Source organism: Papilio machaon, chromosome 2, assembly GCF_912999745.1.
Source record: "Papilio machaon chromosome 2, ilPapMach1.1, whole genome shotgun sequence".
Taxonomy (NCBI): Eukaryota; Metazoa; Arthropoda; class Insecta; order Lepidoptera; family Papilionidae; genus Papilio; species Papilio machaon.
Genome location: NC_059987.1, coordinates 4,827,586 through 4,896,491, shown reverse-complemented (window position 1 = coordinate 4,896,491; position 68,906 = coordinate 4,827,586). Strand labels below are relative to the sequence as shown.

General features: G+C 33.8%; 1 protein-coding gene across 3 annotated transcripts; it reads left to right on the top strand.

The window, feature by feature from the left end:
- Window positions 1-9,733: 9,733 nt before the first annotated feature.
- LOC106709095 (band 4.1-like protein 4) lies at window positions 9,734-60,999 on the top strand. Of its 3 annotated transcripts, none has more exons than XM_014500794.2 (21): window positions 9,734-10,047; window positions 24,203-24,317; window positions 30,678-30,782; window positions 32,599-32,720; window positions 38,504-38,601; window positions 50,600-50,720; window positions 51,382-51,469; window positions 51,670-51,822; window positions 52,612-52,766; window positions 54,603-54,700; window positions 54,775-54,853; window positions 54,968-55,168; window positions 56,067-56,225; window positions 56,397-56,472; window positions 56,566-56,651; window positions 56,720-56,902; window positions 57,274-57,414; window positions 57,705-57,941; window positions 58,526-58,577; window positions 59,915-60,141; window positions 60,875-60,999. In XM_014500794.2, the coding sequence occupies exons 2-21, from the start codon at window positions 24,231-24,233 to the stop codon at window positions 60,888-60,890; spliced, it is 2,484 nt and encodes an 827-aa protein (XP_014356280.2). In that variant the 5' UTR covers window positions 9,734-10,047; window positions 24,203-24,230; the 3' UTR covers window positions 60,891-60,999. The 3 variants fall into 3 exon arrangements, with proteins under 3 accessions (XP_014356280.2, XP_014356279.2, XP_014356281.2); XM_014500793.2 differs by having other exon boundaries at window positions 58,526-58,817; XM_014500795.2 differs by lacking the exon at window positions 59,915-60,141.
- Window positions 61,000-68,906: the final 7,907 nt, after the last annotated feature.

The following is a 68,906-nucleotide window of genomic DNA, read 5'->3' as shown; positions in this document are numbered from 1 at the left end:
TTGCGAACGACAATTTAGTACTTGCAACAGTTGCCGCTATCGATGCTATTTTACTGCTACTTATTACCAGTAAAGGCAACGGCAACGGGCAGCACTTTTATAACCATTAATTTCCTCACTCAGAAACGTTAAATGGTCGCTTAAGCAGACCCTGATTGTACATTTTTCTTCCTACCATTCTTTTGTAAAGTTAGGTAACGTTATGGAAGTACATAATACAAATAGGGGTTAACGAAATGAACAATGTTTTTTTTCATTCATGGCATAATGATTTGAATTCGACGCATACAGTGCGGATAAGACTTGTGTATCGTTGATAATATTAATTCTGATTTAATATCAGTGCGTGGCCTACATCGCATAAGGTGTTTGTCAAGTCACAGGCGCGGGGGACAACGTGGGTCGAGTAGCGGAGCGTGCTTCCTGCGACGGCCGACGGCACGCGACGCACGACGGGCAAGGCGCGAGGCAAACCATACGGCGAGCTATGGTATGTAACCAGCAAGTCCCGTATGCCGCCCATTTGTAATTTGCCAAGGAAAATAGTAATGACTCTACAAAAGGTATATTGAACGAATTTATTCACAAAGTGATGTTTCATATTTCGGCAATTTTTAAAGTTGAAATTTCATTGGTAGTTGCACTGTCAGCAGTGTTCGCCAGCCTACAACTCTTTTTTAGTAACACCGAAAATGACATTCAATGAAATATCATCCATACAAAGTGTTAACGTAATCAATACGTCTTTTTGTAATTGATGTCTTTGTGTAATTTTTTCCACATGCAATTTGCCAAGGCTTTGCGATTTGACCGGGCAATTTTTACAAATGGGCGATGTTCACGATTTGTCGGTGACATTTATACCACGCCTGATACAGTGTGTTTCTATTACTTATCGTTTCCTTAATTCGTAGTGACCCACTTAACTATTTGTGTACCTTAATAAATTGCAGTGCGAATTAATAAGATTTGCACGTATTGTAAAGGTATTTATAAATTGTGTTCGACTTGGAGTAGCCACTAATAGATTTAGTATACGCTTGCTATTAGAGCAAGAAATTGAAGCAAAACTAAAGGTGTAGTAGAGCTTCGGTCAGCTGGGTTTTTGATTTTTAAGACTAAGGTTAGGTTATTATATTATACGGTGGTAAACGAGCAAGCCACCAGCTGAATTCGCCGAAATAGCGAAGCTACCGCGGCCCATAGACATCCGCAATTGTCGATCCTGTGCCTACCTTTAAATAGACGGAGGAGGAGACGCACAGAAACAGAATATTTCTTCGTCCTATGCGTCTACTCCTCAGTTATATCCACTTCGCCTTCCCATCCTTTTCTTATAAGATAAGGGCGGGAAGGGAAAGGGAAAGATGTTGTTGCTGGCTTCTACCACTGTTAAAAAACTGTTTCGAAACTTAATGTTTAATAATATTATTTTCCTCATTAAATTTTTTATGGTTCAGGAAAATATCTCTAAAAAGGATTCAGTAAGTAACTTAGTTCGCAATCGTACAGGATAATCAAAATTGTAAGTATTTCTGGTATTTTTCATGAGTATGTTGTAATAAAATTTCTTAAAAATTATTCCAACTTTAACTGCAGCATATTGTCGCAGCACTATGTAATATTTCAAATAAAATTGAATAAACATGAAATAAAACAAGCTGTATATTGTTGTGGTTTCGGAGCACGATTAGGTGTGAACGCATTGTATGTTTTGAAGTCGACAAATGACTGGCAGTACTTATTATAGTTTTAACCACATTTAAGTCATAATGCGTAAAGTAATTTATTGAAATGATTTTGATAATTCTGACGAGCTCTGGGAAGATATTTTCTTGTTTGTAATTCAGCATTGTTTAATTTTTTGGCCGGACAAAGTTCCAGTCGGCTGCGTTAAGCGGAAGCCGTTTCGTCGGTGAATCGGTACGAGAGAATTGAAATAAATTTTATTTTTATTTTACCGTTATTTGTAATATCATATTTTTACGGAAAATAAAATAAAAATATCATTCTATTTATTTAATCTCTATATTGAAGTTCAAGTAGCATCCTTTTTAAGTTATTTTTTAAAGCACTGTCCCAGTGGCCTTTACAGTTTTGGGGAGATAAGGTCTGCTTTTATGTCACGCCGACTTGTTGCTCACGGGCACTTTTTTACGGCCCTTCTTTAGTATGTCGTCAATCTGGTCGATACACCTTCGCCTAAAACGCCCACAACTGACCTTCTCTCTTGTAATTACTTATAAAGTTATCTCGTTTCACTTTTCAAATGTGTTTATTATGTTTATGAATAAATTCTTTCAAAAAACCGTCAATCAAAAGAGAAGACTCTGTGGAATAGAAAATATTCTAGTGAAAAACTATACAAAAGACTTTTAAAAAGCAAATTTGAAACATGAAAAGCTTATATTGATGGAATTTCCATATCTCAATTATTGGTCATACAACGCGGCGTAGAGCTAAGTTGTATTGTATACTCGCGGATTAGATCAGCAGTACAATGGACCGGCAAGTGGAAGTAATTCTAGTGGAAGTAAGTCAAATTTAGTCCTCTTTCCCTTCCCACCCTTTTCTTATAGGTAAGTAAAGGATGGGAAGGGGGGACGCATAGGCGGGGCACATATACTCTTTCCGCTTTTCGCCACCGTCGGTTACTGGTTGGCAAAGCATTTGCAATTGCGGATATCGCTTCCGACGAATTCAGGTGACCGATTGCTCGTTTGCCAAAATAAAATAAATGGTTTGTCGTTAAAATAGAGCTTCTTAGTGCTATACGTTAGTATAATTTCTATATTCTCATCGCGTTCACGATGAAGGTTCTCCCCGCAAGAAATATATATCTTCGGCTAAGCCCTTCTGCGAACTATAATGCACTTCGGCACTGCAGATGCGGAATACTAATGCTTTTACGATAACACAGTAAAAATGTTACACATCGGAATGAATACAGTAACATATTTTATTTATTGAATTCCTACTGCGATACCCAGAGTCTTAAAATGGTTATTTAACCTGTCTCTTAGTGTAGATTACTATGACGAATAAGAGGAGCCTCCTAACAGTTTACCTATTTACCGACCGTATTTATGGCAATTAGTATTAACAATAATTGAATCGGTCATTTCAAAAACCTCATAAGTCACAAAATTATAATTTTTCAGAAATCAATAAAAACTGTTTCATACACAAACAAATGAGTTTTGAAGAGCTTCTTTATGGTTAATTTAGTATTCGAGGGGTAAAAAATTAAAATAGCGTATAATCTTTTCGCTTTATTAATAGAAATAATGAAAAAAACCTGATAAACAGTTCTTGACTTATGTTGTTTTAGCGAGAAATAGGTTTAGTGGTATATAATTTAACCAAAAAAATTGTAGTAATCATATTTTTTATTGCTTGTAATTAAGAATTACACTTAAAAATAATCTTATTAATATTTCACATGTATTAATTTGTCATGTTTTAATATCTTTATGGTACATAGTCATATTCTCCATCATTCTCATCTGGATTATCTTCAACATTTGCAGTTGGCCAGCTAAAAATGTTGTTATAAAATGGCATATGCTCTTCCGGAATGCTATCTTGAACTAGTTTTAAATCGTCTATTTTATTTTTATTGATGGGCACTTTCAAATTATAGGCTTTCGTTGATGGAAGTGAAACAGAAGTTATTTTCTTCAATAATGAGAATGAATGTTCAATCAATCGGTATTATTAAAAGAGGAAGGAATATTTTGACTTAAGTTGTTTTCACCCAGAATACACATCTACCTTTGAAAAACCATTTTCTGTAAAAAAAGCATGTTGGAAAAAATGTTGACTTAAGTGGTTTTTGAAATGACCGATTCAATTAATGAATTGCTCAAAATACAAGATGTGCTGGACTGTTTCTTAGTTTTGCGCACTTGATTACATACAAAGTATTTGTTAAAATGAACTTACACTCGAGAAACATTCTAATATTATTTTGTTAGGTTTTTTTTTACTGGAATATGAATAGTTGTTAATAATAAAAATTATCATGTATCTAACATAGCAAATTTCGGTTTCCGCTGCTCTCCGAGTATGAAAAATATTTTTGTAAAACAATGTTAGATGTTCGCAAAATTTTAATTAATATAAAACAAAAAATTATCCGAAGGTCTTATATAACACAAAGAAAACTCCGCATAATGAAAAATAGCGAACATACAGAGCGTCTGATATTTCCATCTGTGTTTGGTTGCCATTTAATGAGGTTATTGTAGTACTTAAAGCAACATATAACTAACTTTTAGTATGCAAAATTACTAGTAATTAATTATACTTACCTATGTTTTGTTCGGTAATAATCGTTAAAAGGTTTCATTTACATCATTAATTAAGCGGAAATAAAAATTGTATAAAATAAAATTAAAATATAAAAACCACAGATTACTTTCTGATATGTGATAATGACATATAGAAACCACCATTGAAATTGGGGGGGGGGGGCAGTTTCCCCCTCTAGAAAATTGAAAAATGGAAAATGGATATGAAAAATTACTTCGAATAAGAACATATTAATTGTAGCTGCCTTCTCGTCTCCTAGACCTAGCCTAGAAAGTAAAGTCAGTAAAAACAATTTTAAAACTTTCATGACTTTAAAATAAATATGGTTTACAAAAAAAGTCTTGTATGTTTTTTATATTGCTTTGTTATATGATTTCTATTTACTCGTCAATATAAAGTACAATTTACAAATGTAAAGCAGGCTCAGTTTGGAACGATATATTAGTTGCGCTAAGGTGTGCCTCTCGTTCAAGGCTAAACATTGTGATTTGACCTTTTATTTGCCTGCGTCTAACTTGTTACACGCCTTTATTATCCTCAATTGGATTCGTTAAAATCTTTTGATAAACATTTTATCCTTTTACTAAATTTGTTTGGTTGGTGAACCACATCTTTTTACCTCATACCATTATAAGCATTACTGTCGCTAATATTTGTTATTACAGTAGGATATAAAATATTATTTACTGCGAATGGGTCAATGAGTATCCACAATTCAGCAACTTATCTTGAGTAAATTGTAACCCAGCAGTGATATAGGTTTTATATATTTAATACAACGTTATAAAACGTAGATATAAGATGATGTTTAATACAACCACTTGTAAAACTGATAAGTTATCAAGGAAATTGAGTTTAATATTTTAGGAACGTATTGCATTTAAAATAATAGATTAATTTATTTAATGACCTAGAAGTCATTTTGCTTGCTGTATATTTTGTAATATATTTAATGGCTTGCTTTTACTATAAAGCTCTGTTAAAACTTGTACATGTACGAATTATCTTCAGTTAACACCAAACTTAATTATGTAGCGTCGTAATACAAAGAATTGTAACGTTATGATAGTTTGAGAATTAACTGTATTAATGTTTAATATTCATTTATATTCATGTATGCAATTTCTCATCATTTCTTGTACTCTACGTTACTTATTTCGTTATACTAATTAAAACTTTCTTTGTTGACTGTACACGGGAATATTAGAACAAATTTTTTTACATTGCTTCTCGATTTGTATCTGTGTAGAATAACTTCGCAAAAACCATACGGTCGAAGGCTGGATGTCTAAGATTATGAAATTATACTAAGAATATATTAATTATACATAATACATAAATAAATAAGAAACCAAAATGCATTTATTTACTATACTTAAGTTTCTAGATTAAATAGTGCAACACAACAAAAGGTTCTTTTACAATCGGTCACGCAATCTGCGTACATAAACAAATGGTTCTAAATGTTTCCATTGTAGGGCGAAACAGTCATCGCGACGTGTGTGAATGCCGAAGCCGACACTGTTGCGTTTCCTACACGGGTTTTCCATTACCAGGGCCAATTTACCTTTGACTTGCTTATAAAGAGACTTCACGCCCTTCGCTTCTTTACTGCAGGTATACGGCTTCGCTAATGATTCGAACTAAGTGTTCCAATTTCAAATGATTTGATTAGTTTACATTCCATGTAACTGAATCATTTTTTTTCTCGTCGGCTTCGACTTGTCGGTCTATAAAGTTTTCATTATAATTTGGAGCACAAATGACACTTCATTTAACCATGTTAGCACAAATTTAATTTTAAGTGGTTTAAAAATTACTTAATTTTTAAAATTTGATTGTGAACCGTTTGTCCTCTATATGTATCAAAACAAAATGTTAAGTGTACTTTCAATACACACAATCAAGTACATTTTCATTGGTTCCTGAGACCAATATATAGTGATATACAGCATATCTTCATCCCTGTCATCTTTGATAAAACGGAGATAACAATATTTTTAAACGGGGATTTTGGTCTCAGAAACCTACGATTATACTACGAGTATAACTGGCTTTTTTAAAATTAATTAGTTCTAATTAAACCAATTATTTTTTTATCTTACGATCGCATAACTAAACGTAATCATATACGCTTAATTATCATAACAACAATATTAAAGTATTCCGATAAAGATAAGTGTACAAAGCCGGCGGCGCGGCATATACAATGGTGTACGGTTTCAGCCTGGGAACCCACCAGCGGTTTCCACTTGAACGCCACGAAGCGATGCCCGTCGAGTGCCGTAATCATCCCAACACATTCTTGCCCGCATCGAAGCGCCTCGTGGGAATTCACTTTGTGTTAAAATATTAAATACTAGCAGTTGCCCGCCAATTCGTTCGCGTGGCATTAAAAAATGAAACTAATAATAATTATAGGTCATGTCATCAGAATAACGCTAACATTCGAATAAAGCTTCTGGAACGTGTACGACTAAAATCGTTAACGTATGTCACACAATTGTTTGTAGCGGAGCTTAAAAAAAAAGAATTTAAATTAAACAGTTTTTATGCAAACGAATATGAACTGTGCACTGTGTTTACATTTTCGAAGGTTATTGTATTTTTTAAATGAGACGTGAGCTCGCATAATTTTAGCAGAACCATGCACGTTAGCAATTTATATTAGTAGTGTTATCGAAACAGGAATTTCTCGGTGCGCTTTCACTGGCGCGCTTTGATTGTCACACCTCAAGTACGGACGTGGTTTCTGGACCAGAAAGGACTTACATGGTACTAATCTAACCATTGTTCTCGCTTAGTTTCGTAAGCCGATATTACGTAACTTGTTAATAGCTCTGCGTCATGCTTTTAATCTTACGACGCTACCGTGAAGCGTCATAGAAACACATGTTCTTTAAGGATAATGATTTATTAAACGACACAAAATTTACAATATGAAACCACAAAATATTTGTCATACGTATTAGTAATGTCTATGGTTAAACAACGGCGTAACGATCAAATATTAACTGGAGACGATAAAAGTATACGATCTATCTAAAACTCTACAGTTGGTGACTCTCAGAGATAAATTATGTATCTCTTTAGATATAGATTTTAACTGAAAAAAGGATAACAACTGAGACGGACTATCGAATCAAATGCGTAATTACGTAAAAATTTGGTAGTTTTATAGCTGACTAAACTATCTTTGTAACTTATTAACAATGCGATAAGATTACCTCAAGACGCATTTATTCTGCTTAATGTTTTTTTGTCGATGTTCATTAGATACACAAATTGGAAAAACGATTTAGTGTAGTTAAAAACTAATTTGTTAAACATCTTATCTCTAACTAACGCAGTTACAGAAGTACTGTATTAATATGGATAAAGCTATAAATTTCTGTGCTAATAAATCTAAACTATCTCATTAGGATTAATCTGTAGAATAGTTTTGCCTTCTTAACCGTATCAAACAGCAATAGTAGTATCTCTTCGTCCTTAGACTAAAAAGTTTGCTTACTATAAAGTAAACGTAGCAGGTAAAAACTTTTTTGGCAATCTGTCTCAGTCAGAAGGTCGCCTTTGAGCCAGTCAAAATTACTAATTCGCGTTGGCATTTATTGCTATCAAGAATGAGATGGGTTTTGTAACGAAATCGTACTTGACGTTTAAAATATTGCTGAATATTAATTTATCAATCCATAACATCTGTTATGATGATCAAGTATCTCATAGGATATGTAAGAGAGAAATTTTAAATATTATCTTTAAAAATAAATATTGTTATCAATAGATAATTTAGGATCAGCTAAATTATTGTCACTGCGAGGTCATTTAGTTGCTGCACACCACATCGTGACAAGTATTGAAAGTATCGCCGACCGAAGTACAACTTGACATAAATAATTATGTTCCATACAATTATTAGTGCGTTAAATCTTGTTAGATAAATTCTCTATGTTTACTTTTAACACCCAAACGAGAAGTGTAGTATATAATCCTTATGTATATAAAAATAAGAAGTTTGTTAGGAAAATGTATGTTTTCAAATCACCGAATGTCGGATTCTAAATCGTACATCTTACATCTAATCCTTTTCCGCTCTTTGATTGTCGAAAACCTTCGATAATCTTCTTATACGATTTTATATACGGTATTAGGACCAAAGAATTTGTATTTTTCTATTTTACTTTTTTTCCTACGAAAATAGCGATGAGAAAATTTTAAATCTTTACCAGATGTGGCATAAACATTATGTTTATTTTACCAACATCCTTTAATAAATCGAACATATCAATATCTACACACCCATATACATTTAATATTTTCTCCGTCAAAAACATATAACATAATCTGTGATATACCAAATATTAGGCAATTGAAGACTTAGAAACATAAACAAATGAATGATGAAATTCGTTCTCGATAACGTGGTCGGTATCAAAACATTGCTTAAGCATCGGTCGTTTTTCGATCCACATTTGGCACTTTTATATAGGTAAGTATAGTATATACAGTGTGAAAGCAAATATTTTAAGCTACATGAATCAACAATCATAATTTAAAGCAAAATTTTGTCACGTTTCTTGTATCACAATGTTGTGAGTCACCGTCACCGAGCCAACTACGCCCTATCCCTATTCTCGGCGGAATACAAATGTATTAATGACTAATGGGAAGCAATAGTGGCCAAGGATAAAGTTATGGGGATTATAAACAATTCCTTCCGTGGGATATACTAGTATTATGTAATTTTTTTTCTCTAGATGGATACCTATGTAGAGTCATCTTGTAAGTATTAAGTAGGGGAAAATTATAATCAAGAAGCAAGATGAAGTTTTTGATCACGTGAACATTTTAAACGTTAATTCTCTTTGTAGAAACTTAACCTTTTTGCCTGCATCTAGAGAACTTGTGTGTTGTATAAAAATGTTAATTTTCCAAACAAGCATTGTGACTTTGTTTTGTTTATTCTTTGCCCTATTCTTTAGATTTTTAAATAATGAAATATTCTAAAACAAAACGCCACCTATACGCAATTTCATGTATCACAAACATTGTATACTTTTACGAGCTTTAGAATAACTTAAACTTTTTTGAAATTTATAGTATTGACACATAGATGGCATTAAAAATTTCTTCATCAAAATAATAGATGGCGCTAACATAAAATGGCGAACAATCCCGAGCTTTTAACCTTAGGTAAAAAAATGTTTTTTTAATAATATTCTAAGTTTTACCACGTTTTTCCAATTTTGCAGACTTAGGCATAGCAAATTACGAACGGTAAGTTTTCCTCACATTTACTTAGCTAAGTGGTTTGGGTTAGTTTGACCGGCTCTAGAGTATGAAGCGAGCCCTTGGTGCCGGCCGGCAGCGACAGCCGCCGAGCGCGCGCTAAGCTGAGCGGCAGTACAAACTTGTTCGCCGCGCTGACAGGTGCCACGCTGCCCCCACGCAACTTACACACGCTCGCGAACACAATCTTTTGTTTATAACACTTGTTGGTACTCAACGTTCAGTGTTTAGGAAAAATCTTTTAAAAGTTTAACTTAGTTTTTCGTACTTAACATAAAATGTGAACATGTAAAGTGTCGTGAAAGTGTTTGGAGAAAATACCGGCTCCGGTAGTCATGTCCACAAGTACAATTTGAATGCAAAATTTGCCTCAAAGTACGTTACCTTACAATTCCGTGTGGATTTCTGTGGTGTGATAACGAGTTAAGAAGTCTTCGTATTAAGGTGAGTTTGGTACTTTTATATTGAATACTCAGGATATAATTGTTGATTTGATGGTGGGTGATTTAGTAGTTCTTAAAGAGTGAAATGTAAAAGATTATTTGATAAGTGCTGCGTTGAGAGACAGAGCTGTGAGTGCAATAGCAAGACGGTGTGCTGGGAAGCAGCGGGCGACGAGCACGAAGGCACGGAGGCACGGACAACGCGAGGCCGGCAGAGTTGAATGTCCGCTACTGTGACCGTCATCGCCGTTCATCCAATAGCACACAATTACCTTGGCAATAATCTCATTTTGTTCACTTACCTACAATAACGTAGGTATTTAAATAAATTGGTATATCCTGCGCTCGCGCTGTCATTGAAAAGTGAAGAAAATTTGAAGAAATTTAATTTTAACATTTGTCTATTTGCAATTTTAAGTGTCTAGTTAAATCTACAAATATTAAAATTAGAGTTATTGTGCACTGTAATAAGAGGAAGAATTATTATTCACAAACATGAAAGTTACGCATTAATATAGGAAATGGCAATAATGTTATCATGTTAAACGATTTCTTTGACAACAAATAAGTTAACCATATAAATTTCACGAATAATTAATGAAAGTAATGTACGTAATACTTAAATAATTAAATTTGTTAAGGAATATTTTTATGAAATAACTTTGGTTAACTTATTTAAGAAAAGATTTCAACGAGATTTGCGTCAAAACGGTGGCTAAACAACCGCAAGATTCTTTTTAGTTTATTTTTCTCTAATCTTATTTCACGTTTGCACATTAAAATATTATGAGTATTGTAAATTAATATTCGCACAGTTATTTTCGCACTTTTAATCATTATTCAACAGAAAATATTTACCGTCCTAAAATGTACTTTTTATGTAAAACTGCAGAAACATAGCGCAGTTAACTTGTAAGTACGTAGTAACCTGTTCTCTAAATTCTATAAGTAGCAAATCTAGACACGCAAGACGTCTGAACAACTTGTACATAAATAAAACTTTCTAAAACTTTTCAACGACATAATTTCTGCAATTTATTCGCAAAAACATTTAACGCTACATTTTCTAAAGTATCAAAATTAATTTTAAAAACAACTTCGAATTGCAGCATACCTAAAATAAATAATTTTTTAAGTTTTTAGTTAAGGTATCGGAGGAAAAACAATATGGTAAAATATATACATTCGTGTGTTTTATTAGATCAAACTAGTTCTCTATATAATGAATATAATATTAGTCGACTTTTCGGTATGTAGGTAATATTTCTTTATGTGTGGGACGCGGCAGGATATATGTGCTTTGGGTCGAACATGTCTCCAGGGAAACTGCCATCTTTCTTCCATTCGATCTACTTCTGTCAGTGATAACGACGCATGTCCCATTTATTCCTTTTATTTGATAAAGGTGTATGCTATTTTCTTTTCCTAGGTGTGTTATCTCTGGTTGTTCTTTTTTTTCTTTTTGCACACACGTAACTATTTACTTATTTAGAATCGGCCAGCACGAAGTCTCTTTGTAAAAACGATGAAATTTCATTAAATTAAATGATGATAATTAATGATAAAATTCTCTTACTGAGACAGATATTTAATTAATTTCTTAGCTTACGTTAAAATCAATAAATTAATAAATCGGTTAGTGATGGATCAAATCACAATCTTGATTAGAAAGCGAGGATGAGGGAGGTACAGGAGGGTCGAGAGCTCTTGTACTTGAGATTTGTAAATCGCGGTCCACTTTCGGAAAGGACTTATCCTCCTTCAAGTCTACGTTTCTTTTGTCCTCGATCTGAGAAAATATTTAGAGACCCTTATAGCTGTATTCAATAATGTCGAATTGTAAATGTGATTTTGTTAGATAGACGAAAATTTTAAGAAATATAAGCAAAGAAAAGATTTCTCTTATTAGAAAACACTTAATAAAGCGATTCGCAATCTAAGTATAACATTTATTAACAATCTAAATATAACTCGACGCAACTTAACTTGTGTATTTCCTAAATATCGCTTCGCTCCGTATAGCATCTTTTGCATAAATTACTTTAAAGAATGGCTTTTTTTTTCTTAATAATTGACGACCTTAGTATCCGTTTCTCAACAATTTGTGAGAATTCATTTAGTTCAGTTTTTTCCCTCTGTATATTTTATAGTGTATTTATGGACTTATTTTCGTTTCTTGACATTAATTTTCAACAATCGATTACTTTTTCGCCTATTCAGATAGAGTTAATAGAGAATATTCAAAGCGATTATGCGTTATGTTTCACTGCGGACATAAGTTCATCAAAGCACATGAATTTGGCGTGCAAGATTTAGTTAGGCGCAAATATGGAGGAAACGACGAGCCCGCCATTTATGCGGTGTGCTGTATAATGGACATGAATATTCGCGGGCAGGGGGCATGCGAGGAGACGCGAGCGCGGCGATGTCTGATCACAATGGGGCCTTTGTAGCACAATGCCCATTTCCGATTACCAGATTGAATCGTGTCCGTCAAAGCGCTCCCCCGTTTCAATAATCGTCTGCACAGACTAGTACATTTTTGTCGTGACGCTTTTGTCCTCGTGCAGGATTAGTGTAAATATAGCGCTTAAGCTCTGCTCTCAAAATAAATACACACTTTTTAAACATAAACATTTGTCTTTGATATAAAAAATTACAAGGCAACATTTTTGGTAACATCTAACAGTTCAATGAAGAGAGTTTATTTTGAAATTTCGAATCAAGCTACGACGTTTGTTTACATCACAAATTCTTAAAAAAAGGACTACATACTAAATCATTAGATAAAACACTTGACAAATACTCTTGGGGCAAAATAAATTACGTCAATCGTCGCTTTCAAGTCGAAGCTATTTACGAGGTATAATTATTTTCTTGACAAACTGGCACGCAACTGTAAGAGCTCGACTATCGAGAGCCCGTCACGAATAGTTTGCGGTCAGAAAGTTCCAATAGGAATCGAACTAATATCGCCCATTCGCTCTACCCCGCCGCACTCAACTCGAAGCTTCTCAAAGTTTCGTTGTTATTTAATTTAACCTCTCGTTATGCGGGCGGGCGAGGACGTATTGCGTAGTCGAGGCGCCTGTTGTTGCGTTCATTGTTGCGAGAATTTAGACGAATTTGCGACGATCGCATTTCATTAAAAGACGTTTTGAGGGTGGGGGCGTGACGCGCACTTCACAAAGCAAGAGCGAACGTGACGCAAACTTCTGAGTCTGAAGGGTTCTTCGTTAGTTGTTCACTCGCAGGTGGAGTGCGGAGAATATGTTAATCAACATTATTACGATTCTGTTCTTCCGTACAAAGGTGAACGCAATTATACGAATGTGCGTGCGTTCACGTCTAAATACGTCTTTTTCACTTTACCGTATAATTTAAATATAGACGATGTGTGTACATATAATTTTTATTTAAATATGGGACTACATAATATATATTACATTATGTAGTTACACATATCAAACTCAGCTTGATCATTTCAGAAGAGATTAAATTGTTTTCTGTTTATATTTATTATGGCAACTGAGTTCTTATCGAAATAATATAAGTATCTTGGGAAAGTTGGAAGATGTTTATAATAACCAAGATACACGTCTCTATAACAACGTTATCACAATATTATAATTCCATATTGTATAAATGAAAGTAGCAATAAAATAACAAACAAACATCTGAACAATTGGTAACATCAAATTCTAATCAGGCGCCATGATTAGATCAACATAACTATTTGTAATTGTTATTACAGGAATGTGAAACGCAAGCGGCTGAGCTCACCTTATCGATGACAATAAAGGTATACGGTTTACGGCTATGGAATATTCATAACACATACAAAGCTCGAAACTTCGCTTATATTTCGGGATACGTGATTAATATTTTACCTTGAAGCGAGTCCAAAGACCAAATAGACAAATATACAAAAAGATATCGAATACATATGTATGTTTATTTGTATAAGCTCAACCAACGTGACAGTGATAGAAGGTGACGGATAGTGGAGAAATTAAGACTCTTTTTTTTCTTTGTCTGGGATTTATAATTGATTATCTAGGCCAATTACTTATGTCAGTAACAATCCTTAACGTTTATAAACTTCCTAGACTCTTTCAAATAATATAATCAAACCTAATAATAACTTTAAAAAATGAAAGCGTTTAAAACTATCGATCATAGAAGATAAAAATGCGTGGATGATAAAAATAATGTAAGGTATATTCTATAATTATAGGTTTCATACGAGTGTGGCCACTAAAAGCAATAAGTGGGTTTTACTTAAGCGGGGTTAAGGGTGGAGTGGGGCTGATGAGGCCACGACACACAACGCGCTATCTTAATGCTCGTACTGAAAAAATACATTACATATTAAAATTGTTTTTAACAGCGCAGCGACGCTAAAAGTGGATAAGCATGGAATCTTTACGCGATAACTGCTACTTTTTAGCCGACTTCAAAAAGAAGGAGGTTATCAATTCGACTGAATTTTTTTTTTTTTTTTTTTTATGTGTGTTACCGCGAATCTCCGCCCCTGGTGGTCCGATTTTGATAAAAATTATTTTAAACGAAAGGAAGTGCTTGCAGGTGGGTCCCATTTTTTTGTTTTTTTTTTTAAATAACTAGAAGAATAGTAGAATTTGAATATAGCTTCAAAATTTGTTGCGGAAATTAGGGACATTTTTGCTTTCAGCGCTTACGTAGGCTAAACTATAAGACCTACATCAAAATGATGTATGGCGAATTGTAGCTCTTTAAATGTGCTAAATAAAAGTCCGCGATAGCATATATCTATCTTTTATAGTTTTCTCACAATAACCATTTTTTTCTTTACGAAACATTAATTAAATTCATGCCCTATTTCCGACGCTATTATTCAAGTTCAGTATTAACCCTTATGTAAATAAATATGTTCATTATCAAGAGAATTTAATGTAGATTATATTTGCAATTGAAACTATATCATTCTGTCTAATAGTTTAGGAGATATCGTAAGAATAAAATTACGCGGAAACGAAAAATGCTACATCGCGTTACAATGAATAGCACAAATTTGCTTTCTGGGCTTACGTAGGTCAAACTATATGACCTACATTAAAATGATGTATGGAGTAATTATAGATCCTTAAATTTGCTAAATAAAAGTCTCAGGTGGCATATATCTATCATCTATGGATGTCTCACAAAAACCATGTTATTGTGAACAAACTTCGATTAAAATGCACACGAAAAACAGCGTCGTAAACTTACGGCGCTATTATATTATATTCGATATGAATCCTTATCCAAATAAATATGTTTGATGGCTAGAGTATTAAATGCAGATTACATTAGCCTTTAAACTATGTAATTCTGATCAATAGTTTGGAAGATATTAAATGATTAAAAACTACGCGCATTCGAAAAATGCTACTGCGGCGCGCGGCTGGACAAATTTAGAGGCAAGCTACGATGTATTAGTTCGTTAATTTTCAATTTGTATACCGATTTTGATAATTAGTTCATTGTTTAAAGGAATAGTGGTTATCTGCTGCATTGTATATTAGTTTTTGAGTACACACATATTAAATAGGAAAGTCCTTTTCTTTATTTGTCTTATTTCTTTCCTCATGCGTAATAAGGAAATTTGTAATTGAACTTCAAATTCACTAAAAATTGTGAAATAAAACAAAAATTTTAAGAAAAAAAAATAGCCGACTTCAAAAAAAACAATCTCAAACAAAATGCACTCAAAAGTAACATAAAAAAACAATTTCAACAAAATGCATTCAAAAGTACCATATAAAACAATCTCAAACAAAATGCACTCAAAAGTAACATAAAAAAACAATTTCAAACAAAATGCATTCAAAAGTACCATAAAAAAAAAATTCAAACAAAATGCATTCAAAAGTACCATAAAAAACAATCTCAAACAAAATGCACTAAAAAGAAACAAAATAATGACATGAAAACTTCTTTCTTTCTTTCTTCTCTCTTTCAAAAACCCTCTAAACTCTAAAGAAAGTTCTCTTCTTTCTTGTAACATGTCTATATTGTATAATTATTGTTATTTTGGAGTCGGTTTCGGCCTAAGTAGGGACATAAAATGTATAATATTATATTTACTTCGGCCGACACCGACTGCAAAATAACAATAATTATACAATATAGACATGTTACAAGAAAGAAGAGAACTTTCTTTAGAGTTTAGAGGGTTTTTGAAAGAGAGAAGAAAGAAAGAAAGAAGTTTTCATGTCATTATTTTGTTTCTTTTTAGTGCATTTTGTTTGAGATTGTTTTTTATGGTACTTTTGAATGCATTTTGTTTGAATTTTTTTTTTATGGTACTTTTGAATGCATTTTGTTTGAAATTGTTTTTTTATGTTACTTTTGAGTGCATTTTGTTTGAGATTGTTTTATATGGTACTTTTGAATGCATTTTGTTGAAATTGTTTTTAATTAACGCTGTTTAACGTTGCAAAAACTTTAAAAATCATTTCTTTTGGTCTTTTACACGTGAGATAATCACAGACTAAATTTACTTCTTTAAATTGTAAGGGTAGAAAAATACATTGTAAGTTTAAAAACTGAAAGAGAATTTTAGAATCTGGGTTACTTTTTCCGATATAACCAAACTGCTCAGACGTAACTTCCAAAACTAGCTTTAAAAATAAAACTAAACCGTCGAAATGAAACGTCCAACTGTATATTGGTTCAACACATGTCAATTTGAAACATCGTTACTAGAAATCGTGATTGTTGTGTCGGTTAATAACTCATACAATTATTATGAGGGATAAAAAACAATGAGTCTAGTCGATCCCGGGGCTTGAAAAATGTTTAAACTGTGGGCGTCGCCGAAGGTTGAATCTTAAGCTACGCTTCCACTGATCGTGGTCGCCGCGAGCGACCGCCGCCGGCTACCTGCTATAATTTGAGATCCCAGAAATTACTCATAATAAGAAATGTTACCAGTAATTTTATAGGTTAAAAAATGCTTTGAAGCCAGAGCATCGCTATTGCTTAAGATTAATGTTAATTACATAATTATAGTTTGAACACAAGCTATCTTAAAAGAGAAAACAAAAAGAACGCAAAATCTGTTACTATGTCAGAACTATCACAGTATTCACGCCATTGGGAATTTACTGACAATAATGAAACTTCTGGGTAATTATTATTAAACATTAATCTTAACTTAGCTAAAAATTAAGAAAAGTGCGGAACTCTTGACTTTTTAACAATTCAGCGGCACTCCTCAGTTTATTGCACACGTATGTCGCCGACGTTATGCCTTTCGTAAGCAATTGGGCCGCTGTTCCCTGTTCTGGCATCGCGCCAAGTAACCACTTCAGCTTAAGTCGTTTGTTAACTTTATTTAACAGATAAAACGATACTGTGTTCCTAAAGCAAAGTTAAAAAACGGCTTTGAAATAAAACCTACAAACTAAATAACCCGAATTTTTTATTTAATTTGCTGAAGCTCTTTTTAAACTTTTTTAATTAAAAAAATGTTACAAAGATAAGAGAGTGTGAATGGAATTATTAACGAGTTCTCCGCTTTGCCTTTTATAATACTTACAATTTTTTTATGAAATCAGGGCCATGAAAGAGTACTTGATTTCAAAAAATATTCTTTTACATTTTCACCCGATTTCGTAATAAGAACCCCGTAAAAATAGAGACTTCTTGAAACTGACTTAAACAAAAAAAAGTTACCTTCCTATCAGTTACGTCTTCTATGAAATGTTAGTTTTAGTGCGACCAAGCTTACTCAATACCTATCTGTACATACGAAAGGCGACACTACTGCATCTCGCTGTCAAGAAGGTAGGAATTTTTGGCACTATAAACTGACTTGCAATTTCTGATATCCACACGAGACTAGGATGCTATTAGATGAAATAAAAGAAGAAATAATGCAACTTTATGACTTAAAGTATCGTCTGGAATCACGAAAAGTGTCCTGTCTGTATCGCAAACTGCACGCGTCCGTCCGTCGAGATATGGCCTCTGATCAGTCGCCTTCCCAATGTATGACGTCACATAAAAGAATGTATGCAGCTCAGGGCTCTGCGTGCGAGTTATGGCCGCATAAAATTTGAGCTGGGTCATTTGACTTAATAGGAAAACGTATTGACCTGCCATTTCGATTACGTAATTTAAGATCGAACCCCATTTATTACCTCTTTGTGTATGGACAATTATTTATTTCCTGTATCCAAGTACCAAAGTAACTTTAACCTTTTAGCCAAAGAAGCCAACATAGTCTATCAATTCCTGTCATATCCCTCAACATCAATAACTAAACAAGTGTCAAATGTATTGCCAACTTTTTTATTAATCAGAATAGTCCAATAACTACCACAAGTTTGTGTTTTGTAAAGAATCTTATGTTATTCTCCATTTAAAGTATACTTATTTGTAAATGTTATATGCACACACGTAGGTTTTACCGACAATATTTAAGCATTCCGACATTGCCAATCAATCAGACATTTCACCGAACGAAACGTCGCTTCATGCGAAATAGTAAACAGGAGTAAACACATGCAGTTGAATAAATAATATTGATATTTAGTTGGCAGGGTACAAAGGCGTTTAATCGGGCCGTGGATCAGGTGAAATGCGCACGTTCCAGCAGTCAAACGAATAATTTAGCGCATCAGGACTTATACACAAAACGGTCGGCAACGTTTTGCAACTCTGTTTAAATACATCGGTTCCGGTACACATTTGAAAACTAAAACTATTCACCGACCGATGTTAGGCGTCGTGCAGCAAAATGTTTAATATTCAGCAGAGCTATGAGTTTTTGATTTGAAATTAGCTTTCGGAATGCGCATGTAAATTGCCACAGACAAATAGCAACACACAACTCCATGATTCAAAAAATATAAATAAAACACGATGCTTAAATTAGAAATATTTTGCAAATATTAAGCAGCTAGAGAATTAAAAAGACTTTTTCACATTTCATTTGTTTGATATTTACTTTTCCTTATACTAAATGTTTTTTTTTCTTTCTTGAAATTAATAATGTTAATAGCTTTTTAATGTAAATTGAGAATACACATTACCTGTTAATGCCCGGCGGGTGTATTTTACATACAGCATACATAAAATGCATTATTTCCGGATGATGTTGATTTTAATGATAGTAATAAAATTGGTTAATTTATTCATAAATTTACATATAAAAACAAATATTTCATGTATTAATATAACTAGAAATTTAATACCATTGTTACATTTAAAAATTTGCGGTGCCACCGACTCGCCTGGCGAGTTAACTTTTCAAAAATCGTAATGGTATGGTCCGTGTGAATACTTGTTTTCTTTTTACTGTATACCATTGTTTGTATATAAAGAGTTTATTGTTAGAAAAGGGTCTCTAGTAAGTTGAAAGGTTTAGTCGTAATCCTTATTCTTGGCACGGTTTGCCGAACGCAGTACTAAACGCTCCTCCTTTTGGCACGGCCGTTAATGGTCCGGCTTTTTATAGTGTATACCTACTAAGATCATTATTCCGTCGTTTGCTGAGACAGATAATGTTTTCTTGCCATCAAAGGTAAAAGAAGGAATAGTTATACCCGGAAAGGTTATTTAGTTTAAACCTTAAAATTATTTAATTATTTTGTGAATTATCACTTAGTTTATGTTTATAAAGATATTACAAAACCAAATTCAAAATAACTAACTAGACAATCAATTTCTATTTAAGGTATCAGAGTTACAGTATTGTTTTTATTATCAATGTATAACCAACTAGCAATGGCCGGGATTTTGTCGTTTTTTATTCAAAAATCTAGTAATAAATATAGCCTATGTCACCCGGGGATAGTGAAGATTCCCAACAGTTAAAGAATTTGTGAAATCTTTCCAATAGTTCGTTTCTCTTCAATACTTTCGGTGCCTATTCAATGCAAACAAACAAGTAAACAATCAAATCTTTCCTCTTTATAATATTAGTATAGACATATTTACATTTACATATCTATTAAGCCATAAAGATAAAGTATGACAATCGACATAACGACGTAACTTCTTATTAATGTACAACCAAAGCCATAGGAAATTGATACATGGAAGTTTATCAATTAATCAACTGCTAAAGCTGGTCTTCGAGCGAAACATTACCACTTTCCCAGACACAATTATGCAAATATTCGATCGTAGTTCATTGAAGAGCGAACCGTTCAGTAAATTGCACGAACTCTAAGGCTATAAGAAAACGTTTAACATATTAACATACAACCATTGAACTATCATTTGTCCTCTTGGTCGGTGGTTTACTATGAATAAAAGCATGTTTGTGTTCAAAGCGCGAAGGAACATCAGTATGCGCGCTGCGGGCGCGTGACGGCATTCGCGAGCGTCCGCCCCGGCCCGGCGTATACCTCTGTATGAACCTCACACACCACACCTATGAATGATCTTCAAATGTACATGTTTACATGTATATTCTTCACTGTAATTAAGGCAAACAACTAGATTCATTGTGGCACTAATATTATCCAAAGCACATTTAAGATTTTGCTGACCTTAAAAATACTAACTTTATTCCAAGTTGGAATACATCTAAATTATTTTACAGTTACACAATTTTTAATAATTTGCCAATTATCAATTCCGAATTAATAAATGAATTCTGACATTACAATTATCCTTAGTGATTGTGGTAAAGTCCATTCTAAATTGAAATCTCTCTTCTACCTATCTTATGGTTGCTAACATGCTCTAAAAAAAGCATAATAACGTAAAAATCGAAACATGTTTTCACAAATATATGTGATTTCGGTCTAGAAGCAACTCTAGATAAACTCTATTAATATATTTTGTAGAAAGCAGATACATTTTATGCCAGTATCTGTACAAAGGACGAAAAATAATTAATACAAATATCTCAATTTGCTCGATATCAGATATTATTGCACAAAACAAGTAATAAGATATACAAATGCACTTATACCCAGGATAAAGTTGGTATTGTACGTATAAACATCCATAATAAACAGCTACAAAATGCAATTGCATAATATAGCAAAGAATACGTATGTGTGATGATAATATGTAACACTGCGTGGAAGTGGCCGAGCGACGAGCGGACTGTATCGCTGTGGGTGTGGGGACGTAAAACTTTATCCTGGACTATAGTTATGCTAAATTAACACGTTTTGGTGGCTATCAAGTTGATGAAAAATATTGTTATGGTTTGCTTTTACATTTGCTTACCTTTGTTTACTATTTTTACAGGTATGCTGTATACTCATAAATATAGGAACATTTAATATGTATGTTCTGTAGTCTTTTGTTTATGTGATCTTGAAGAGCGAAGTGTCATTAGGGTCATATCCCTCCTCAGAGTGCCAATGGTTCAGTCTTCTGTCGCGTTTTCTTTTTATTAAATAAAATTTGTCATATTTCAAAATAGATCTCCTATATTGTCGTGGTTGGGTTTATTTAGCCGTCGAGCCAATGCTTTCACATCGCATTCGACACGGCTTCGAGAGCGAGTTAAAATCTTGTCTACGCAGTTTACTAGGCTGTCGGCTTGCGAGCTCCTATTCAAACCGTTTTATAATAGTTTACGCTACTCTGAAACACAGTTTTACTCAATGTACAAGTTTTATTTTAAAAGTCTTTAGAAATTCTGCACTATTTCTTCAATTCATATTTTATATTGATAATAATAACTATATAAAATTTAGGATAAATGTAAGTAAATCGGTGCCATTTCTTCTAATAACATTTCTGTAATATCAAGTTCATTACCAATGTAACAGAAGAAAAGGACAGAACTAAGAAGATAATATCCTTTGATATTATTAGGCTTCCAGTTAGCTAACCATAGAGATGTATGTACATACATGTGTTAATATGTGACATCGTGTCGGTATCCTAGGAAACGTCCCCGGTTAACTGGCCAATTAGTGTAATAGGAAAACTTGTTACGTGGTGCTACACTCGAATGCTCACCTAATATACAATCATAGACGAACAGATAACTACAATATAATAGACATATAATCTTGTTTTGAATTATATGACATATATAGACATTTGTATATACACTTTATCTATCCATTGTCGATATTTGTTGTTGTTTTATAGCCGATGTGATGTATAAATTATTGAGACTTTCCGTGGGTTTCTGAGACCACAATGTCCGTTAAGAACATATTGGTATCTCTAGTTGGCCATATATACAGGAATGACGACATGTTTTATATAGAGATTTTGGTCTTAAAAACCCACGGTTTGAAGTGTTAGAACAAACTATGAAAAATTATCTTCACAATCAAAATGTCATTTTGAAACTTCATTATTTAAAAAAAAAAAATAACATACCAACATACAAATTTTAGTTTAATTACTTCCCTGAAAATATTCACAACGTAAAATCTGTGAGGTTATTTTATTACATTTCGTTGTAACGTCCCTATCTCAAACAAGTTTTGAATTTTTGAGTCCATTTTCACCGAAAAAATTTCTTTTCAATAAAAAATAACCGACAGTTTGTGTGCTATTTTTTAATTTTGCAGTAGAAGTCGGGGAACATTTTTTGAACCGGATTGATGCGTTGTTTTCTAAAGGCTTTGTGCTAAACGTCATCGATCATAGTACCGTCTTTGAAATAAGTTTAAAATCATCGGGAAACAAAAGAGTCTTTTCTTTCCGATGTACACAATAAGTGTTGTAATCACATGATATCAAGTAAGTCCGCCATTACTTATAATTGCATAAGAAAAACTTTTTGTTATTCGCATCTTGTATAGGAAGTAGCGACATGAGAACTTGAATTGTCAAACGATATTCTCGTGGGTATGTCGTTGTGAATTGCAGCGAATCTATTGCTCTATGAATATGTGTGAAACAAAAGGCGGGAAAACTGGCGCGTGGCTGGGGGCGCGCGAACGCGATCACGTCGCAGGGTCACGTTGTCAATCGAGATTCTTTTTTTTATTTCCTGCTCAGACAATAGCGAGGAAATGTTTTCCAGTGGGGGCGACGAGGCAAGGGCGCGGGCGCGGGTCGCGGGGTACGGGGGTCAATAGCAACACTAATCTCTGTCGGGATCGTTCGGATTAATGGCTCGTATTGCCCCGTCTTTGTTGTTTGTTTCAAACTTCTCGGTTTGTCTTGCTGTTAAGAGTTCCGTGATGCAGTGTTCGAGGCGCTTTAATGTTGCCTTTTCCTTTCACGGTTTGTTTGCTATGAGTTTACTCGCCCATTCTTTCTATAATCTTAAAATTGTTCGAAAAGTTTAGTAACTTTTGGTATAGTTTCGTATAATGAACACATTCATTTTATTATTAAAATAAAGTGTTTTCTCGTATTACATTTGCAGCAAGTTATATTGTAAATTTACGTGGTATGTTATTTTGAAATATTACGTTCGTAGTCAATTCAGATCTGGTCATTAGGAAGGGTGCAGTTACTAATTAAAATAAAATTGTTAAAACCGGTGCGAGACGGTATTCCCCGGACTAACTTTTAACGAAGGTATATTTGGTTTCGACCGACCCTTTAGTGATTTCTCTATTGAGTCGGACTGCAAATAACTCGGTAATTGCCTTCAAACAACTTCAGGCTTTGTGGATGGAACACCGATGTTACCATGTTTTGAAATACCTGAATAGCGAACGAGTGGCCACAAGAACAACAAATCCGTGGATACACTTCGACATCCTAATACACTGAATTTTGAATTTACTCTGAAAAAACTCTACAAATTATCTTTAAAATCTGTACAATCTTAATGGTTATTATCCAAAATGCGTAAGCTATTCCTCACTTAAGTGAAGCATTGCTATAAATCTTACTAATATTATAAATGTGAATGTTTGGATGGACGGATTTTTGTTTGTTATAAGGTATCTGCAGAATGGCTCTATGGATGTCGATAAAATTTGGCATAGATTTGAACATAGGCTACAAATTAAGTTTTTTTAATTCCTCTCGGATGGAGTGGCGGGTGACATTTCGTATTCCATATGCTATCGTTAACTTTAAATTTATTTAATACTTTCTAATGTTTCAAGATTAATTTTTTAAGTATATGTCCTAGAAAAGAACTAGGGAAGAATAGGGAAGTCAGTCCATGGCTGTCACCAGCGGTATGTTAGAGTGCTCCAGAGTTCTTTTTTTCATAATATTTTTTTTATATTCAGGTGGAGGCGAGCGCTAGGTGTAGGCAGGATGATGGACTGCCTGTGTCCTGCGCCGCGCGCGCTTGCCTGCCGCGTTGTTTTATTGGACGAAAGGGATCTGCTGCACGAGATGCAGGTAATTATTATTACTCACCCCAAGTCATAACCACATAGTAATCCCAATAAAGATCCTTTATAACCTTAATATCTGTATATGTATATTCTTTACTTTTTATTTATTCTATATTTTATTTATTCTTTTTATTTATTAAATATTCATTTTCCAAATAGAACGTCAACAAATAGTTTGTTTTTTGTTTTGAAATTGATTCCAAACTACCTTTGGGCTTTAGTTGCGGCTTTTGACATATTCTTTTCATATATCTGCCTAAAATTGGTCAGATTACTTCAAAGCTCCTCAGCGTGTGTCCCCGCGGACTTCAGAGGGCTTTTTTTCAATTTCATCGCGAACACAGCTGGAGATTTTTTATGTTTCTATTCCGTTACCTTTGAGTCACCGACATATTTGTTACACCTTCGAAGATTTGACAATAAGTCGAAGAGAAATATTTTGATATACAATATACTTTATACAGACAATTATTGTTAACAATAGAGAAATTATAAACGATTGAGAGCAAAATACGTTTTCTTATTTATTTTGAAGCAAGCATTTGGAAAGGTATTATTTGAGAGTACAACCGGGAGGTCGGGGAAGGTCTTTTATATGCGGCACCGGGGTCCGAGGCGCGGGCGATGAATTCACTGAATCGTACGTCGACTCTATGAATATTAAATTCTATCGGGCGGGTATTGTCGCGCGGTGAATGTGAGAGCGGCTCGCGGCTCGGGCTGCGGCGGCGACGCACGTGTTACCTGGATAATTATATCGTCATTTCCATTGTGTACAACGTCATTGTACGAATATAACGTATGTTATTTATGAATATTTATGATTATTGAACGAATACTTAGATTTATTAATTACTGTTGACTGATGTTACTAAATCTCATTAGTAGATACAGGTATGAAATGTAATGTTGTATCTTTGGGCAATAGATCATACTCTGCGTTAAACTATGAAGTGAAAAAAACAAAAACATTTCGCCAAACCCAAGTAAAAGTGTGAAAGTTTGCAAAGGTTATAACTAAATAATTTATGAGGTCACTATGCTAACACACCGCCTCCGATGCTTCGAAAAACACTATCTCAGCATTATCTTGAAAACTCTGTAGAACACGAGATCATATAATTTTGTCGGCCAACGGGGCCGACACTTATCCGGACACAGTCGCTATAACTCCGCGACATAACCGTAAACAACGGTCCAATTGTTATAGATATTCTTTTCCCCGGACTGAAATCCTTCGCGTAATTTGTTCGTCAAACAAATTCCAAATATATATATATTGGACTAGAATCGCCAATTCGGGCAAAGTGGAAGCGACGAGAGTTCGACTTTTCCACCTAAACTGTATGGTTATTTTAGATAAATCGTCGCCCTTCCCAGAGTTTTCCTATCTACAAAGGGCCATTTGTCTCAAACGGATCCAGTCAAACTTTCCTCTTTTCTCATAACGGACAAATTGGATTGTGCACTAAGAATTTATTGCTCAAACTATTTACATATTCACTTAAAGGATTGATTTAAAATTGTTTTCTTTTTTTATTTAGTTAACAAAGCCAACGTAGTATATCTTGCGACTTTCACATATCAGCAAAGGCGTTATAAAAAAGTTTTATTCTTTAACATTTATTAAGTTCCAAATAAATTGAAGAATCATTAAAGTAACCATTTAGTATTATGCAAAATGTTACCTATGGTAGTGCTTGCATGTGCTCCGACCTATACAAATAACAAACACAGATTCCCATGTACTCGGGATGATGTACTCGGGATCAAAAGTCGTAAACAAATATTTTTATTTTCATATAAAATGTAATGGATGATATTTGTATCCGAATCTGTGTCAACGAGATTATTTTCGTAATAAAAAAGCCGTTTTAACAGTACCCTTCGTATAATACTCGTGTGCGTATTGATGTGGAAAAAATAAGATAGAAGCGCCAGGTAGAAATTCATAATCTCATTTAATACTCCTCAGAGTTGGCTTTGTCTTTATTTATTCAATAAATAAAATAGGTTTTAGAAAATAAAAAAATGTGATTTTGTTTTGTAGAGATTTTTGTAGCTAATTTCAAACAAAAAAAAATAGCATAAGATGTTTTTTGCAAAAAAAAAAACAAAATTATTAATTTAAAACTGTAACACAATAGGTACAAATCAAAACATTCCTTTTTACACAGACGGAATGAGAATAGGTAGTTCATTCTATGTAGTCTCGTGCGTCTCGACTAGTTGAACGAGTGTCGAAGAAATTGTCCTGTAATTTAGGAAACGTAGTGTGGAGAACGAGAAGGAGGTCGGGTACTCGGGAGTGGTGCGGGCAAATTGAGGCGACGGCATTTCACGTCTCAGCGGACAAATGCACTTCGCGCCCCGCACTGCTTTATCAGTCTCGTCCGTATTATTGCCGGGTTGTTTTTTTTATTGCTACACTGTAGTTATACTAACTTAGCTTGACTTTCTATTTGTTCATTATAGCAAATTATTCTATTGATATTCTTTTTCTAAGATACAATGACTAGTTTTCATTATGACTTTCGATTCATTTTCCCGGAAAGGTATAAAATTTAATAGAAATAGAAATTAATAAAGAATAGAAAGCGGACCTGTAGTGTAGTGTAGTGTGGCGTGGTCTTAATGACTTATGTATTAACGCACTACACAAATTAGTGAGAAGGATCGCTAATACGTCATCAACTTAATGTATAAATAGTCGTTGTCGAACTTTTCGTACGTCTGTGATTTTTGGCTGCCACGGGATATGTCTTAAGTTGCTAGCTTAGTAGCTATAACTACGCATGTATACCTAGGCGGCTGGTAGTAAGTGTCGCGATGGCAAATTGAGCCGACGGCATTTCACGTCTCAGTGCACAAATACACTTCGCACCACCCGCCTCTATCGGTGTCGCCTTTATTGTCTGCCAGCTGAGTCTTCACTTCTTTATCAAACAACTATAAAATGTTCTCGCCTTCTTTGTCCCGAGCAATAGATATTTAAGTTCTTGAATTCAAAAGTATAAAACATATAGTATTTTCTTATTCGGGGTCGATAAGTGGTCACTAACGGAGACTCTACGTATAGATTTCTCGTATTAAATCTACACTGAGAGGACCACTTAAAGACACTGATTGCGGTTGTTAGTTACTTAGTGTGTGTTACTAAGTGCTTTACGCGAAATTTAATTAAAATAGTAAAATGCTATTGCCAATTATTGTTTCTGATCACCCTAGTCTTAGATAATAAGAAATATTAAAATTTATTATCAAATACCCCAGTAGGTATTTTACACCTTTTTTATTTAACTTTAAATTGTACATATTATTTAAAAAAATCATTGCATGTAAAAATACTTGTGTACCTAATACTTATAGTCGTGTAAAACAATACTTGAATACTTACACATATGTATGCAAGCGACAGTTTCAACAATGGAGTTCAGTTGCAAAAGCGCTTGTTAGTGGTTACGCGAGCAGCGGTAGCCGCCTCAAAGATCAGTGTTAAAATAATGAGCGGGTATAGCTCTGTAAAATTATTTAACTATAACTAAGCTAGCTTAGGTCGCAAACAAAATAGCACCCTGTGTTATTCGATGATAGAACACCTTTATGTTGGTCAAAAATGTTTGAAATCAACACATTTGTTATAACTTTTTCAGATAAAAACTTAACAGTGAATTCTTGCTCTTCTTAATTATATATGTTCATAATTATATATATTCATAATAAATAGTTTATCATTCAAAAACGCATCATTTAAAGAAAAACACAACTTCGTTTGTTTTCGTTCGTTATTTGAAATCTTATTCACTAACAAGATACAATGTTAACGGAAATTATTAACATCATTGTAAATGAAAGTTTAATTGAAAATCAATTATGCACAAAGTTCTTGAAGACGATTTCTCGAAAGTTTCCCTCCAATAATAGCTCTAATTAGTTTTTTCCAGTCTTGAGGGCTCTACCTGATAGCACATTCTTTGAAAGTGGACTAAGTACGCATGACTTTGAAGGGAAGTCTAATAAATACCGATCTTTCTTCACATCCATATTGGTTCCAACAACCTGTATACGTCAGTGTTAATTGCTTCTATCGCCAGTATTTACAAGCGGAAACATTCTCAATGGAATAATTAATGAACGTTAGCGGAAAAAGGAAACAGAACCGTATATGATTTATCACAATTCTAAGAAGTGAAAGAAATATTAATCGAAATATCGACAACAATGTTGTAGTAATTTTAGCAAGAATTGAATGTCACATACAATCGTTCTGGATGAAATTGTTTTCGAACAAATTGGACCGCTTGTGCTGTTTGATCGAGGTAATGTTTTGAGTTGTCAATTTACTTTCAATTTTAGTCCATTTTACACGTCATTATTATTTTTAGTTTTCCAACATTGAATCAGATAATTAAATGATTATTTTTCTTTGGAAGATGTCTTTGCCTCTAGGTAATTTAAAAAGAAATTGCAATTATGGTTTATTTGAAAAAATTATAGTTGACGTACGATCACTGCACTTGGATAAAAATTCTGGCTGTCAGATTAGAAGATTGCTGGCCATTTACCGAGCTGAAAGTAATTTGCTGAGAACAGACGAGGCTCCGTTATTAAATCATTTATTATTCAGATCAACGAACTGTTTCGTCTGTTTTTATCCATAAAGGTAATACGTATGTGGATATTGTTGTAGGGCAACATATTACGTTCCAGTCGAGAAAACTTTGTGTTTATAATCCGATTAAATTAAATGAGTTGTCTACTATTTCGTATATAATCGGTTTTGAGGGTTTTATTCTACGTTGAATTGACTTTTAGAAAATAAATGCTATTCGTATATATAAGTTCAATAAGGTTCCTCTCTAGCTATGATTCATATATTATTAACACATAATTAATAACTTGAGTTGAACTATTCGTGCAACTAATTTTCAGTAGCAAAATAACTACACTTACAATTTAAATAATTTCTTCGTGTTTATGTTTTATTGGCATTCTTGGTGTAATTTACATAAATTTAGTGATTATTCACAGGCTTTAGGAATCAATCAAAGTGAAGAGGCATGTAAATGCGTTCGTGATGTGCGTGATAGCTCCCACCAGACCTCCTATAATTATGATGCCAATGCCATATCACCAACTACTGGTGTTACCACCCTACCATCGCGTGCGAATAGGCTTAATTGACGAAAGTCAGGCATCGAGAAATTTTAATTTGTACCATACCCGTTTCAGTATCGTGGGAATATGGAGCGGTCGCGATTTTTTACGCTTTCGGTTGCTTTTTTTACAATGTCTGTGGAACATCATTTTTTTAATACATTGATTTAATTTTTCATACTCACGATGCATTTTGTTTCATACTAGACTAATATGAGCACGAGTTTTTCGTCAGTATAAAATTAATAATCTAGATAAGTTATAACAATTAGAAAAATTACTTAACTATACATACGTAGGTTATATACCATGTGACATATGTATATACACCTATATTTTTATCCTCATTTAGTGACTATAATATATATACATAACATAGGTATCTAACAAGTAAAAATTAAATTATAAAATGTTACGTAATCAAACATTTTACTAAGCCAAGTACATAAATTGAATTTCATCATAAAATTATGCCCCTAAGCATGAATTAAGGCAAAAGAAATTGTATAACTAACGGTTGATTAAGTTGACTCACACAGGGAATTTCACGAAGCCGGAGGCGAAGGCATTTCAGTTCACCAAATTATACCTCAGCATTCATCCCGAACATTTGAGATGAGAGCTTTTATTAACAGCTACTTTATTGCCTTAAGTACAACGAAGTATATTTGAGAAGCATTTTCCAGTAGAGTATTTAAAAGAAATTGTATAAGTACTTATAATTTAAAGGAATAAGCTGTTATATTGAAATATTCTTTCAAACATTATGAGCAACCAATTTGTTAACATCTTGTTTATTATTTTTGAAGAAAATAGGATAGTAATGTTTAAACAAAGTGTATCGGCAGTGGAATTGTATAATAAGATTGTCTTTGAACTCATGAATCAAATGATATAACTCAATTCTTTTATTTTTTTCGTCTTATAAATTCGGAGACATATCAACATATCACTCTTGTTACCTAAAAACGATAAAGATGGGAGCGATATGAGATGTTTCGATTTCATTTCCCGAAACCAATAAGGAAAATCTCACGTCATCTATTCCAAATATCATTTGCATATAACACACAAATAGGAAGTAAATTTAAATAATATATTTTTTTATATATAAAAATATATATTTTAACAACATATCATGTTTGTATATGATTTAAATATGTGTATTTATGTATAAAATGATGTTTATGAAGATATTTGTTCGCAGGACAACAGCACCGGCCAAGCGCTCCTCGACGTGGTGTTTAGGCATTTAGATCTTTTAGAAACAGCTTATTTCGGTTTACGCTATGTTGATCAAGATAACCAAACGGTAAGAACTTCTTTTGCTTATATGTATCACTTTCGCATCTGGTAACCTTTTCGTAGAATAACACAGAAAAAGAATTTCTAAAGTCAAACAGATAAGGTTGTCAGGAAACGAATCTAAAAGCCTGAAATATTAGGTCCTTACATATGAAATTGGCGTTTTTCGTACTGGCCACTTTAATCACGAATTTCTCCTCTTTGGTAAGGAATTCCAAATTCAAATTTGTACAGCTATAGACTCATGTATTTGTGGTTCGATGACCGTCATTCATTTGTTTTTTTTTCTTCTGTTTTTTTCTGTTTGCGTCACTCATTTTACAAAATGGAAAACTTAAAATATCGCATTATTTACGAGTACGAGTTCCGCCGTGGCACTAGTGCTGCGGAAACGACTCGAAGGGTGAATGATGTGTATGGCGGTCGTGTAGCAAAAGAAAACACAGTTCGTTTTTGGTTCCAACGTTTTCGTTCTGGTAATTTCGATCTGCAGAACAAGCCCCGTGGACGGCCTGAGACTCAAGTTGATAATGAAGAGTTGAAGGCTATTGTGGAAGCGGATCCATCGCAAACCACGTCCGAGTTAGCTGCAGGCTGCGATGTTAGTGATAAAACTGTTTTAATTCACTTGAAGCAAATTGGGAAGATTAAAAAGCTTGAAAGGTGGGTACCTAACGAATTGGCTGAAGCAAACCGGCAAACGCGCGTCGACTGTTGCGTTACATTACTAAACCGGCACAATAATGAAGGTATTTTAAACCGAATCATTACCTGTGATGAAAAATGGGTTCTTTACGATAATCGGAAGCGCTCAGCGCAATGGTTGGATCCTGGCCAGTCAGCCAAATCCTGCCCCAAGCGAAAATTAACCCCAAAAAAGTTACTTGTAAGCGTTTGGTGGACTAGTGCCGGTATTGTTCATTACAGTTTTCTCAAATCTGGCCAGACTATTACGGCTGATGTCTATTGTCAGCAATTGCAAACCATGATGGAAAAGCTAGCGGCTAAACAACCTAGGCTGGTCAATCGCTCCACGCCACTGCTGCTTCACGACAACGCTAGACCACACACTGCGCAACAGACGGCTACTAAATTAGAAGAGCTTCAATTGGAAAGTCTAAGACATCCTCCGTACTCCACGGACCTTGCTCCAACAGATTACCAGTTTTTTCGAAATTTGGATAACTTCTTGCAAGGGAAAAAATTCAACTCCGATGGGGCAGTCCAAATCGCCTTCAAAGATTTTATTGATTCCCGTCCGACTGGTTTTTTTAGTAAAGGGATCAATGAACTACCTATGAGATGGCAAAAGTGCATAGAAAATAATGGTTCATACTTTGATTAATTAAATATATTATATTAAAAAATATTCGACTTTTTGTTCCTCCCATACAAAACGCCAATTTCATATGTAAGGACCTAATATATAGCAGCATATTTAAATACATGTGTGGTAAATTTGTATTTGCTAACGAATTTGCTGACGACACATTGGCTTTTCTTTCAAATTGCCGTTGCCCACGACTTCTTCCACGTGGAATTAAAAAATAATCTAGTATTATATGGTATATACCATATGTCATCGAGGTACAGTGTAGCCAACAGTTCCCAACACTAAAATAATTTTTCAAATCGGTCAGTAGTTTCTGAGCCTATTCGGTGCAAAACAAACCATCAACCAATCAAATCTTTCCTCTTTATAATATTAGGTATAGATAATTATATGAAATATTATGTTTCAATTATAACGAACAAAATAGAGTATCTAAGAAACAGCTTATGTAATAAAAACAAAATACATAATAAAAAATGAACTTGTTCAGCACTGGTTGGACGCGGGCCGGAAGCTCCGACGCCAGCTCCGTGGCTCGGATTCGCACACCTTCTACTTCGGAGTCAAATTCTACGCAGCCGACCCTTGCAAGTTATTAGAAGAAATCACTAGGTAATACCTTCTTTGTCTTATTGACTTATTAAATATTATGATAAAAATATTATAACATAAGCAACTCTTAAGTAAGTCTTAAATTAAGACGAACTTGTATCGAAAATGTTATTGTTGTTTTTAATGTTAATTCTATATCATCTCGATATTCATCGTTAGGAAACATGAAATGAAATGTTAGATGAACGATTATTTAAACACTTAGAAAATGAAGAGGTGAAAATGCCCACTCCAAACGGAGTAACTTTCGGCACTCCAATTTAATTTGGGTTGCAATTTATATTTAAGTATAATAATTATGTAATAACACGAAGTTCGAATTCGTAAGGTATTGAATTCGGGTAGATTGTTAGAACGAAATTATTAACTTTCAACATAAAATGGATTTACGGAAATCCTGTTGATGCTGCCAATTTCGTGAGTATCAAAGGAAAGAATAAAAATAAATAACCTAACACTTATTTTGTATTTGGTACATACAATCTTTGCTGAAAATGTTCGATATGTTTTAGAATTGATAACATGCGTTTGAAATTAATTGCTTTACATTTAAAAGCAGTAGAAATGTTTATTTAAGCGGTCCTGATCAAAGCAGAACGATAAAACGGTAGCATCGCTAAGCTTGTGTTGATACTATAAGTGGATACCGCCTCGATATCTATTCATCCTGTTCGTAATTCGTCCTCAATTTGGAAAAAGCAGAAATATTTCTACGTTATTTAAACAGTTTATTTGTGATTAGTTTCGTAAACAATTATTTTACACGAAGTAGAGTTTACTGTAAAGTTTTAGGTGGTCAGAAATGCATATGGAATAATGGTCAATTTGTACTAATTAACATCTTCGTATATTTTTTTAAGAAATTAATTTTACTAGCAATGCATACATATATTTTTGTTTATATTCTTCATTTTTTAAGGAGATATCAAAATATTTTGACAAACAGCATTAATATCTATTCCATACTATTTAATTTCTTTTTATTCTATAGTGTTTGACAGATTAAGTACATAGTACCTATTTCTTGGTCGGATTACCCTGAGCAATCATAGATAATTTGAAAACAAATAACTACTAAATAAATAACTATGAGATGTTATTTAACTGCGTGTAGTCTCATCTCTCCACGAACGATTCCTTTGCTAACGTGGTCATACTATTGGAAAATTAATTATTCAGTTGGCTATGTAAACTTTCGATCTTTCGATCTTTATAGTAGCGTCCTTTAGACTAAAAAAAATATCGAACCAAATTTTAGAGGTATAGTTGATAGAAATTCGTAACACAACAAACCTTTCTACAGTACTCTTGATTTAAAATGTTTTTTTGTGTTTTCGCAATACTGTGCTCAAAGTAACATATTGTAAAATGGTCATGTTTTATGTAGATTACAGTCGGAGGGAAGAAATTAAATTTACATGAACATTAATCCCTGCAGAGCGTTATATTGGAGGCCTGTTCACTTATTACGGCTCTAATGGCCACTTTGGATTTAACGTCATTCCCTAACTACCAGACATTGTGCTCGTAGAATATAATTATTTATGATTACAGTATTAAATCTGGTTCTTAGCGAGGAGGAACTATATTAAGTTAGGAATTAAGATTATATTAATGACTTAAATTTTCTGTATTATTTATGTACAAATTAACTTTGATTAACTTATCAAAGATTAAAAGTTTATCTTTTACTGCCACTCGCAATTAATGCTTTAAATGAAAAATTGCGTTCTAAGTATTTTTCTAGTGTATTATTTCTGTAATGTGATTTTTAATGTGCCGCATAATTTCATAATATCTACCTTACAGCACATTAATATCAAGCTTTGAGGGATAGGACACGACAATAAAACACATCTGTTCCCTCCATATGCCACACTTACTCGTATATTGAAAGCTGTGTCAGCATAGCATTTTGTAATCTCTATACGTATATCTTAACTATACTTATAATCTTATTTTGATTGAATAATCTTTAAATATTTGATTAAAAATTAATTACTAACTTGATACATCATTACTTGTAACTTTTTTTTTAAAGTTTCATCATTCTTTGTAAAATTATTAAGGTCACAGAAAGGTGTTTGTAACGTTTGTTCATCGTGATAAGAGTCCCGTTTCCTACAAACTTCATATTAGTTAGATCCACGAAAGCTTAAAGTTATGTTACATAAGTTTTTAAATACCACTATACAATTAAGTTTGTTTGAACGTTTACAAAATACTTAGTCTCCGTACGTCTTAAATGTTCCTAGCCCCTTTGAGAGGTAAGTCTTTACTAGAGCTTCTTAACCTAAGTTACACAATTCCGTTCGCTGTCACAAAGGATTCCTATCTATTGTCGGCACGAAGCCAATTTTTGAGTAACGGATCCCTATTAAACTTATTACCTCTCCAAAATACCTACAAAATTCAATCTACGCGGTAATATGACTTTGAATATATTTTTCTTTCATCTAGATATATTCGTGGGTTGTTCGTTTTATATTAATGAAAAAATAATATGCGTATAAGTATTCAAATTTATATTAGGTTGAGAATAAGCGGTAACTGTGAAGATACTATCGATTTATATGTCATCCAGATGTATATGTTAAACAGCCCCGTGAATGTTTTAGGGTAACCCAAACTCTCACAGTAATTTAGATAAAAACGAATAGCAATATTTACGTTACAAGTCTTCAGGTTAAATTCTTTCCATAAGCCTTTACGGTGCGACTTCTTTCAAGCAACAACGACTTCTTTTAAGTAAGTTTGTGTATTTTGAATACCTTAAGTAATCAAATGCGAACAGCTAACTTTGTCTTTGTTCCTTTGACTGTGGAGACTTGTGCTTAAGCAGTCCGAGGAAATTAAATTCTGGCGGGAATTGTGTAGACGGCTTAGACGGCGGGCTTGAGATTCTCAGCGCGACGCGTAGCTCTCTAAATGGATGTCCTTAGTACGCCAATTGTCGTCTGATGCTCGTAGGAACGCTTTGAGTTGTGATTTGAAACGTGTGTACTAAACTAAACTAACTTTGTGTGTGAATTGAAAGCTAATTTGGACGATACATTTTTAAACTTATTTACAAGCCGTCTGGAGATTAATTTACTTTCGGAAGCTTACAAGAAAAAAATCTGAAACATTAGAAGCAGCTATCTAAATAAATAAAGCAAAATTGTAATAAATATTATATTGAACCGTATCCAAATGACTCTGATTAACATTTATCTAGTTTTAGCGCACATAACGAAACATTTCATTCAATATCGTTGTTTATAGTTACTGTAGGGTGTTAGAGTCATTACTCAGGTTGAGAGATGACAACGCGTCGGCGGCGCGGCGGCGGCGGGTGGTGATACCATAATAGATAGGCCTTTTCATCGACCGACCGATGTTTCAATAAACAAACCATCCGACTCAACGGGACCATCAAAGCGCGCGCCTAATAAATATCACTTTGTAAACATAACTCATAACGGCGAAGTGATTTCGCTGTTACAAAATTTTTGTTTATTTTGTACGTATTCTATACCAAAGAAATTCTTTTGAACTGAGTGATAATTTTAATGTAACTGAATATTCTTAATTTAAATAAGAAACAGTAAATAATTTTATAGATTACTGAAGTTTAAAATTGTCTATTTAAATAATTCTAATAACTTTAGTTCAAAGTCAGGTAACAATGTATGTCCGCTGAAAATACAAACCAATAATAATTCTAAGTTACATTCAACTCTTCTACTGCAAGGAAATAAGATTGCAAACGTATGATTTTATGTAAAATACTAAATGAGAATCTTTTTTAAAGTTAATATCGAGTGAGAGGGCGAAGGAAGTGCGCGCCCTCAGCGCCCCCTGGACCGCGATCTCGTAAACAGCGGCTAGAATAAAACGAATGAATGAACCAAGCTGGCATTAGAGTACTCGACTTATGGCAACCTTTGAAAACATTTGTGAAACTTTTCATTTAAAACATTTTTAATTGGATACATTCACGCGAGTGACATTCTTAGTATTTTTAACAAACGTTATGGGTACTATATAAATTAAGTAATTAATTTTATTTATATCTTGGCACTTAGGCTAATTGATATACCATATTATTTCATTAAATTATTCAAACTTTCGAGAGACGTTATCATTAACTAATATAGGAACGGCTAAAACACTCACGTACATATGTCGGCACACATGATGAGCTGATGAGATGGGCTCGAAACTAGTCGGCACCGGCTAGTTTCGAGCCCGTCGGGGGCCCTTCATCAGGCGCGCAGTGAGCGACGGGCCGCGTCCGTGAATTAATACCAGTCCCACTCACCCTGATGAAGGGCCCCCGATGGGCTCGAAACTAGTCGGTGCCGTCACCGGACATATGTACGTGAGTGTTTTAGCCGTTCATATATTACATATTATTTCAGTATTGTCACTTTAATAATATGTTCATAACTTTTATTCCTAGGCTTTATAAAGCGTTTAATATGTGTCAAATGCGTTTTCCAGAACATCTTCACTTCAGTTTTATCTTTTTTTATGTTTAGTTCTTTTTTCATTTCTTTTTTTTTCTATCCTTTTTTTCATAATTATTTACTTACTAATTTATTTAATAAACATCATTAAAACAAAAAGTTTAATTTCTCTTCTCTTCGATTATTTCACGTTTTGATATTTTCATATTCCTACATTTCTCCCTTCAACTTATATTAATACAAAGTATATTCCGTTAATAGTTTTCGTGAATGAACAAATGATGACTATATGTTGAGCACATGTGTGCAACAGATACGGTCTGTTGTTAACGGCTGTGTAACCTAATTCTGCTCCTTCCTACATACAACAGGCAATTTGGCAAGTGTTCCGAGTGCTTTGCTGACGGCCTCTCCATAAATTGCAAATTAGCCACCCACTCAAGCTTACGTTGACTTTTTATTTTCATTTATTTATTTTTTAATACTTAAAGCTCGCCAGTTTTTGCTAAATTAATGTAAAAGATGTATGTTGTTTTACCATAAAATTAAATTACTTGGTTTTTAAAATCTTATTACTTGTTCGCAAATTTAATTTTACCTTCGGTCCCTTTAAAGTACAGAAACTGGAAAATATCCATATTCATTATGTCAATGATGATATTTCTTGTTTAGAAACTTCAAAGACGGAGAACCGGAAATATTTTATGAAAATGTTGTTATTACCCTGTTGGCGGCCCCCTGTCGCTTCCACTGAGTCTTAGTCCCTGCGCGTGTGCGGTGAAAGCGTCTTTCCCTTTAGGTAAAGGCCGTTGTTTAATACTCGTAAAATCTTTGAAAATCTTCGCCATGATGGTCTTTTAATATTTAATTTCCTTTTAAGGGCTATATTTCCTAGAGCCTTTTACTAAGCTCTCTTTACCGTGTAGAAAGAAATAAAACGTTACTGTTTTCTCATAATGTATTTTTATTATAAAATTTTATCGTGGGATTACTTAATTCGTTATCTTTTACTTTTCGCGGTATTATATATATTTAAGTGCATTTCCGTACTTTCAATTAGAATGTAAGTATCAGAAATATCAGGCATCATTAATTTAAAGCTGTAATTCATTTTAAACTAAAATTAAAAGCTTTTTAAAGCAGTTAAAGTGTTTGAAAATAGTTTTAATATTTTACAAGTAAATCAGGTAATTGTTTTTGAAGTGAATCTTTTATTTTACAGAAATTACTGTCATTGTACTAAATAAAAAAACATATTCCAAGAAAAATAAACAGTCCTTATAGTATGTGTGCTATGCATACTATGCTAATTATGATTTATTTTTCGTTTAGGTATCAATTATTTCTTCAACTGAAGCAAGATGTCCTACGCGGTCGCCTGCCAGTGGGCTTCGATCTCGCCGCAGAACTGGCCGCATACGTTCTACAATGTAAGTACTTTGTCCAACTTGTCTGATTGTCACTGGCAATTTGGGTAAGCCGCCCGTTTGTCATTTGTCCAGAAAAATTGTATCTCGGCAAATTGCATATCGACTGAATTCATTTAAAAATTGGCGTATTATATTTGTTAAAATTAAAACGTCAATTTGTGAATGATATCTTTTGATAGGTATGCGTTTTGTCTTGTCTTTTCAATTTGCCGAGGCAGACTACAAAAGAGCAGCATATACGATTTGTCGGTGACAAATACAACCGCTATTTCGGCGCCGGTGAATTGTGAACTGGTATAGGAGGAGCTTTGTTGGGGAAAATGACTCCTATTTTAAGTTAAGTGTTCTCAGTATACAAAGGCTTTGTTGGAAAAGATAGCTAATTCATGAGATTATTTGGTATACGGCCTTTGTTCTTTGTATTTATCTTTTGCAATTAAAGAGATGGGGGCAAATTAAAACTTTTAGGATTTTAGGTAGGTAAATTTTTTCTTTAAAGTTTTCACCTTTGATAGGTAATTTATTATAATAGCAAATTATAATGTCTTAATTAATTTTCTAAAGTATACTTGAATAACTTAGAGAGGATTTTTTCTATTCCCGTTTGGCATAATATTATTAAATGTTGACGTTCCAATTTTGTATTAACGTGACGTACCTTATTTATAATTTTAATTTCAAGTAGAAAATATAAATATTAAAACGAATGAAACAGTAGTTTGAGATGTTTCACTTCAAACTATAATAGACAAATTCAAATTATTTCAAAGATTTTTTTCGATTTATACGAGCAACATAAATGTCACACGGAAATCTCTATAATACTTCTACGCGATTTATTATGTCCCATTTTTAACGCGTTTCAAAAGTCTTTTACAATCCACTGCTTTTTAGATGAAATAATTTTCTAACGTTGCACGTATGCATCATTTACGCAAAATTCAAGCATAAAGTTGTCTGCTTTATTTGCACTCGAAAAGTAGGTGAGTTTTTTACGTCCAACAGCCTACGTTCCGATATACTGAAGTTTGCTTGTTTTTCGTCGGCAGTTTAACTGTTTGACTCTTCCCCGGCTTTTACGTGAATGGGCCGTAGTTGCTCTTTGGGTCGACGAGTGCCGACGATGTCAATTACTTGATGTAGCTTCGTTATTTTGCGGCGCGCGAAATGCTTTCCATCAATTGACGCTTTGAAATCTAGACTTGTTTACTTTATTCATGACTAGCAGTCGCCCGCGACTCTGTCCGCGTGGCATTAAAAAACACATTAATAAGTAGCCTATGTGTTCATCCAGACTTTGATTTACAACTATGCCAAATTTCATCAAAATCTGTTTAGCCGTTTTGGAAATACCTTCAACCAAACATCCATTTATAATTATAATATTAGTACGATAGAGTTGCAAATTAATAAATGCAAAAAATTACAATGTTAAGTGACGAAACAAAAACTTTGCTGTGATGTTTCTTGCACAAGTAAAAGAAACACGCGTATTGATTTTGAAGGGAAATATTTTTGTTTATATCGATTTAGATTAATTAATTTCCTTATGCCTATTAAGTTTTTAATTCCATTCAGAAGTTCTAATTTGATAACGGTTTCATCGGTATCGGTATTGTTCTGTTTTCATTTGTTATAATGAAAACGTCAGAAATTATTCTGTTTCCGTTTCTATTCAAACTCGATTCGTACAAAAGGTTAATAGTGAAACAAGATTCTTAATAATGTGGGTTAATTTACGTAATGTTTACCGTAACAATTGGTACAATGTTCCATAACATAAATGTACACGGTACACGGTACTGAATAACAATAACGCCCTGAGGCTTATTCGAGGACATTGACTCAGCTATGGGCATTGTGTTGTTTCAATTCAATATTGCCACTGTCAATTGACGTACCTCGTTCCTGGTAATAATTAATTATAGAAATATTCGTTTCACATGTTTAAGTTACTTTGTGTTTACGATCCAACTAATTTAAATACGTATTGTAATACGTTAATTGGTAATAAGTTATCATGTAAAGAGTTGCTTTTGGTTTATCATCCACTTTTGTATGTATGAGAATTTGTTTATAACAACTGCAACAATCTACATCCATTAAGACCTTCCTACTACAAGAAATAAGAAAATTCATCAAATCACTGCTTATTATAGTATAAAAGTGCTTCAAGTTTAAGAATGAAAGAAAGACTTTGATAACTAAGTAGTTATTTCTCGATTGAGACATTTTCAATACGATTCAATAAAACGTAATACAATTTAATAATTAATTAAAAGCCAACAAAACATAAAAAGAGACAAGATAAGTAAATTAAAAAGATCGCCTTTGTACTTAAATCAAAGAAGCATTCGTCCGGGGTTTTGCAATAAGTTCAATTGGCCCCATTGTCCGAGCCCGAGACACGGGGCACTGGGCATCTCGTTGTGTCTGCCTTATTCAGTCCACTCACTAACAATTCCTCGAGCCAATCTTAAATAACAAGCATTTGTGATGTCTATCTCAGACATAAAAGAAAACTTTATATCTATTCAATTAACGTTACAAAGTTATAAAGATTTTACGTTGACTCGAATAGAGAATAGTATCTCAAAGAAAGCTTTTAAACATAAAAACTAGTATACAATTAATTTAAAAAAAAAGTACTGTAATCATACTTATACTAATGAATGCGAAAATTTGGATGTATGGATGTTTGTTACTACGTATCTCTAAAACTGCTTAACGGAATGACACATAGGCTTCTCACTTAGGTTTTTTTTCAATTCCGCGCGGCCGAAGTCACGGCCAAAAGCTATAGCTATAGCTTATACAATTCTAAGTATTATATCTTTTCCTCTATAAGTCCTCTCCTCATTCGTAATAATTAATAAAGAAGATATTTATTATCTATATAATATGTTGATAGTTAACAAGATAGAAATAAATAAATAATTGTAAATAAATTTAAACAGGAAGTCTATTAGGAATTTCTTCATAGTCTTGAGGCATGTTTTGAAAATATGTGACATTTAAAACAAATTCTGGGATATCTCGTTCTCTTATTATATTATGTACTTTAGATGACGTAATTTAATTATTTTGTGTTATCATAGTATGTTCCACTTGTATGCCAAATTTCATCCAGATCGACGCAGCCTTTTGGAGATATACGTAGTAACAAACATCCCAAGTTTCGCATTTATAATAGATTATGTAAACTATAACAATAAAAAAATTGTAGAGCCGAAGATAGATCGTCCCACGACCAATTGTCTTTACATATGGCAACAATATACAAATGTGCTGTTACTAATACGTAATATATGTTTGTTAGCAGTAATTACAATTTTTTACAAAATATAACTACGATGTTATATTTTATCAGAGCTATACACCAAATTACTCATTTATATTAATACTACGAAACTAATTTTGTGGCAATGGTTACATTTAAATTAGAAAATAAGCAACAAAGCAATTGTTACTAAATCTAACAGATTACAAAGAATACGATAAAAAATAGGGCTAAAGAATAATTTAGATAAAATATTGTTAATGCATCTTAACTAAATCTTATTGTACTTGACTATGTAAGACGTCGTTTTAGCTCTACCATAGAGAACATTGCTATCGTTAGGTTGAAGTGATTTGTCGGGGCTATCGTAATAAGAACGGCAAAGGTATGCTCGTGATATCAATGCGTTATCCGAGAGGCAAATGAGCCATCAGCGCCGGCCCATCGTTTGCATCTAATCTCGTCCGTATCCGCGACCCTTGCGGTTTGCTTTAGGGTAGCCATAATATTTTAGGAAAGGCTTGACCCAAAAGACAAGTAGGGTTAAGAGGATAATCCTGTCTATATTAAATATTCTATATTACTTTTCACAATGAGATCTTAAATATAGAATGAATCTTTTTTCGTATTTCGTCCGCGTAATATTTATCAGGATTAATTTTTTATCGTAACAAAACTTTATGATTCCAGTTATTTCATTATTTTTACCTATACTATAAAAATTATATTTTGATTGCAGTAAGTTTACTGTCAAACAGATTTTTATAATCTTATCCATCATAAAAAGTACACTGTACAACTACGAAAGTATGTGTGGAAGACAGTAAAGCAAAAAATAGACATGGTTAAACACGTTATTTCTTTTTATTCTGATGTTGCCATCAATTTCAAACGATGTAGAAAAATGCAAAAGACCAGTTAGAAGTTTGTACATTAGAGTAATGCTTTCCTGGCCACAGAGAGCTTATTACCATGATCTCTGCCATCCTGGATACATTAAAATGCACGTGTTAACGGTAAACGTAGACGCTTCCTGTTCCTTACATTCCAACATAACAACCATTACATTAAATACAGGTTCTACTATTTTTAATAACCTCTCAGATTTCTCTTAATTTACAGTCATTATCTATATTTTAAAATGCGTTAAAATATTAAGTCAGATTACATTATTTATTTTAGATTTATTATTTTTATTTACAAATTTATTTCTATTCAAAATTTAATTCTTAATTATTATAGTCGCTATCATTTATTGTGCCGTTTTGTGACATAAAATCACATTTGGTTATAACTGGCATATCCTAATTATTAGAAAAGTTATTCAGTCAGTTCATATGTATGTAAATTGCGACCACCATTACCGTACTAGTTGTAAGCCATTTCATTATGAGGTACCGTTGGCAGTTGCAACGTAATGTACAATTTGTATTACTACTAGTATAGACCACTAACTATTGGTCAGTTACGTATGTTTATGAACTAATGAATGAATAGCATGAAAACAGTTGAAAAATCTTTGTATTTAAAATTGCAGTTATATTAGTACTAGGTGTCGCTCTCGACTCCGTCCACACAGAACTAAAAAAAATAATATGTAACATATGTGTTGTCCAGAGATACCTTCTAACAAACAACCATCCATCTAAACATTCGCATTTATAATATTAGCTTCTTGAAAGCAATTAAAAATCATTTTGATGATTAAAATAAATAAAAATTATTTTTTAAGGATATTTCACAAACAAATCTATTTTAGGAAAATGAGCGAAAGGATTCTAGCGGGTTCTAATTAGGCTGTACATGTTTTAGTATAGTTGAATTTGATCTAAATTAGAAATTGCATTTACACGATTTCGATGGCTGACAATACCATAATTATGTATGGATTTATTATGAATAGTAATAGTGTTTAAATTGATAATACAAACATGTTATAATTTCTTATTTGTATTGAATTCATTTAATGTCTGTGCCGTTAATTTTTTTTTTTTAAATTAACGTATTACTACATGATGAAAAAATTCCCCATATGCCCCGCCCCATGCACGTACAAAATGATAATTTCCATTTCGAAATCATTGAAATATGGTTGCAGTGGTTTCATTAATGGAAAAAACCCTGTTATAGCGGGTAGAATGGCAACACTCGAGATACCTCGGGGGACAGGCACGCGGTGAACCGTGCCGAATTATCGTAAGCCATTCGAATAAATGGGGTTCGTAAGCGCGACCTGCACCTCACAATTACAACGGACACAAAAAGAATTCCGTAACATAATTGCGTCATATCTGCGCCCAAATGTGTTCCTTTACTTGTTTGAAGCAGTCGTAAATTAGCATTTGTATACCTCATTGCCCACAAAGCACGAATAATATACGAGTAGAAGTTGGAAAATACACCCGAATGGAAAAGGCTAACCGCATAAAATTGAGTTGTGATGGTTTAAACAAGAAAAAAAAACGAAAAATGTAAAATAACATTAATAAAGACTTTGTTTTGATAAGTAGTGCTGGATCCCCGATAAAGAGTGTCAGTGAGCATCCGTCGAATATGTTTGCAGAAATATATTTGAGTTATGTCAAGACTGTGATGAAATTTTTTCCATGTAAAGTTATATTCTGCTAATAATTTTATTCTAATAATCTATGATACACTTTTCGTTGTTTCCATAATGCCGCTAGTGAATTTTACTTTAATTGTAAACTTCTAATAATAAAATTGTTATAAGTACTTGGTTGTGATTGTGCTTTAATGTTCTTTCATTGTCCAAGTAATTTTTCACATCCGATTGAAAATGTTTGTCTAATTTTTTAAAATACAGTCGTTGTTCGTGTTTGATTTTTAATTCGAATGCATTATTCCGAATGTTTATACAGCTCACAATTCGTTTTCGCATACGATATTTCTAATCCTCTTTTTCTGGGTTTGCGATATTAAAAACGGACCGAAGTATGAATGGTTACTGCATACGTTGTAAAACGTTTTTTTAAATCTCAATTTTCGGATTCCATATGAGATATAGTCTTACACAATTATGAATTAAAATGTTAGAGTATATAGTAGGTATATTTGTGTGGGACACACATTTTGAAAAAAATAAATTGTCATATTTCGTACACGTGATATATTTGCGTTGATGATTTAAAAAAGTAAAAAAAAACTTGGAATTTTCGTCTGTAAGTCCGCAAGGCCGCGATTGGTCCAATTAACCGCCGGAAGGACTGTACCGATTTTGATGGGAAGGTGGCTTGGCTTATGCACGTAAGAATGTTATTGGCTACTTTATTTTGTTTTTTTTAATATGCTTTCGAAGTCGCGGTCGACCCAAAGCTCGCTTGAAAACAAATTTTAAAAGTTATATTTTACGGAACTTATAAAACTATGTAATGAATTTCATTTAGATAATTCACGTGCAAATTCAGTAACATTGCTTCTATACCAAAATATAACAGCCGAGGCTTGTAAAGAAAAGCTTTAAAGAACCGTACCGGAACTTGGGTCATCCTGTTTATAACACACGGCTGCAGGTGGTAAATGCAGCTGGTTATACTTATTTGTTCTTATCAAATGGACATATTTATACAGATGATATCTTGCACCAGCAAATTCTTGCATCTTATAAGAAATCTTACATAAAAAATCTTCTAAATAACTGAACTTACTTCAACTTTCAACCTTCGCCAGTGCTATAAGTTTTTCATGTTTAGGGCTGTAGAGCTGGTTCTTCTGATTCAAAAAAACCTTTCTCCAGTTTTATTACACGGCTGGCTCCATTACTGTTTAAGATTGTAAAGATACGTTTTTTAGATTATTCCTTCATTATAAATGTTAATTTTCAATGTAAATTTCATTTCTTTGAAAGAAGATATTTTGAGAATTTTTAAACTCCCCCAACCCGCATCTGATTTGTGAGTCGGGTTAAGTTTCAATAGCGCAGGGGCACTTGATATCAAAGTGAGAGTAACGTGACAGTATTTTACAGGCACATTCTATTAAATTCTTCTTTATATTAATAACAACGCCAACGACGTCTTCATAACACTGCAATATCTCATTTATTTGCATCGCCGAGTACGCAAAGCAGGGCAATATAAAACATTCGGGATTTTCCGCCTTTTTGCATCCAAAATGATCCAGTCTCATTACCTTCTTTTTATGAGAAATGTTCCTGTTATAAAAACTGCGCAATTCATTTCGTATTTTAGTAAATGTACCGCAACTTTTTTACAAAGAGAAGAATTAAACGTTTATGAACGTAGAAAAGTAAACGTTTCGCTTTTACTTAGTATTTTCCCGTGTAGTTAGTACACGGGAAAAAAAGTAATTTGTCTCCAGTCTACGTTTAATCCCAAACAACCTAAAAACACATTTCAGGGAGCGAAGCCTATTTGTCACTGTTGAATATCATCTATTTTAAGGGTCTGTTCTTAAAGTCGTTTTCTGTTTCGAAGTCTCGAACCCAGACAATGGCTCGTCCTTCGAAACAAGTTAGTGTCTCGACTTACTCTTAACATTAATCAACTGGATCACTCACAGCGCTCTCGGTTATTTTAATAAAGAAAATTTCTGTCGCGACAACTGATATTAGTATTTTTTTTCAATACAGTATATTATTGTTAGTAAAAAAATTATATTCGTTTATTTGGAACATTTATTCTATAAATGTTTCAAGAACGTGTGATACTAAATCATTTAATAACATCGTTTAGAAAAAACTTTATCTAAAATTATTTAGGGTTGCTACCTTACTAATTTTATAAATGCGAATATTTGGAGGGATGGATGGATGGATGTTTCTTTGAAGGTATCTTCAGTACGGCTCAACGGATCTGGATAAAATTTGGCATAGATGTAAATCGTAGTCAGGATGAACGCATAGGCTACTTTTTATGTTTTTTTTTTAATTCCGCGCGGCCGGAGTCGCGGGCGACAGCTTGATCTTAAATAAAATAAAACAGTATCTGTCATTCCCGAGGTATGAAAAAGTTACTTTTATTTAAATTATACGAGTACAATTTAATAATTCATAAAAATAAAAAGTAAAAGTTGTTGATGAGAATACCTTGACTTCTGGAACTTTCCTCTTCGGTTACAACGGACAGCCGTCCGCTGTAAGAACTTTTGGGCGAGTGACCCCGACACCCCGCACAGTGTGCAGGCGCATCCTCCCTCGCACTTCAGACCCCTTCGCCGCATTAGTCGCATAATAATATAATCCTACCAGATTAAATTGGCGGCTCGGAGTATGGCGCTTTTGCAACTACTATTATTACTATTACTACTATTTAATATTAACATGAACAAAAGTAAACAAATTACTTATAACGATAAAATGAGTTATACAGCGACTTTTAACGTAAAAGGCAAAAAAGTATCAAAAGAAAATGTAAATTAAGATTCTCAGAGTATGAAATGTAATTAATCGTGTAGGCGTTTGAAGATGAGAAGCGTCGGGCGAGGGCTTAACTGACATCATCGATGGTTATGTATTCCAATTATTTTCTATGATTCCTATGAAAAAATTTAAATTAAAAAGGTTAACTTAGTTGCAACGTAGCTTGACTGCAGGTAGGCCAGGGCCAGTCGTCCTGACTCAACGTAGGTTTTGACAGGTTTGATTGGCAGACGAGGTAAAAAATGTGTGACGTACTTTTTTTGTTTTTGCGTCTAGTCTGTGCAACGACAGACTCCCGTCGCATTTAGAAGTTAAAAAACAACCTAAGTGAAAACTGGACACGGACAGTGAACGACTACTGCATTCGGAAAATTGCCATGTCTTTTTCGCTATTAATTATTCTATCGTATTATATACTATATAATAAAACAATAGAATACAAACTATAATCTCACTTTATTTCAGTCATTACCGAAGACAAATAATGTATAATTTTAGTTCCGAATATTAATGTAATTATTTTAAGCGGCTCGTGTTCGTAAATATTTCAAGATAGATTTATTAATACTTAGATACGGTGATGCGATGTCTGAGAGAAACCATTTACCAATACAGTCCTTTGATGTCGGAAGCTCAAACGCGATTTCAACTCCCTACTAATCCTCTGATGGTTAAATAAATTTTCCTTATTTTATATTCTGGCTGGTAGATTCTCGCTGAACATCTATGTAATTATTTAAGTAGCTAATTTTCTAATACGATACCTACTATAACAATTTAAAAAAAATCTCGGAGTTAACTACAAATAGTAAAAAAAATCGTTTTGCAATTATTCGTTAATAAGTTAATTTTAATCTCATGTTACATCCAAATCCATGTTCATCCAAATCGAAAACGTAATATTTGAAATAATAAAAAAAAAAGAAAGTAACGTAATGTAATTACGACTTCTGTATCGATCTAAAACTGTTGAACTGAAATGTTAAAAGTCATAGGATTAATATTATGACGTTTATACGAAGCCTACTTCTACTTAGTTCCGCAGTGGAGCGAACCAGATGTTGCGATTTCCGAGGACTAAAAAGATATACGACCGGAAATGGCTGTCTGTCTCCGTTCACTTTGCTAGTTTTTCCAAGCTCACTGCAAATGTGAAGGCAATATTTCATCCCACATCTCGCGGCAGATTCGCTTATTGAGAGCTACGTATTGTATATCAAAATGAAAACGAAGGACTTTTTATTCTCTTTCTATTTTATATATCAATAACGTTAGTTCTTTGTTCCACTAATGAAAGTAGAAGACGTGTTTTACTTTATCAATATGTGTTATATTTTAACTTAGTATGTTACTAATATCTATTAGTAATTAATACAAATTATATTTTAATTAACTATATCTATTATTATAATTTAACGCCAACTCATATCTGTTACTATAACTTGCGCGTACAAAAAAATAGCAGTTACCTTTTACTTGCAAATAACAAGACTCATTAGCAAGTAAAAGAGAGGTTTCCATATTAAGGACTGTGTATTTTTAGAAGTCGAGAAAAATAACGTACATATTCGGCTTGTACGAAATCATTTTTATAACTTCAAAGCTTTTATTGCAACGCGTATTATTATTACAAAATGAAAAATATACTGGATAAGTTTAGTTAGGTTTTATTTAAAACTTCATTAATGTTATTTCAAACATTTCGTTATACTTTAGAATAAAACCTTTATGTTATTAACTAAAATGGACGTGCCCTCACAAAATTTGTTCAGAAGCGAGACATTAGTTAACTTTGCCAGGCCGCGGTTAAAACTCTAACTACCACAAAGCGGCACCGCCTTTACCTTTCGTGTCTGCCATTAATTTTCAACTTTAATACTAACCTATGTCGTCATTTAAAACAATAAATTAATCAACTTAAGGTCAAGCAGAATTACAAGTTGTAGTTCGGTTTGATTAAATGTTAAATTGTAGACAACAAATTTTTTTTTTTTTTTTTTTTTTTTTTTTTTTTTTTTTTTTTTTTTTTTTTGTGACTGAGTAGTCACTGTTTGCCTTGAGGTGGCATTTACAGTTTCACCGGGCTTGAGGTGGCCGGGCGCAGATGGCGCTTAGCCTAAACCTCGTTTAAGAGTAACTAGGCTCGAGGGCTCCCTCAGGAGCCTCGGCTCGGGCTGTTACTTCGTTATTATTACCGGATTGGGAGGTCACCGAGCTCTTAGGTCGCTTCGGTGGACGCTCCATGGAGTGACTGGGCGCAAGGGCCCCCGAGAGGGGACCTCGGCTTGGGCTGTCACTCATTACGCGTTTAGCATTCCGATTCAGGGGTGCCCGAGAGGGCCGAACCTCGGCTTGATCGGTTGCTATTATCTGATTGCTATTATTAATACAGCTAACATTACTGCCACTTCGGAAAGCGTTAGCGCTGGGAGAAGAAGTGGCGGAAGAAACTCCAGCAACGCTTCTACTATTAATAGGAGAAAACCTGCCTGCTATGAGGCCGTATCGCGAGAATGATTGTCGCAGCCGACATCGACTGCGGCGTGTGATCTGTTTGTGATGTTTGAGCTTAGCCTGGGCGATAGTAATTGCATCGTCTTGAAAGTCAAGAACGTGCCTAGGTCTACGATAATCCCGACGAAACTTACCGACCGCGATTGGATTGTAGGTGGCGGCACCTACAACTAGCGGATTAGTACAAAATTTGGAATCTGACGATAATTTATGAAGTCACAGTTGAACATCACTCTTATATGTATGTACAGCCTTTGTTCACATTTTTTACTTTGATACTGATATTGTTGATAAGTCTATAAGTAGGAATATATTTTTATAAAATATCCTGTTCAGTATAACAAACAGAAGATTTAATTTAATGTATGTACAAGTATGTAACTCATATATATTAAGATGGATATAAAGCTACAGAATGCAATCATAACATATGGCAGTTACAAAAGTCGTAACATAACGTACAGATTATGTTTGATGTGATATTTTTGTCCGTCCCTCGTCCCATGTTCCGACACTTGTTTGTTTCCACACAGCTACTCGTATGGGCGTAACCATTTTATTTTTATCCTGTCTCGGTATCTCATTAATGAACTTACGCACAATGTTCCTTTCCAAGTAAATTAAGCGTTCGTTTGTTTTTAAACTTCCATAATGTATTGTATAGGAAATCGTTATTGAGCGATTTTGTATACATTGTTAAATATATTTGTTCCGGCGTCTAATTGTTACTTATTTCTACATCCAATTAGGATATAAAAGTTAGTACTAACAGTTAGAACTACATTTCATAAGTGTCTTGTGTACAGCCGAGCTGGGTGACTACGACCCGCGGCGGCACGGTCCTGGCTATGTGTCGGAGTTCCGTCTACTAGCGCATCAGACGCCCGAGCTGGAGGCCAGAGCGGTCGAGATACATCGGACACTCACGTGAGTATACTGCGCTATTGCATGAAGTAGGTAGGTTATACGCTTTATTAGGAATAGGTCTATACTCTTCTTTCATTGCTATAAGATGGAAACGTAAATGTCATTAGCATTTCTCCGACTTTAAATTATGAAATACGAACAGTAGTTCACAAAATAATATCTTCAACTTAACACTAGAAGAAACTGTTTAAATTTAATAAAATCCACTCACTCCAACTTCTTTCTAAAACATTTAAAAATGAAGAATTTGTGATGCAATTTAATAGCACTAAAAGTCGCACTTGCCTTCGCGAGCGAAACGTCGCCACCTTTCGCGTTTAATTGAATGAATTTTTCAGTATGCAAAGATGCGGACCACAGGAGAGCAGCACAAAGACGCAATTACATGCAAATTATATACCTAGGTGTTTAGTACTAGCGTCTGGCTAGCTCGCGTCTGATTGCTCATTGTTGTCTTCAATTATGTGATAAACGTCATTATTTCATTGACTCCCAACACTAAGCAGTGCAGCGATGTAAAACATCGAGCAAAATTATTTATGACGCTTACAATTTTAAAAAATCAACGTTGAGTAGAATTTCGACCTTCTATTATAAGCTTCATTTAAACATGCATGTAAATGTTTTATTCATGATTTATATCAGTATTGTTCCATTTCAGAGGCATCTCTCCAGCGCAAGCCGAGCTCAGTTACTTAGACAAAGTGAAATGGCTGGACATGTACGGTGTCGACTTACATCCTGTATTGGTAAGCAAAACGAGAGAGGAGTGAGGTAGTGACAAATAGAGAAGCAATATAGAATGCTTACTTGCGCAATGTTTGGGAATAAACGGAGTCTATGACCCCCGACACAAAGGTCAACGTTGTCAAAGGACACTGCTTCGAGCGCCAAGTTCTACTGAACTATGTTTGTCATTTCTCTAACAGACGATATTTCTTTAATGCAGGGCGAAGACAGCGTGGAGTACTTTCTGGGCCTGGCGCCAAGTGGCCTGTTGCTTTTACGCGGCAAACATACGGTCGCTAACTATTATTGGCCGCGCGTCTCTAAACTGTACTACCGAGGACGATACTTCATGCTGCGTGTTGCTGACAAAAATGTAACGTATTTTATGGCTTACATTTTCAAAATGTATTCCCATGTTTTTCATACACACAAAAGCTCAATACCTTCCTTATTTACAACATTATTTTTGGACCAACTGCTATTTATAATGTTATCTTCTTATTGTTAAGTACACTATTATGACAAAAAATATATAAAAGACCATCACATCAAAGCATTCTTAAAATTAAAGTTTTCAAAGGGAACGAGCACAATACCGTGCAAGACTTGACCTGGTTCCATGTTTAGATCGCAGGGCGGATTGTGTAGGATTTTGTATGGTGTAAGATTGAGTCCATCTTATGCCGTCTCCTTGAAAGACATTCGCAGGCAGGCAATTACAGATAAGTCTGAGGAACTAAGAGTCGTATTTACTGTGCGGTGTCTGCGCTCCGATAAGACGCCGCGCCGCGCCGCGCCGAGCCACCCGCCACCTCGCGACTTTATCTCTACATATTTTACAGACTTCAAAATATTCTTAAACCACAGTACAGTAGCACATAAACTTGAGTGATAAATGAATACCGAGCTTTTCGTTATTCCGAATGCTTTACGGCTCTTTTATGTGGTGTTTTATTATTTTATGTCAGTTATTTAAAACTAGATGTGTTGAAACACGTCAGAACTAAATATGATTTAATATTGTAATATAATATTTTAATAACACATTTGATAAATATTAATGAGAAGTTATAACTTTGTATAAAACTAGTGACGAAAATCACGAATAAAGACAATACTGATATACTATTTTTTCTGTTTATTTATTATTCATATGTTTCAGAACGAAACCTTAACGTACGGTTTCGAGTCGCCGACACGCGCGGCATGCCGACACTTGTGGCGATGCTGCTCAGACCACCACGCGTTCTTCCGTCTGCAGCAGACTTCGCCCGCATCCGCAGACATGTTTGCACTCGGCTCAAGGTTACGGAACAGGTAAACTGTTCTTTTAACTATACTAATCACACCTGTGTACCACAGGGTTGGTTAGGTATGGATTTCCATTTGTCGCCGTCCCTGTAAACCTCTGTCGCTTTTTCCTCATTCGTATAAAAATATATATCTTCGTAGTGCTTCTTTAAACTGCATTAAATTGCTTTAAAAAATAAGGGAGCAAATATTGAAGAATAGCCTTAAGCAACTTTAAACCACCACTTGGCACCACTTTCCTAAAATTAATTAATGTCATGTTTCATTTTTTACGTAATTGTTTCAATTTTTACGCAATATATGAATATTGATTATAAATTCTCAACTTTATAAAATCGATATGATAAGTTGATAACTTAAAAAGGATGAATAAGTAAAGGCCCTTGAGCTCAAAATAAGAGGGTGCCAGTTCGTTTCATCTCGCACCCTTGAAGAATGCAAATTTCGAGTTGATCTACATTACGTCTAACTTTACTATATCAAGCTATCCTACATATTCAATGAAGCATATATTTATATATGTACATTAGCAATATTCCCCGGAATCTTTTACGTATATTTGAACATTTCAATGTAATAACAAATTAATACTCAACATAAAGCACATGGTGATCCTCGACACTACCAAGACGGTATGTTAGGGTGCTTCACATTATAATAGCAATCCCTTATTGTATATCTTACTTGTGCTTGGCTTACCGCACCTAAGCTATGATTTATTTGCCACAATATATTACTTTAACAACGCTTGGTAGGTAATTCTCGGCCATGTAATAATTTGAAGTGATTCATTACAAATCATGAGTTATGAGTTATGCGGTATTCTTGAAGGTCTAAGGAAATTTGAACAACGTTGTTTATTGAAGCTAGAGAAATTATTTTGACATTTATAAAGATTTATTTATGTTTAAGTTACTTTGAATATCTGGTTCTTTTTATGACACTTAACTTTATAGCTTTTTAAATATTTTTAACGAATGTTAACCTTTAATTCTTTTTTTTTTTTAATAACGCGTTAAGTAAAGTAGCATACTAAGTAATTAAAGATCTTTGAAATTTATAAAACTAACTGTAAAAATTTTTATATTTTGTTAAATAAATTACTTTAGATGATGTGTTTTTTTTTTACCAAATACAAATGTTTTTAACGATATTAAACACGTATTTACCGTAGACCATAAACTTTTGCGCCTTAAAAAAGTAATAGCAATTCCGTAGTAATGGTTTATATTGCTATAATTTTATATATCTTATACGGAGCTACTAAAGATTTTATAAACACAAGCATAAGCTTCTAAGTAAACAAGACTATTTTTATTCTTTTATGAGCACCTTCTAATTTACTAATAATTAAAGCTACTAAACCTATATTATTTTACTGTTAAATTATTCCTATATCTACAACATGTCAATACGTAAATTAGATATCAAGCGATAGTAATGTGAGCTACTATTGATCCCTTTGCTGTAACGCGTCATTTTCAGTAATTGGTATTTGATCATATGCCGTTCTAGCATAATAGTCCGGTAGTTCTAATGATCTTAGTCGGACTTTGACTAAAGTCGACTTTAAGTAAGTCAAACAGTTTTAATACAAAGTACTGGATATTTTTCTTTTAAATGCTAATCCTAATGACGCGATAATATACAAAAGAGGGCTTTTGTATTTCATCTATCTATCTACATATAGTTAGTTCGAAAAGTCTCCGCTTTTCTTTTGTTACAATTAAAACGACTATAAGTTTAATGAATAGTTACATGGTTATTCTGTTTGCATGTTATGAAATAAATTTTTCAAATATATCGTGTTCATTTGTAACGCATAATATTTAATTACGACAGCGGCAAAGTCTCGCGACCCCGGCCGCCGCCCGCCTTCACGAGGACTCCGTCGCGACGCATTTCGCGGCCCCCCTCCGCTTACTCCTCTTTACTGGATGGTAAATATTATTACATAACATAATTGTTGAGATATGCAGACAGATTTATCTTTTCTAATATCGTTTGCTCGCAGTGCCAAAGCTAGAAGACTTGAGAATAAAAGACTGTCCCCCTGAAGTAAAGCAACCTACCTCAGTGAACCGACCTAATTCGTAAGTCATTTTTTGTTACTAGTAATGTAGTAATGTTTACATTTTAAATATCTATAATTATAACATTTGCACACAATGAACCATATTTAGTCATTAAAAATATTGGCAACACAGAATAAGCGGCGAAGGTTTAGTCTACGAAGCGGGATGCGCGGCCGGCGGGGGCGGTGGGTCTCCGCGCTCTACGAGATCTGCACCCGCACGGCGCGGCCTGTACGCCGCCTCGCCCAGCGCCACGCGGCCGCCGCCCGCGCCGCGCCACCGCTCAGCTTCAGTCGACTCGCAGAGCTCCAATGACTCCAGATCGAATCGCAAGTCAGTACTCACTTATATCGCAAGCCACTGCTACACATCTCGACTACAGTTAGACGTTGATCACAGTCTAACGTAGGAGAGAATGATGATCGGGTCAAGTTTGTGACAGTCAACTAAAGTTAACGGTTAGTGTTAATAGATAAAGTTAACTTAAATTCGGGAGGAATAATATTGAAGACTGCACAAATCATTTTTATTTTTATTTTATCTAGTTTATCATGAATAAGCAATGGAAATTGAAGTGAATATGTAAGACCTCAGCGGAAGGTCTTGTTACTCACTGCAGACGGCGCGGAGGCCAGAGATGTCGCGGATCGTGTAATAAATACGACGCTTACGAGCTTAGACGCGCTCTTGAAGAAAGCTCCCGAGAACCGTCGCCTACGCGCCCTCTAATCCACCGTCTTTCCACTCAGTTATAAATTTATAATGATTTACATTAACTATCGACATGACTTTCTGAATAAAATAACGACTGGGTTATTTATATTTTAATACCCACATAATTATTCATCTCGAAGGAAATGAAATGGTTTTTTACTTTTATATAAAAAAAATCAATAACAAATCAAATTGGTTTGCGGGAGGGTTATGTGTCTGATGTATTTTTGCGGTTTCGTGAGATGAATGTGCCGGATAATAAGAGTTAGACAGGAAATAAATAACCACACCTTTTTTAACAATGTCTATAGTGGAGCCTCGTTATTTACTAATTCTTTGAGCCTTTATATTCTTTAAGTTTAGTGATATAGTAAATCTAAAAACTACGAAAACCGAGTACTTTTAATACACGTGCACCGGGAAAAGATATCACCGTAGGCTTAAATACCAGCACAAAAGGAATAAGACATAACAATTTTATCAGTGGAAACTCACAGTATAATCGTACATTGTGTAGACATCGGCATCGGTCGCGGCGGCAGCAGTCAGACGCGGAGAGCGAGTTATCCCGGGGATCGGGCCGCTCCGGCCGTTCCGGCCGTAGACATCGCCGGCACCGCTCACGGCACAAGCTCGACTCCGGCTCGGAAAGAGACGACTCACAGCCCGACACCAAGTTTGTTCTTCCTCATAACTAGAATTTGTTGACTCTATCACACTTATTACTCGATAACCCAAAACAAGGAAAGCCTTTCTTAAAAAAAGTTAAAAAAAAATGACATCTATTATTTACTATTCATAATATTTTGTGTTAAACTTCTTTACTAAGTTATCAGTTTTATTACAGAGAATACGAGTTAGTGGATTCAGAATCTCAATGGAAAGAAGTACTGAGACAAACGACTGCGGGCAGCGGCGTACAAGTAAGTGCCTAGGTACTAAAATACATCAGTGTTTAATTACTTCAAAGCAACTCTATCAAAACCATCGACATTATTACAATTAATATTTTTCAGGTTGCAAGCGTTCGTCGGTCACAAATGGAACCCGAAACGGGTACCCATCGTTCCTCTCATAGACCTAGGAGACATAGAAAACATCGGTAAGTGTCGTCCAAATAATAGCACTTGTAAATATTGGTAGAAAAAAAATTGATTAATTTTTTTTTAGGTCAAGATCAGGTTCACCTAATGAGAAGAAATGGCTGCCCACTGAATTGAAACAGCATTTAGAATTCTCTCTGGTCGATACAGCCGGAATGACGGAGGAACAATTGAAGGAGATCCCGTATACGGTGGTCCAAACGAGTCACGCGCGTCAGACTAAGCTCCGGACATCGTCGAAACATCGCCAGTAAGTTATTCTAATACAATCTATAGGTACTCTTTATAACTACTATTTTGCGATCGTTTATTTAATTTCTAAATGTTCCTTACATCTCACAAGCTATTTTTTCTATTGCTGCAAAATAATTAGTGCGTATTAATTCTAAATCTCAGAGTTTGTCGTTAAAAGTATTTTTTTCGTAACTATTTTTAAATAATTATTAAAAGCAAAAGTTTCGTGTTTCTCTACCTAATTAATGGTTATTACATATGTGAATGTAATTTCAAATCTTGGTACAAATCAGAAGTGTTCTTAAAAAACTCTACATCCGTGTAAGGTTAATTAACAAATGCGAAGCTGATATTTAAAAAAGGCTTTTATTTAATTTATTTATACAGGGGTGAACACGGCTCGTTGTCGAGGAGGGAGAAAAACTCGGGCTCTCTTGTAAAAAGTAACCAAGACATTCACAACCAAGGGTCGTTAAGGTCAAGTTCCAGCACTTTAAGTACGCACAAAAATAATGATAAACATGGAAGGTTTGTTTATATTTATTTCTCAGTTAGCTCCTAAAGCATTATTCAGGTTATGTTTTATTTACAGACTTCAGTTTCTTATGTTGCATCTTAATTAATTTGAACTATGTAGTTCAATCCACCGTGCTTCAATTCGTCGCAAACGGAAAAAAGTGCGGCAAATTTTCTTATTATTTTATTTTCGCTAAAAATTACAGGCAAATTCAATTCAATTATAAAAAAACAGCTATTCAATTATATTTGAATTAGAATGATAACTTCATGAACTTTAATGACTATAAGCTTTCTTTCAGACGGGCTTATTCAGGTTATGAAGAGCAACTATTGCGGTCTGGCGAAGACTTCCTCCATAACGGCTACAAGGGTCCACCGACGCCGGTGTCAAGTAACAACAATCCATACAGCCCCGTCACCAATAGCAACAGCAACAGTTCCAGCGGGGAACTCATCTCTGGCAGCGCCCGCGTCTCTCATGAACATACAGATTCAGGATTAGGAGCAGATCAGGACTACGCTTACTCTTCGGAAAGGTAAGAAATGAACAATTAACCTTCAAATTCGTACTTTTCAAATAAAGTGCACAGTGTAACAAATCTATTTTTTCATGTCAATTTTAAATGTGGATATGTGAATTTGAATTTTAAAACACTGCTTTTGAAATTACGTTTTTAGGTAAATCGCGAAAAGTTTGTGGATCTAAGTATTTTTTCTTGTCAAATACACATACATGTTGAGTAGAGACGCGTGTTTATATACGACATTATGCTAAGGTTTAAGAAGCTCATTATAACTCAACACTGAGTACTCTCTTTGGATCTTCAAGCTTTAACCCAAATGTGTATTATTACGTACGCGTTTTATACATTCATATATTTTTGTTTTCACGTATCCACCCAATTTAGGTGGAACGACTAGTTAGTCTCAATTTTGTGATAGTTAAAACAGTTACAGTTGAGACAATAGCTGTTTGATAGAATGAAAGGTGTTGGATATACGTAATACTCGAGTGAAAAATTGAAGATTTCAATGTATCGTAGCTCTACATTGCCTATTTTTCCAACAGATATTGCTACTTTTGTTTTTCCTATAAACTATCATTATTATTGTAACATAGGTCGAGCGACAGCGCGAAGTGCGGCGCTGGGGGCTCCGGTGGCACAGTGCCAGTGAGTAGGCAGTGGACGCTGGGTACAGGCGCGGGGTGTGCGGGGTACGCGGGACGCGCGGGGGCAGGCGCAGGCGCGGGGCTGGCGCGCCGACCGCCCGCAGCGCCGCGCACGCGCATGTCCGCCTCAGGCTCTCAGCGCTCGCTGCTGTCAGTGGCCAGCGACAGCGCTACCTCGCGGCGCGCGCGCGACCTCACGCAGCGCTACCCTCACCCCGCAGACAGTGGCTTTTCTCTCTTCGTGAGTGGGCGCTTCGCTTTCTAACAGTCTTCCGCCGTCTGACGACCCCGTTCAAATGTTCTATTCTAGGCAGTGATAATCTTATGATAGCCTGATTACAATCAACTTTACATTTAAACAAACATTGTAGAACATACTATACTAACTTTGATTGACAGTTGTCTCGTGGTGTCGACAAAGTACGCTTTGAAATAAATTGGAAAAAAATGACTTATTTAAACCCTTTCTTCATCATTCATTTCTTTATAATCGAGCCTTAATAATAGTAAATTTAAATATTTAAATAGGGAGGATCCCTAAAAGTAATATAATTATTTTGATTGCACATGTCAATAGAAATATATAAAAAAATTATCGTATTGCTCCATACAAAAAAATTATTTTTTAAAAACTATGCAGTGTCACTGGGGTCGTCAGTATAACTCGCAGTTCCTGTTTCCGGGCGCTACATCATAGCATACATGTTAACAGTGTAAATACTGGCCGCTGTCCACAATCATACATCATTGAACATCTAAAATGTACTATTATTATTTACATCGCTCTTTGTTTCATTTTATACAAAACATACAACAGTTATCAATAGAATAAGATGTTTTTGATTTTTAGTAAATTATTACTGTTGCGTTTTGTATAATATTAAATAAAGCATTTTTTTAAAAATTGTCATTTATGATGTATAATAATTTTTTTTAATATTGATGTAAAGTTACGAAAATATTTTATTCGAAAAATATAGTTTATTAAAATTATAAATTTATTCTAAGCTATATAAAATTATGTAGGATAGTCTAATTTACTGACGAACTTCTTTCAACTGTGGCAGCATCATTAGAACTCTGTTCTGCGAACAAAACTTTAACTGTAACTTATTTCAAACTATGCTTCGAGGGGCTTAAATTCCAGCATTACCAATGGCGAAGTGCTAAAGTATAAATAAAGTCCGGTTCGCAAATAATTTTTCCATTACAAACTATATCTAGAAAACTATTTTAGTACTTTACTATTTGCCTCGTTTTCTGGGTACGATTAATCTTCATTTCAGGCTTTATTAGTGTATACAGTAGTTTGAATGGAATTTGAATTGGGATACGCAGAGACATGCTAGCAACAACAACATAATGGTGGGCGAGAGCGGATCGCTGGCACGGCGATACGCGCGGCCGTCGAGAGAGTCGCGGGACGGGCGCGACTGCAACGCCAACGTGCCGCGCACGCACGCCCGCCTCGCGCACCACGCGCACGCGCATCACGCGCATCATGCGCACGTGCGACACGACAACACTCTCGACATTATCTTAAAACCACTCATTGAGAGCACGCAGTAAGTAAGGCTCGAGCCCTCCACAGTCCTCCTTAAAAATCCAATCTCAAGCCCAAAAAACCTTCAAAATTCGTGGTTGTTAGATGAGAGAGTAAAAGAGACAGAGTTTATAATCTCTCGAGTACGAATTAACTAACTCTTATGTTTATGAAGGAATAATATAATTTATATCGTGACGTCCTTAAAGGAGTAGTCTCTTTGGAGAATCAGCTGAAAACCATATTTAAAAGTTTGCACAATTACGTCTTTCATAATTTTAGTTGCTACAATTCTAATAAAATATGTTTCTCAGAGTGAAGACATAATCGAATTTGTAAGTTAAACTTAAAAGTGATTATTATAAAAATGTGACAAGGCGTGAATAAAGTGAGGTTTGAGCTTGAGAGGGGATTTTTAATAAGGCCTATGGGATGGAACGTAGCGGAATGTTAGCTGCACGCCCGGGTCTGTCCGCCCCCGGTTCGCGGTCGCGGAGGCACGCTCCTTTGTATGTCACTGTTGTTTGTTTGTTTCAATTAGTGCATGCGGGGACTGGGTTGGGTAGCTTGTGGTGAAAATCTAACTAACTAACAAATTAACATTATATTTATAAAAATATGTATATATGAATGTAATATATTTGATTGTGTGTTCAGTGATTAAAATTATGTCATAACTTTGTGTTTTACTACTTTTTAAGATTGGTGTATATAGCTGATTTTATTGAATACATATATATTTTTTTACGATACAGGCTTCAGAGCACTTAAATACAACGGACGAGTCGACATCAGGAACAAAGGCATCATCTACATCTGTCGACTTGGCAAAACAAGGACCTGCAGAAATGAGTACTGAATTGTGATGAAAGTCAATAGATAAAAAATTATTTTTTTTTTCAAATCACATTTTGTCGAATAAATAACTTATATATAAAACTTGTATTTAAAGCTTTATATTAAAATGATGACGTGCAGTCATATTTCTAATTCTAATAAATGTATTACATTAATTTGAGGTTATTGTCAATTTCAATATGAAGTTAGTATTTTTGCCTAAGTATTCATTTTGCCATCGGCCTTTATCAAATAAATATGTGCATATTTATATAATTCAATAAATTCAGAAATATATGAAGGTCGAACTAATAAAGCGTGTTCCGATTCCCGGATCGTGCTAGCGATTATTTTCATCACAATGAGCTACAAATCGTTGCCGGGCAACTGTTTGTTAGCAGGTGATTTCTCCCTTTTATTAGAAACAATATTCTGGGAACACAGTAACAATTATGATGAACTACGCCAAAACAGTATCAGATTTTTATGATTACTTAAATACAAATCTGTATTGTGAGGGATTTTGTAAATATTTTTTGTAAATTAAAATACGTACTATTTTATATTAATTAATCTTATATAAAGGCATTTTTACTATAATAATCTTCATATAATAATATTCAAATTACCATAATAAAGTATATTTTGTGCCAAAGAGGTGCGCTAGGTACGCAAATAACCTACTTTCAGAAAAACAGACGACAAATTATTTTCATAATTACTCATACAATAGTTAAGGCTTTATTAAATTGTACATAGTTAGGTTTTATATTTTGTAATTTTATTTAAATTATAATTAAACAAATTGTTTGATAAAATTATTTGAACTTTACGTTTCTTTATACGGAATGTGTAACGTTATAAAAGGAAATTCATTTTAAAAGTAGATTTTTATGATTATTTATTGCTTTGTTAGCAACGGGTATTACAAGACTATACCATTATCTTTCTTATTCAACTCGTATTATGTAAAATTATACAGTTGTTATGTAGCTTAGTCGTTTATAACGTCAATGCACACTTAGGTAATGCGTTACCATTGCTGGAACATATTTACAAAACTGAAATAACAATATGTTTTCGTTCAGGTGTTTAGGCAGTGAAAACTCAAGGAAATAAAATATTTACTATAAATAATTCGATGTGAAAAGTGAATTGTTTGTAGTTTGTAGGATAAAACTTATTGAAAGGCGGTACGTTTAATATATTTGTACACCGTAATAATGACCTCGCTTTTGAAGTCTTTAATAATAAAAAAAAATCCAAAATATCTTCTGATGTTTTATGGAATTTTTAAATTTAATTGCAAAACTTCTTGAAATGTATGAATTTTTGTGTCAACTTTTACCGCGTCAAGACTGACAATGTTTCTACAGCCCGAGAAATGTAACCAACTGCAGTTAAAATGTATTTTTTCATTATTGTTCTCATTGTTCACATTAAAGGATATTATAAAAGAAAGTTGTTTGTTTTCTTTTACCTAAAGTCATAGTCTACAGATGAATAACATACGTAGGTAATAATATCTGACAGTTAAAAAGTTGCATCTGTTACAAATTGTTTGCTTTTGTATAGGAAAGGTGGTTCTTAAAATAGTACATTGCTAGTAGCGTCAAGCACATGTTTATAGTTCTTAGTCGCGCTGCTAAAAAGGTCCCAATCAGAAATTAAAAAGGCCTGATATTCTGCGAGTCGAAATTTTCACAGGTGACCGACCTGAAAAACTAAAACCAATAAATACCCCTCTTTACTCTAGGCGTGAAAGTTTTTATATGTAAAGGCAGATATTTTTCAAATCTTAATTAAATGAAAACACTCCACGTGTTTAAAGTCTGCAAATAACCGAAGAGATTGAAGCTGCAGGTAGCTTTTCATTTCCGGCTAGGTTTTTATTCTTCGTTGTACGTTTTCATTTGCAGTGTTTACGGAATTGAACGGAAATTTCTTTGTTTGACCAGTATATCCAACTAAATTTATCGACCGAAGTTACACTGCAATGTATACCCCTGTCAGTGAAGCAAAATAATTTTTCTTTAAAATGTTATGTTTAGTGTTTTTAAAGTCTTCCGTACCAAAGTTTAAAATTTCCACAGCAAATAATTATTCTACATTATTTTAAAGATAATGGAAAACTAAAATAATCAATTTAAAATGTAAAAAAAGGCTAAATGTGTCGGCAGCTTAGTTTACCAAAGCTCCGATGTCCACTGTTCGGCGAAGGGTGAAAACTCATTACCAGTGTTTAATGAAGGGGTCCCCGGGGCGTGTATGATTACTGGTTAATTGAAAGGCGTAAAATCAAAGGGCGACGAGACAAAGCTACCTCGTAAATTGGAAAGTGAAATTGCATGTTGGTGGATATATTTACCGCACAATACCTAACAGTTGAGTTGATTTATACGCTTAGGTACTGCAATTACACCTTGTATCAACTATTGTTAAAGGAACATTCACTCGTTGTTAATCTGATTTAGGGTAATTGTTTCCTTAGACAATTTCTTTGATAAAGTATTCATTTATAATTACTCAATGCTACGAATGATGGATTAACATATAACGTAAACCCAATTCATTTTATTATCTAAAGACAAATAGCAATCAGCTTTTCCTGTATAAAGGTAAGTAATGTAAACTACAGCGAATCCTGTAGTTAGAAATATTACCGAATAAATTACAATGTAACAATGGTTAAGATTAATCGATAGCTTAGTTAATCAGGCTAAGTGCTTATCCCCATATATTTGATTTAGACTACAATTTATGTTGCGTACTCCGCGGCGCTGCGTGCGTCGGGACCCACGTTCGCTAATCTTTAAATCAGATTTGGAATTAATGTTAGAACCAAATGTATTCACAGGTAATTTCATTATTCTGTAATTAATTATTTATACGACCCAATTTAGATACGAAGTAACACATTTTAATCTCAGTTAATACTAAATTAAACACAAATAAAATTATCACAGATTTCAAATTTTAGATTTAAATATTTTTAAAAATATTGTGATTATTCTTGTTTGGTAAAGAGGAAAAAAAGTATAAAAATAACCATCAACTTTAGTGATTTGTGAGCAGCGACAGATCTGAGATTTAAAAAATAAGTGTAATAATGTTCCATTAGTTTAATCAATAATATCGTCGGTACCTAAATTCGTATTTGCTACTGAAAATAGAAGATCAGTTCCCTGAACGCTCGAAGGGCTCGGCGCGGTGCTGTCGCAGCTTCGAATTAATTTTTCCACGCAGTTGACTCTGAAATGTGTTTCCGGCCTCAATTCCTGCACTTCGAAAGCAAACTTTTCGTGTTTACATTACTGTAAATTCTTTTAGCCTTGTAAAAGATACTTACAAAGTATCATTAAACGACTCTTTCTTCTTTAAAAAGAAATGTTTGCCTCTTTATGTCTACGGGCTTGTAAACAAAGATGAAGTGATTTTCTTCATTCTTAAAAAGATACTAGCTTTTTGTTTTTTACCAGACCTACAACAAAGTACACAGATAATGTATACTATTTATAACCAGACAGTGTGATGTGATGGCGGTCATTGAGAGTTCCCTTGTATGAAGTAGAAATAGATAAACCTTCAAAGTCTAATAAACTTTCATTTTGGGTACAACAGATTGAAACTTCAAATTTCAGTCAAAGATTTTTCCCTGTGTAAGTTTTTCTTCACATCACAGATAGCAAATATCTGGCTAGACTGGAATGAAACAGTTGAATAATTATTGAATGTACAACACAATTACAAAGTTCAGTGAGTCGTACATATGGAATAACTAACGCGGGCCCAATGCATGTAGGTACTTATGTATACAGTAAAGTTAACACGCGCACCGGACACGACAGAGTTCAAAAGTGCCGGCCGCGTATTTGCATACGTTGTGAATGTCATTGTCACGGCCTTAATTGCCCCAACGTGTGCAGTTCCGCATCTCCCAAGCGTGTTGACAAATTAACTATACGACAAACGTAAAGAAAGTTTTTTATCATTTGTACCTACAGTATACAAGCGAAAACATATATACATATTAATATAAGCCGAACAGAAACATGTTTCTATCTATTTTTTTTTAAATGAGAGCGATGGAGATATGTTTTTCTTCTAATATTTCGGTAGTAGAAAAATATGGTTGTAGAATCTACTTCTTTGAGAAAAAAGGTCTAAAAGTAGTATGTTAAGTGCATTTTTATTTTATGGTAAAATTTCTTTGTGATTAATGGTTAGTTATTTCAACCCTAGTTTATAGGATGTTTTATTTCTTTGCTCATATATTTTTTATGATATCGATAAATTTTAAGAGCCCTCAGGCTTAGGGCGGTTATTTATTCAGTATGAAAATCACCTTCTCAATTTTATAAGCCCTGGATACTTTGATATAAAAATTAACATTTTACGATGAAAAATATTACAAAACATAACCAAAACAAATTAGTAGAATTTTTAAATAAAAATTGCGTGCATAACTTAGAAATTACTAGTAGTACTACTGTAGTACAGTTAGACTGTTTAGTAAAACATGTGTTTTAACTCTTTGACCGCAGTTGATTGATACTATGAACTTCAACTTAATAAAAGAGTATGTTTTACCCATAATGTATAATAAGTATTTATACCAAAATGCTGTGATGCTTCTAGTAAAGTACTTTATTATTTACGCACAATTCTATTTCAACAATGAAGATTTCTAGTAATTTTTAATATCGCCGTACGTTAAAACGGTTGACATACATATTATTTATTTATTTATTGACTCTTATTGCTATTTTAAGTTATACAGAAAAATGCTTAAAACTAATTTAAATAACAAGGGCGGCCTTATCGCTATAAGCAATCTCTTCCAGGCAACCCAGTGGGACAGGAAAGACTATCAAGAAATGTCAAAAATAAATAAATAAGAGCAAGAACTATTGACAATTGCTATACTAGTTAAATACGAATATAGAAAACAGATTATACAACTTATTACATATTATGTTTAAGATAAAATGTAATTGAAACACTGGTAAAGTTTTTATGGTTAGGACCTAACTATCTTTATTCTTAGCTTAACTGTACATGACGACTTAAATTACAGGTAACATATTTTGCATTTAAACTACGACTTAATCTTAAGTTTTAGATGAAAATCTATAAAAGGGCTTTATATATTTTATTTGAATTAATAATAAAGTTTCAGTAAATTCAAAGTAACATAAGCGATTCGAAGCTTACAGTATAATTTGTAGCCTGATTATTTAGCTGAGCGTGAGGTTTTAACGAGCGTCTCGTTTGAATAACCTTTATTAAACGACACGGTCATTAAAATGTTGCTAAATGATAATATACAAACACGTTGAAAACATTTAACAACTGTTATTCAATATTCATATCGCCTCGTTTTAATTTGAAATTGATAATTTACTTTCATAGATTCGCTGATTTAATATTACAGGAAAAGCTTTTAGTGAAAACTCTCTAATTATCTGTACACGTTTAACCAAAAACAAAATTAAATTTTGTACTAACATTTTATTTTTGTTCAAACTTTTAATTAGTTTTCTTTAAATTGTAACTTTAAAACCAATAAAACTCTAATCGTGGCTTCAAAATCTCCGTTTAAAATATTTTTTTATCAGTTTGGTCAAAGATAATGTGCGGGATAACGATTATGTTTTATACAAAGAGTTTGGTCTTAGAAACTAACGGTAAGAGACTAAGTTGAGATTAGAGAAGTACAAAGGTCCTTAGTTTTGATGCGCCGTTCGATAGTTTTCACCAATCACTTTCAAAGACAAAAATAAGCTTATTTGCAATTAGGATTGCGGGGATTTATACAAATAGAATTACATATTGTCTGTTATATACATTGGTGATGTATCTGATTATCAATATATGTTGCTGGCAATCTGTAGGTCCGTGTATTCAGAATTTAATTCGAATATATTCAGCTTGAATGCAGCGACGACGTTCATTCCATTAACTTGGAATTGTATAACGGATAACGTACGTAGGTAATTTATTTAATAGTGGCGGACGCCGGCCGGGTCTTGGCGGCCTGACTGGCTGACTGCGACCGAATTGCCAATCGGTAATTACATTTCGTAAATGACAATTTATCCTTCACAGCTCTCTTGCTGCGAAAGTTTGGATGGATGGATGGATGTTTAACGGATTTTGATGAAATGAGGCACAGATGTAGAACATAATCTGGAAGAACACATAGGCTACTTATTACTTTTATTTCTATTCCGTGCGGACGGAGTCGCGGACGATAGCTAGTTTTTAAATAAAAAACTATACTGCAATATTAATTTTGTTCTATGTTAGGCCCTAGGTTGAGGCAGCCCATTTTAAACTTATGTTATTTTTTGGACTATCTCCGAGGAAATCGATGCAGAATTTTTATGGTTAGCGCTTGTGACGTGCTTACTTATTTTTTTTTTCTATGTAACGACTATTTAAGAATTAAAGTTTAACATTTGCCAATTATAAATAACCATATTATTATTTTAAGAGAAGGCAAGTAATAAAAGTGAACATGAATCAAATAAGTGCCTTTTATACATTAATCAGTTATTATTATACTCTTTGAGACGAGTGAAAGTGATGATGTTACAAGTCCCGTACAAGGGTCTTCCCCTCTCCCGTGGGAGCAAGGTCGTACTTCAAATTCAATGTTGAAATACCTTACACATTACGTATTCCACTTGGACAACCGATTTAATATCATATTATCCGGCGTATTTGTAGATGGGTTTCGCATAGTAAATTCAAGATTTAAACGTTGAAATTTAAATTGCCTCACTAACTTAAAAATAAATGCAACCTCAATACTGGAATAGTAACCTAAAATGGAAAGTTAAGTTTGGCGAAATAAATACTGTCGTAAAATTTCACATCTTTCGTACCTACCTGGGGAGACAAAAATATTGCTATCCAAATTTAATTAAGCTTCTGTTAGACATTATTGGCTTCGGGAAAAAATTTTTATATTAAAATTCACAAGCAAAATCATTTATTTTTTCGCAATATATATATGAAACGTTTATAAAAGTTATTCCATATTGCAGTCTATGAAATCTACCATCACTTTGATCGCAAATTCGATTCGCTGTTTCTAATTTATCCAAACTAATCGAGTTAGCGAAATGGATTTTAATCGATTTCAATTACGAAGTTATCAAATATTACCCCTTTAGCTACATAACACAATTAAAACGTATTAAATTATACTCATCAAATCAAATTTGTTAAATGAGCGAGGAAATACAATACATAAGTCCGTAGTCCATTTTTGTATAATACGTTTCTTTGTTTTATAAAATAGTACTTGAATACATCTAAACAGTATGAAAACTTATTAGATACAGATGCAATGACTACAAATAATACGCCCCACAGACTGTGGAATACCTTAAGAACATGAATTATAAATTTGAATCGGTCTCCATTTTCCGATTACGATTTCAACAAGCGAACAAATATTCGTGCTAAAATTAATAATACTTATAACTTTCGTATGTATGTTGTTACATTATCTGTAAAAATATATATTATGTCTAGTAGTAAGTTTCCTTTAAGCAAAAAAGAAGGATACGACGTAATTAATTCTCGGATTCGCAGCGTAAGTTGAAACTTAACAAGACAAAGCTTACGAGACGGCGCGGCGCTCAAGTTGAAACATTCGCCGTACGGAGCGGCGTATGAAGTCAACAGGCCGGAAAAAATAATTTAAACTTTGACAACAGCTGCTATTAAAAGCCTCGAATATTGTTCGTTTTATTTCAGAGACAGTAATAAAAATTAACAAACATCTTCGAAATAAATCAACATAAGAAAGTAAAGACAAACTTGTTAAGAAATTGTTATGATAATTAATGTTTCAATTTAATTTTTAACTGTAATAAACGTCATTAACAATATAAGCAATAATTAAACACCAAATATTGAACATATTTGTTATTTGAA

What these genes read in the sequence shown, in the direction of transcription:
- LOC106709095 (XM_014500793.2), top strand. Translation starts at nt 24,231, where the DNA reads ATGATGGACTGCCTGTGTCCTGCGCCGCGCGCGCTTGCCTGCCGCGTT. An exon ending in TTGATCAAGATAACCAAACG is followed by an intron (nt 30,783 to 32,598) that starts GTAAGAACTTCT and finishes GAACTTGTTCAG; the next exon opens with CACTGGTTGGACGCGGGCCG. An exon ending in GACTCCAGATCGAATCGCAA is followed by an intron (nt 55,169 to 56,066) that starts GTCAGTACTCAC and finishes TACATTGTGTAG; the next exon opens with ACATCGGCATCGGTCGCGGC.